The 72,053-nt window shown below is 33.1% G+C and overlaps 2 protein-coding genes and 1 pseudogene across 3 annotated transcripts; 1 reads left to right on the forward strand and 2 right to left on the reverse strand.

The window, feature by feature from the left end:
• The first annotated feature begins 21,609 nt into the window (after nucleotides 1–21,609).
• On the forward strand, nucleotides 21,610–27,444 carry LOC114193164 (uncharacterized). The gene is made up of 5 exons (XM_028082875.2): nucleotides 21,610–21,762; nucleotides 23,012–25,013; nucleotides 25,125–25,365; nucleotides 26,359–26,438; nucleotides 27,057–27,444. Exons 2-5 carry the CDS (start codon nucleotides 23,052–23,054, stop codon nucleotides 27,126–27,128), a joined length of 2,355 nt encoding a protein of 784 aa, XP_027938676.2. The 5' UTR covers nucleotides 21,610–21,762; nucleotides 23,012–23,051; the 3' UTR covers nucleotides 27,129–27,444.
• Nucleotides 27,445–29,589: 2,145 nt separating this feature from the next.
• Nucleotides 29,590–38,713, reverse strand: LOC114193719 (Zinc finger C-x8-C-x5-C-x3-H type family protein). 2 transcript variants are annotated; one of them, XM_028083622.2, is made up of 10 exons: nucleotides 33,977–38,713; nucleotides 33,077–33,254; nucleotides 32,814–32,964; nucleotides 32,610–32,691; nucleotides 32,398–32,487; nucleotides 31,363–31,453; nucleotides 30,923–31,193; nucleotides 30,793–30,835; nucleotides 30,616–30,719; nucleotides 29,590–30,233 (listed from the first exon to the last, which is right to left on the reverse strand). In XM_028083622.2, exons 1-10 carry the CDS (start codon nucleotides 38,520–38,522, stop codon nucleotides 29,766–29,768), a joined length of 6,024 nt encoding a protein of 2,007 aa, XP_027939423.2. In that variant the 5' UTR covers nucleotides 38,523–38,713; the 3' UTR covers nucleotides 29,590–29,765. The 2 variants fall into 2 exon arrangements, with proteins under 2 accessions (XP_027939423.2, XP_027939424.2); XM_028083623.2 differs by having other exon boundaries at nucleotides 32,398–32,472; nucleotides 33,977–38,712.
• A 27,698-nt stretch (nucleotides 38,714–66,411) lies between these two features.
• LOC146884141 (uncharacterized) lies at nucleotides 66,412–69,602 on the reverse strand (annotated as a pseudogene).
• Nucleotides 69,603–72,053: the final 2,451 nt, after the last annotated feature.

Genomic DNA, 72,053 nt, shown 5'->3' on the forward strand with positions numbered 1-72,053 from the left:
GAGAACTCCCCGTGGTCATCAGGGTGATGGAGATTCCGCTGCTTAGTCCTTCTTAGGTCAGATCCCACTATCTTCAAGTTTTCTTTTAGGGTGGTAGCCCTTGTATTATCTTGCTCTTTGAGCATTCATTTTGAATATTGCTAATCTATTACTTTGTCTTGTTATTGACACCGTGGTGTGCCTTAGTATTTCATTTTAAGTATTCTTGGATAATTGTAAGAGGTGACATTAATACTCCGTAACTTTGCTATTTATATTATATTGTGTGATGTCTCATTTAATTATGTTCTTATTTAAATGGGATGTTACAGATGTCGTTATTTTTATCCTGGTAACTAGAATTATCTTTCATAGGCTTTTAATTCTCATATTTAAAAAAAATTATTTATTTTATATAATTATTGAATATCATGTCAAGTCTTGGATTTGCTTGATAACTAAAACACACTTGTGTAGGCTTTTGATTCTCTTATTTTAAGAAATAAAAATAAATTATATTTCTTTATTGAATATCATGTGAAGTCTTGGATTTGCTTGATAATTAAAATACTCATTCGTAGGCTTTTAATTCTCTTATTTTAAAAAAATAAAAAAAATTATAAATTATTTCTTTTATATAATTATTAAATATCATGTTAAGTTTCGAATTTGCTTGATAACTAAGTCTTTTGTCGTGTTGAATATCAAATTCTCTTGATAATAAAAAAATATATTAAAATCTAAAATAAAAATAATTATAAATTATAAATTATACTCTCTTTTTTATTATTTTTTGATATAATGTCAATTCTTGGATTTACTTGATAATTTAATCATGTTGAACCTCAAATTCTCTTCATAATAAGAATATTAAAATCTAAAACTAAATAATAATAATAATATCAAACAACAAATATATTTTACAAATAACTACGATATCCTTGATTTTCCAAATGGAAATACGTAGGAGCGAGGTACAATTCTCGTTGAGCCAACAAAAAAATAAAAAATAATTTTTTTATCTTTATTGTTTTGTATATGTATTTATTTTGTTTAATTTTTGGGGAACAACAAATATTTTAAAAATCTACCTTTATCTTGCATACTTAATTAAAGGGGACTGTCTTAGGATGGACGTCGTGAGGATGCTAATACCTTCCCCACACGTAACTGACTCCCGAACCCAAATTTGATTTTAAAGACTATTCTTTCTTTTAAGGTTTTTCTATAGTTTTTCATAATAAACTATGGTGGTGACTCCTTTGTACCTTTTAAATTATTTTCGCCGTCCTGCCACGATCTCGGTTGCGACAAATAGAATTCAATCTCTAAGGTATAGTACAATTATGTTAATAATTGATATTATATTGTGTTTCATGATTGTATTGATCTGAAATTCAATGTAGGAACAACAATGATATTGATGCTGAAATTGTTAAAAGACTAACAAAGATGCTAGACAAATATAATGTGCATGCAAAATCTTTCAGAATGGCAAGGGATAAATATATGGAACATCCATATCATGATCTTAAATTAAAACTTATAGCAGATACTAAAAAAGATGGATGTATATACAACATCTCCATAATTTCAAAAGTATTTGCATTAATAGTAGTTGATGTTGATATTGCTTCTCCTAGGTATATTATTATGGAAAGCAAAACAAGAAAGTCACAAAGAATAAATGAGTTTCACATAAGTTATTTGGGTTATCAATATCCTCTGTTGTTTCCATATGATGAAGATGGATATAAGCATGATATTAATCATCGTGATTCTTTGGCATTAAAACGTAATCGGTTAACAATTAGGGAATGGTTTTGTTTTAGAATTCAAACTTGACAATGTGAGCCAATGACTATTCTAAGATCTAGAAAATTGTTTCAACAATTTTTTGTAGATGGATATACAATGATTGAGTCCGAAAGATTATCATTCATCAGAAACAATCAGTCGAAGCTCAAGGTTGATAAATACTGTAACCTTTGTCAACCAAGTAATGAAAGCCACACTAAAGCTTCAGAGAAAGGGAAATGATTTGTGCTTCCATCAAAGTTTTTGGGTGGCAGGAGATTTATGAATCAATTATATTTTGATGGGATGGCAATATGTGGTCATGTAGGATTCCTAGATCCTTTTGTAATTGTTACTTGCAATCCAAAATTGCCAGAGATTTGCAGAATATTGAACCCTTTAAAATTAACTTCTTCGGATCGGCCATATATTATTGCAAGAGTATTCAAAATCAAATTTGAGCAACTACTATCAAATTTAACAAAAAAAGAATATATTAGGAAGAGTCATAACATGTATGTATTGATACTATAGTTCTTAAATGTACTTACTTCATTTAATCTGTTATTCTAATTATGTAAGTAATTTGTGATTGCATACATGTATAATATTGAATTCCAAAAATGTGGTTTACCACATGCTCATTTTTTGATATTTTTGCATCCTTGTAGCAAATATCCGACACCACTGGATATTGACAAGGTAATCTGAACTGAAATACCATGTGCAAAAGAAAAGTCATAATTGTATGCTTGTGTAAAAGAACTTATGATTCACAGACCATGTGGAATATCAAAGATATCATCTTCGTGCATGAAAAATGGATCATGTTCTTGATTTTATCCAAACAAATTTCAAAATACTATTACAATTGCAAAAGATGGTTTTCCTCATTATCATCGAAGAAATAATAGTGTTAGCATTGTGAAGAATGACATTACATTTAATTGTAGATATATTTCTCCATGTGAAGCGTGTTAGAGAATATTTTTGTTTCCAATTCATAGAAGAAATTCGACTGTTGAACGATTATTTTTTCATCTTCCTGGTGAGTAATCAGTGTACTTCAAGAATGATGATGATATTGATGAAATCATGGCAAAACCATCAGTTAGAGAGTCCATGTTCACAAGTGGATGGAGTGAAACACGAAATATTATGATGCAAGGGATTTAACATATCTACAATTTGTATCTAGGTATGTTTATAATAAGAATCAAAGGTGTTGGAAACCAAGAAAAAAAAGGTAACACCATTGGAAGACTTATATGGGTTCCCCCAGCAAATGGTGAAATTTTCTACCTAAGGAGAATGCTAATAATTTAAAGGTCCAATATCCTACATAGATCTACGAACTATTGAAAACATAACATATCCTACCTTTAGAGAAGTATGTGAAACTTCTGGATTTTTGGCAGACAATACCAAATATGTGGAAGTTATCAAGGAAGCAAAAAATTGGGGATCGGGAAACTTCTTGAGGAAATTATTTGTAATCATCCTTATGTCAAATAGCATCAACAAACTTAACGATCTATGGAACAAAACATGAGAATGACTATCTAATAGAATTTTATATAATGAAAGAATTATTGCTAGAAATTCAGGTAAAATTGACTTTAACAATATCGAATTTATGTTTTAACTCTAAAATTTATTAAATTAATTCATTTGTTACGAACCTCAATCTGAATATGGAAACACTTGAAAATTTGACCTTGATTGAGATTAAGAAGCTATTACAGAATAATAGGAGAACATTAAAGGAATTTCCCTCCATGTCTTATCCTAACGATTTTGCAATAAAGTATTGTGGAAATAAATTAGTATATATAGAACTTGATTACAACAAGGATGATGAGCTACACATGTTTCAATCAAATTTTAAAACTAAGACAGGTTAGTGTTCTTTTCTACATATGTTTCTCATACAACTTATTGGAATATAACATAATTAGTATTGAATTGCAGATAAACAAAGGCATAATTTCCAAAAGATTATAAATGTTGTCTATCATGAAAAGGGGGAATGTTCTTTTTAGATGGATACGGAGGAACACGAAAAATATTTACGTGGAACACGTTATCTTTGGCTCTTCAATCTAAAGGAAAAATAATGCTAAATGTTGCATCAAGTGGCATAACTTCTTTGTTATTGCTAGGAGGTAGAACAACTCATTCAAAATTTAAGATTCCAGTTCTTACACTTGAACTTTTTGTTTGCAACATTACAAAGGGTAGTGAACTATCAAAGTTGATGAAATTGGCGAACCTAATAATTTGGGATGAAGCACCAATGGCATACAAAATTTGTTTCGAGGCCTGTATCAAACTTTAAAAGATATCATGAGAGACAACAATAGATCTGATTTAGTTTTTGGTGGCAAAGTAATAGTATTTGGAGGGTATTTTAGACAAATTCTTCTTGTTATTCCTCTTGGTATCATGCAACTATCAACTTATCCTATCTATGGGACCATTCTAGATCATGAACTTGACAAAAAACATGTGACTCTTACAACATGGATTACACGACTCTACTATTGTTGAAATTGAAGAGTTTTCTGCCTGAATAATCAAAATTGGTGATAATTCATTGAATTAACCAAATGACGGATTAGTATATATAGAAATCCTATCAGAATTTCTAATAAAGAACTATATCGATCATATCCAACCCATAATTAGTACCACATATCACAATTAATGGAAAACTTTGAAGACGAAATGTTCCTAATATAAAGAGCTATTCTAGCCAGTCAGATTGAAACAGTAGATGAAATCAATCAATATGTTTTGGAATCAATTCTAGGTGATGCTTCATTCCTAATTGTCATTTACATATACATTTGTTCCATATTTCATATTTAAGAACTATTATTCATGTATTTCAAGTGAAGTCAAAGAATACCTCAACGTAGACTACATTGATACATCTAACACCATGGAAGTTTATGTATACGACGGTTTACACCAGAATTTTTAAATTTATTGAGAACATTTGGATTACCAAACTACAGTATCAAACTGAAGGTTGGTGCCCCAATTATGCTTCTGAGAAATTTGGATCAATCTCAAGGTTTGTGTAATGGAAGCAGATTAATAGTCACTAAACTTGCAAAGCATGTAATCAGTGGAAAGATTATAACTGCAAAGAAAAGGAACAAAAATTTACATGCCACGTTTATCCATGTCACCATCATAGTCCCATTGGCCATTCAAGTTGATTAAAGGACAATTGCTTATCATGTTATGTTATGTTATGACCATAAAAAAATCTCAAGGACAATCTTTATATTGCATTAGTTTGTATTTGCTTAAACCAATTTTTAGTCATGATCAATTATATGTTGCAACTTCTAGAGTTAAAAGCAAGTCAGGATTAAAGATTTTAATCCATGAAACTGAAAACAATCCTTTGACTACTACAACAAATGTAGTTTCAAAGAAGTTTTTAACAATGTATAAGTGCAATGCATGTCAACATATTTGTATATGCATTTTGGGAAAAAATCTATGTCAAAGAGTACTTACAAAAATATGAATGTTTAGTTGTTGTGCATTGATATGTTGTTCAGGTGTCATCTATTCAGTTTCTGTAAGAAACACAGAGCGGTGAAAGATGGAGATCCAAGTAAATGGTTTGTTGGTGTCATCATATGTGTTGCTTTATCATGTTTCAAAATCACCATTACATTGCTGTAAGAAATCCTTATTTTCGATAATGCATTAAAAATCCAAACCATCCAACAACTAACAACACAACAACATTTAATTATATACAGAGTTTCACCCAACCGATGCTGAATAGTTAACTTTTGACACCAACATAATTCTTTAGTACACTTGTCACATGTGTGGTCTTATTAATTTAATAAGGTCATATAAGTTCTGATGTAGGTTCATATGATAACTACATAATGACACCACCATAATTTTGTGGTGCACCTACCGCATGTCTGGCGTTATTAATGTTATAAGCTCATAAAAATCCTAATGCATGTTCATATAATAAGTACATATCGTAACTACGACTATACAAACCTATATTAAGTCCATAAAACTACAAATTTCCTTTAAAATATTTTTTTGATTGTGTTTTCTATAATAAGTGTAAGTAATATAATTATTTGGAACTTGCTATGGTGTATATATTAGTATAATACTATAGTAAATGAAACCGTACACAATAAATAGTTATTTTTATAACTACCATTATTATATGAATTGATTTTTTTTATAATAAATAATATTACCCAAGTGGAATAGTTATACTATTTGTAATGTGAATCCATTTACACGTAATGATAGTCATATATATATTGCATCATATTATTTATGCATTGGAATTAAGAATAAGTTTATTAACATTCAATTATCATGCACTTGGGATTATATAATGCGAAATTTGGTAATATAGATTTATAATTAATTCAAAGTACTTGGTTATTGAAATAATCTACTTAATCAATATATAAAACTACTACAAGAGAATAATTTAACTATGACTAAAGACAATTAATAGATGTACTGAATATAACACAGAATAACTCTAAATTCATAAACATACATGCTAATATACACAAATATATTAATGTTGACATACAAAACTACTGGAGATCTAGAAAGACATCAAAAGGAAAGAAAAATTGGTAGAAGATGACTTAAAAAAATAAACTTTGGTCCATAAACTACGTCTACACATAAAAAGAGCATGCCAGATGCAAAGAGACCAACCTCTAAGGGTTCCATTACCATCACAGAGTTTTGGTAAAAAATGGTAAAGCTAAAATTTGTTACAGTAGGCATTTGCTAATTATGATCCTGTAACCAATGAAAATGGCTACTTCCCTCCTTCCTTTCTTAACAACCAGGGCCACAATGATTAAATTTGAAACGACTAAAGAATATGAAACACCCAAACCAAATATATAAACTTGTTTCCCAATATCAACCTATAGACATCTTGAAAAGACATATATTAATTATTCCTTTGCCGCGAACTCTTCATATTCTCATGAAATTTTTATTTAAAATTTAATTATATTTATTATATTCAATCAATATTGTTTATCATAATTTTAAACTATATACCTTCACCTTTAACCCAGAATTAAAAGCTTAATGACAAGAAAATAAAATTTCAGCCTAATTACGTAAATTGAATTTAATGCCAATTAAGAAACTTAAATAGCAATAATAATACTAATATAACCCAAATTCAAACAAATCATAATATATAAGAATAAATAATACTACTTAATTAAATCAGTTATATACTTATTTAATCAATATAATAATTATATATAAGGAAATCAACAATAATAATCTTTCAAATCATTGATTTATAAATAATTGATTTATACATAATAATATTAAAATATGTTTTCAAAATAACAAAATGTAAAAACCAACTACATGACCTGTGCGTACGCATAAGTCTCTTACTAGTATATATCCTTAACATATCAATTACATAAGTGTTCGTCATAAGCCAAACATAAACAAAAACACTGAATTGTTATGGTTTATGGACATGAATTGGATTAAATTGGTAAGAGTAAATATGGTGTTGTTGTAAAATTGATAGTCTATGACATAATGAGGTGATTCTGCTTATAACTTTATTTATACATGAAGGTTAAGGCTTAAATAGATGTGATGCATAGAAAAATCTAATTAAATTGTGGCTAATATTTAGATTTCTTTTGATTGATGAGAAATATGGATTACGACTTGAGTTAATGGTGGTTGATTGTTAGATAAGAATAAAGCTTAGCTAAATTAGATGAAAATACCTTCAATTGTAAAACTCAGTTTTTGCTGCATTGTTGTTGGACAACAAGTGATCATTATTGGGTGGCACCTACCTACCGCTGAATGCTGGCGAGACAATGAGCCTCTTACTTTGTGGCGTTGGGTGGTGATTACCAACCATTGGGTGGTACTCTAAGAAATTTCTTTTCTTTTATATGTATTTTATATTGTACTAAATAGTTATCTTTGCAAGCCACAAATTATAATTATGATTGTTTGGGTATTTTTGATAATGTAGAAAAAATTGTGGAAACTTCCATGTGATATAGTTGTCAAATTATTTATTTCCAAAGTATTGAAGGAGATTTGTTATGTGGGACTATCCCGAATCTACTAGTGTCTAACTCACATAGATGAAGATAATTAGGTGGTGAGGGTCGAAGGGGGTTTCAAATGCCAAACGATATGGTATGAAAGATAATCATACTTAGGGAGCTAATGAAGTTAACCCTGTCATGACTTGATAAATCATATTGGTTTGTTCATGATACAAGTTTTGAAAGAAGAAAGAGGTGGTAAGTATGACAAGTGCAGAGTCTCATAAGCCTATTTAATACACTAATCTTCTGGAAGCAATGTCTATATGTATGTTGTTGTTTGAGCCATGTGTTCTGAGATTTGAATGAGCTGGTTAGATAGAGTTGTGGGAATTGATGTTCATAGTTGACTTTGATGAAAGTTAACTATTTTATGCTTTTTAGGTTGGTTTTTATTGAAAATGTTCATTAAATAACTTAAGAGTTTGTTTAAGCCTTTAAGGCTATTGTGTGATGGTTGAATTGGAATAAGATCATAGTAAGACTAGTTTTGATTGAGATTGTATGCTCCACACGTATTATAGAGGTAATAAAGGAAAACTAAGAAAGACTAAGCTAAGAATTGATTTTTATTTTAGAAATATGTTTTGATAATCTTTATAATAAGTTATTATTTCTTTTATATTGAGTTTCTTCTTTAAATGCATTAACTTACCCTTGTATTTCTTCTTTGTGTTTGTTTCTTTTATTTTCTCTAATGATCATATAATTATACGTGAGCAAAGATAGGTGCAAATGGTTGTAGTTGCACCAGTGTCGAGGAAGGTCTCTGGAGGAATATAATGATAGTCAGTTTAGATATTGATTTATATATAGTCGTTATATTTTTTTGTACCTTTAGAGTTCCTTTAAATACCTTTTTGTAATATAATTTTTTTATGTCTTGTAATTATACTTAGAATTTATTAATGGTATGATATGAATTTTGATTACTAATAAGTAATGCCTTAATAACCTACTTTATTTAAAATTTTTGGAATGTTACACCTTAAAGGCATACTTAGTGATAGATTTTCAATCAAAAAATTTAAACATAAGATATATTATTTATATAATCTTATATTAAAGAAAGAAATGAGATTTTCACTATAAGAATGAGTTCTTGAAAAAAAAAACTCTCTAAAATCTTAAAAATGATGAAAAATATTATTTTAAAATCTCTTTTATTACTAAGAAAAACTTTATTGTGACCTACAAAAACTTATTGGCTTAAATATACATTTGGTCCCTATTTTTGTCAAAATTATTCAATTTGGTCCCTATTTTCGTTGTTTAGTCAATTTGGTCCTTATTGTTGTAATATTGCATTCAATCGAGTCCTTTTGGCAAACAGTGTTAAAATTGTCAACGACATAGTGACAACGTGGAACTGTTTGGGTTAAGTGTCAAATTTTTGCAGTGATGTTGGCACAGTGAAATTTTATGGCGGTTGTAGGTTTAAAAGTAAGTGAAATTGAATTGGGGAAGAAATTAGGGTTTCAAGGAAAATTGTGGCCAACAAGAAACTTGTGCACAATCCAGTTGGTGATTTTGAATTGTGAGGTATGTCTTGTCACTATTCGTCTTCCTCCTCTTGCTGTAATAGTTGAGGACAGTCAAGTTGCGGTGGGTCTCATATTTGTGGTTCTAAGGGTATGGGTTTAATCCCCATTTACTAACCTGAACCTAGTTGACGCTCCAATCTCGAATGACAACCTCCAAGCGTAATCTTGAAGCGCAATCTCCAATCTCCAATCGCAAATCACTCTCGAAGCACAATTTCCCCTCTTCACGAACTCTAATTGATGAACAAGAACCCTAATTTCCCCTTTCTCACCAACCCTAATTTTTCCCTATCTCTCGATCACTCGAATGCCCAATTCACTTTTTCACTTCGACTATATCTCGCTGCAGTAAACCTTCAATTCCACCTTTTAATTTTTTTTTCACTTAACCATTGTTTTATGTTTTACACAATTCATTTTATTTTATTTTCCTAAAATATAACTAATGAAACACTGTACCAACGTGTGCCAACATCACTATAAAAATTTGACACGTAACCCAAACAGTTCCACGTTGTCACTGTGTCGTTAACAATTTTAACATCATTTTTCAAAAGGACTCGATTGAATGCAATTTTACAAAAATAAGGACCAAATTGACCAAATAACGAAAATATGGTCAATTTGGTCAATTTGGTCCTTATTTTCGTTATTTGGTCAATTTGGTCCTTATTTTTGTAAAATTGCATTCAATCGAGTCCTTTTGGAAAATGATGTTAAAATTGTTAACGACACAGTGACAACGTGGAACTGTTTGGGTTACGTGTCAAATTTTTATAGTGATGTTGGCACACGTTGGTACAGTGTTTCATTAGTTATATTTTAGGAAAATAAAATAAAATGAATTGTGTAAAACATAAAACAATGGTTAAGTGAAAAAAAAATTAAAAGGTGGAATTGAAGGTTTACTACAGCGAGATATAGTCGAAGTGAAAAAGTGAATTGGGCATTCGAGTGATCGAGAGATAGGGAAAAATTAGGGTTGGTGAGAAAGGGGAAATTAGGGTTCTTGTTCATCAATTAGAGTTCGTGAAGAGGGGAAATTGTGCTTCGAGAGTGATTTGCGATTGGAGATTGGAGATTGCGCTTCAAGATTACGCTTGGAGGTTGTCATTCGAGATTGGAGCGTCAACTAGGTTCAGGTTAGTAAATGGGGATTAAACCCATACCCTTAGAACCACAAATATGAGACCCACCGCAACTTGACTGTCCTCAACTATTACAGCAAGAGGAGGAAGACGAATAGTGACAAGACATACCTCACAAACACGAATTCAAAATCACCAACTGGATTGTGCACAAGTTTCTTGTTGGCCACAATTTTCCTTGAAACCCTAATTTCTTCCCCAATTCAATTTCACTTACTTTTAAACCTACAACCGCCATAAAATTTCACTGTGCCAACATCACTGCAAAAATTTGACACTTAACCCAAACAGTTCCACGTTGTCACTATGTCGTTGACAATTTTAACACTGTTTGCCAAAAGGACTCGATTGAATGCAATATTACAACAATAAGGACCAAATTGACTAAACAACGAAAATAGGGACCAAATTGAATAATTTTGACAAAAATAGGGACCAAATGTATATTTAAGCCAATAAGTTTTTGTAGGTCACAATAAAGTTTTTCTTAGTAATAAAAGAGATTTTAAAATAATATTTTTCATCATTTTTAAGATTTTAGAGAGTTTTTTTTTTCAAGAACTCATTCTTATAGTGAAAATCTCATTTCTTTCTTTAATATAAGATTATATAAATAATATATCTTATGTTTAAATTTTTTGATTGAAAATCTATCACTAAGTATGCCTTTAAGGTGTAACATTCCAAAAATTTTAAATAAAGTAGGTTATTAAGGCATTACTTATTAGTAATCAAAATTCATATCATACCATTAATAAATTCTAAGTATAATTACAAGACATAAAAAAATTATATTACAAAAAGGTATTTAAAGGAACTCTAAAGGTACAAAAAAATATAACGACTATATATAAATCAATATCTAAACTGACTATCATTATATTCCTCCAGAGACCTTCCTCGACACTGGTGCAACTACAACCATTTGCACCTATCTTTGCTCACGTATAATTATATGATCATTAGAGAAAATAAAAGAAACAAACACAAAGAAGAAATACAAGGGTAAGTTAATGCATTTAAAGAAGAAACTCAATATAAAAGAAATAATAACTTATTATAAAGATTATCAAAACATATTTCTAAAATAAAAATCAATTCTTAGCTTAGTCTTTCTTAGTTTTCCTTTATTACCTCTATAATACGTGTGGAGCATACAATCTCAATCAAAACTAGTCTTACTATGATCTTATTCCAATTCAACCATCACACAATAGCCTTAAAGGCTTAAACAAACTCTTAAGTTATTTAATGAACATTTTCAATAAAAACCAACCTAAAAAGCATAAAATAGTTAACTTTCATCAAAGTCAACTATGAACATCAATTCCCACAACTCTATCTAACCAGCTCATTCAAATCTCAGCACACATGGCTCAAACAACAACATACATATAGACATTGCTTCCAGAAGATTAGTGTATTAAATAGGCTTATGAGACTCTGCACTTGTCATACTTACCACCTCTTTCTTCTTTCAAAACTTGTATCATGAACAAACCAATATGATTTATCAAGTCATGACAGGGTTAACTTCATTAGTGTATTATTTTTTTTTGTCTACATTTGTTTTTCAATTTTACTCTTTCAATATTGTTTTTTTTAAATTAAAGATTATTTTATCAATATTATTTTTAAGTTATTGTTATTATGTTTAATCGTTTTTAAGTGATATTTTTTAAATTTAACCTTTCTTAAAAAAATTAATTACAATAAATTTGAGAAACAATCATTGTAAAAGAGACATGATAACCATTCAAATGAATTCACTTGGTTCTCTCCTCTCATGACAAAGCTATAATTTCTAGTGGCAAAAAAATAGAGGCGGTTATAACTCCAAGACCAACTATAAGAACCTTCTTCCTTCTTCACCAACTAAACTCCTTTCTTTATGTGAGTCTATGAGTTTAGTAAAGTATAAGGATAACTTCCGATGGGTATTTCTAGAAAATGCATAATATTAGACTCACACATCATACCATTCCTCCTTAGGAATGATAACTACACAGTTCACACAAAAACATAAATATCATACTCTTCTCATCTTAAAACACCTTATTGAATCATTCTGATATCTCACATAGATGATCTAAAGTCATTCTAATATGAAATTCAAAGACTCGCCCAACAAGCACATACACTCGCTTAGTGAATAATCCCCTGAAATTTCTTTCGCCCCACGACTGAACTGTTAGAATTAATTGACGAATTAATTCTATTAGTGACTAATTTGAAATATTATGATGGACTCAATTGTGATTTAATAAAATCTAAAGACATATTGGTTATTATTATGGGAAGTGATAATGAAATAAAATAAAATAAAGATAAGATAAAATAAAAACCAACTTGATGGACGTTGGTTTATAAAGGGATTGGGATTCTGTCTCTAACCATAAGGTTCTTTTCACAGTAACCCATCAAGAACGTGTGAGAAGAGAAAGAAAGGCAAAGAGATAGATTGAGAAACGGTGATTGAAGAGCACACAAGATTACAAATTTGAAGAACGCATATTCACAAGATCTCTCATGGATCAAGGTTAGTGCTCTATTATGTTTTATCTTGTGAGAATTATAAATCTTAAAGATCCTTAATTAGTTTTACATGTGGTATCAGAGCTTATGTTGTAGGATTTATGATTCTCCTTTTATGATGTTTGTTTCCAATTTTTATGAACCCTAATTAAAGTTTTAAGGGTTATTTAAGTTTTTCGTTGCTTTAAAAGTTGAATGCGAATGCCATGGTTGAAAATGAGAATTGTTTTTCACTGCTGAAATTGAATCCCATTGTGCTAGCATTAATCGGAATTGTATGTGTGCCTTTACTGTAACGTGTTTTTATTTTGTTGGCATTGAATGAAAATATAAAAAAAAATAAAAAATAAAAAACTGTTAAAGTTACGTGTGAACGTGCCTAATCGAATTCATTGGATTCTTTTTCCGCTACTGTTACTTCTTTATTTTCATTCAAGATTTTGGATGACGTGAAGTGAATAATGGTGCATCATGTTTAATTGATTAATAAATGTAATTAGAAAGTTTTCGCATTGTCTGCACCATATTTGCACCGTGCGATTATTTCGTTTGGATTCTAATTGAAATCGAATTAATGGGTTTTGTTAAATTATGTTAATTTATTTATTAAGATTAAAGTGTAATGTTTTTATTAGTTTATGTCACTAATAAAATTAATATTAATTATTTTATTTATATAAATAATTAATAATTTTATTTTCATTTGCAATAATATTTATGTTTGTTATTGTTAAATTAAAATTAATGAGGATGCTATATAAAGTTTATAGCAATTAAATGTGTATTTATTTATTTGAAATTAAGTATGATAAATTTTGTTAGTCACCAAAGTGACCAAAATTTTAAAGTTTTTGTGATTTCAAATTAAATTTATGGGTTAATTGAAATTCATTAATTATAAGGCATTTCAGGATCGCCCAAAGGTTGATTAATTGTTCTTATAATTAATGAGCATGATTGTAGATAATTTTGTATGCGTCACTAGTTTTATTTATATACCCAAAGATAGTAGGTGATTCTAGTTTATGCATATTTTAATTATCAATAATGTTATAATATGATTAACATCATTATGCTTATGTTTGTGTATTATTGGATCTCCCAAAGGAGAACATTAGTATGCATGAAATGATTGTTTATATCTGAATTTGTGTTTACGTTTAGTTTTATGACTCAAAGCATTAATGTTAGGCATGTCTTAATTGCAGTCTCTGTTCCGGTATCTTTACACTTGCATTCTTCGTCTGTTCCAGTCTTTAATAGGTTAAATTTCCCTGACTGGAGTGAGCAAGTCCAATTTCACTTAGGTTTGTTGGATCTTGATCTAGCTTTTCAAGTTGAAAGGTCGGCTGCTATCACGGATGCTAGTAGCAATGAAGAGAAAGCCCATTACAAAGCTTGGGCAAGATCAAACAGACTTAGCTTAATGTTTATGAGAGTGAGCATAGCAAGCAATATAAAGTCAACTCTTCCCAAAACCGATGATGAAAAAGAATTTATGAAATTTGTGGAAGAGCGCTCCCAAACTGTTGATAAATCTCTCGCTGGGACACTAATGAATATGTTAGCCACCATGAAGTTTGACGGTTCATGTACCATGCATGAGCATGTGATCGAGATGACAAATATCGCAACAAGACTTAAGTCTCTAGGAATGGCAGTGGATGAAGGTTTTCTCGTGCAGTTCATTCTGAACTCATTACCGTCTGAGTATGGTCTGTTCCAGATGAACTATAACACCATGAAAGACAAGTGGAATGTGCATGAATTGCACAGTATGCTAGTTCAGGAGGAGACCCGACTGAAGAACATAGGAAGCCACTCTATTCAATATGTGAAGAATCAAGGAGCTATTAGAAGGAAAGTTGCTAAGAAACATGGAAAGGGTAAAGGATCACTAAAGATTGACGAGTCCTCAACCAAAATCTAGAAGAAAAATGACAAATGTCATTTCTGTGGGAAGTCTGGACATTTCCTAAAGGACTGCATAAAGCATAGAGCTTAGTTCGAAAAGAAAGGTGAGCATAATGCTTACGTATGTTTTGAACCAAACTTAATTGAAGTTCCCCATAATACGTGGTGGATTGATTCTGGATGTACGACTCATGTTTCTAATGTGATGTAGTGATTTCTTACAACCCGAACCATAAACCCAAATGAGAAGTTTGTCTTCATGGGCAATAAAGAGAAAGTTCTAGTGGAAGCGATCGGGACTTATCGTCTAATCCTCGACACTGGATATCAATTATACCTTATGGATACTTTTTATGTACCTAGTATCACTAGGAATTTAATTTCTTTGTCTAAGCTTGATATTGTTGGATATTCTTTTAAGTTTGGGAATGATTGTTTCAGTTTGTTTAAGCGTACTTTTATGATTGGATCTAGTACACTTTATGATGGTTTATATAAATTGAATTTGGATAATTTATATGTTGAAACTCTTATGACTTTGCATCATAATGTTGGCACGAAACATAGTTTAGTGGATGAACGATCTGCTTACTTGTGGCATAAACGTTTGGGACATATTTCCAAAGAAAGAATGCAAAGATTAGTAAAGAATGAAATCCTTCCAAATTTAGATTTTACTTATCCGAATGTGTGTATGGATTGTATTAAAGGCAAACAAACTAAACACACAAAGAAAGGAGCCACGAGAAGCACTCAGCTTCTTGAAATCATACACATCGATATATGTGGTCCGTTTGATGTAAATTCTCTCAATAAAGAGAAGTACTTCATCACTTTTATTGATGATTTTTCACGTTATGGACATGTCTATCTACTGCATGAGAAATCTCAGTCAGTGAATGCCTTGGAAGTTTATATAAATGAAGTGGAAAGGCAATTAGACAGAAAGGTGAAAATCGTAAGGTCTAATAGAGTTAGTGAGTATTATGGAAGATATGATGAAAGTGGACAACACCCTGGTCCGTTCGCTAAGTTCCTTGAGAAACGTGGTATATGTGCTCAATACACAATGTCAGGCACACCACAACAAAATGGTGTATCAGAAAAGCGTAATCAAACCTTAATAGATATGGTTAGGAGTATGTTAAGTAATTCATGTTTACTTGTATCATTGTGGATGTATGCTTTAAAGACTGTCATGTATTTGTTGAACAGGGTTCCTAGTAAAGCTGTCCAAAAGACTCCTTTTGCGTTATGGACAAGTAGGAAACCCAGTTTGAGACACCTGCATGTTTGGGGTTGTTAGGCAGAAGTAAGAATATATAATCCGCAAGAAAAGAAACTGGATGGAAGAACAATCAATGGATTTTTCATTGGTTATCCAAAAAAATCAAAAGGGTATATGTTTTACTATCCTACCCAAAATACAAGAATCGTTGAAACTGGAAATGCTTGGTTCATTGAGAATGGTGAAACCAGTGGGAGTGAAGCTTCACGAAATGTGGAGATTAAGGAAGTTAGATTACAAGTTCCTATAGTTAGTACTTCTTTATCAAGAGTTGTTGTTCCACATGTTGTAGAAACTCACAACAATCAAGAAGAACAACAAATTAATGATCCCAAGGTTAACAATGAACCAATAGTAGAACAACCACAAGAAATAGTACTAAGAAGATCTCACAAAGATAAAAAGTCTGCTATTTCAAATGACTATAAGAGTCAGAAAATGACTTAAGTATTGATAATAATCCAATTTCTTTTTCAGAAGCCATTAATGGTGATAATTCTCATAAGTGGTTAGATGCCATGAAAGATGAGCTTAAATCAATGGAACGTAATTATGTATGGGATCTTGTGGAATTGCCAGAAGGATGCAAGAGAGTTGGGTGTAAATGGGTCTTTAAGACTAAGAGTGACTCTCAAGGCAATATTGAACGTTACAAGGCCCATCTTGTTGCCAAAGGTTTTAGTCAGAAAGATGACATTGACTATAAGGAAACATTTTCGCCTATTTCTAAGAAAGATTCTTTTAGAATTATCATGACATTAGTAGCTCATTATGATCTTGAGTTGCATCAAATGGATGTTAAAACTACTTTTATGAATGGGGATTTAGAAGAGGATGTCTATATGGATCATATAAGTCAAGTGGGAGAATGTTAGAATTAATTGACGAATTAATTCTATTAGTGACTCATTTGAAATATTATGATGGGCCCAATTGTGATTTAATAAAATCTAAAGACTTATTGGTTATTATTATGGGAAGTGATAATAAAATAAAATAAAGATAAAATAAAAACCAACTTGATGGATGTTGGTTTATAAAGGGATTGGGATTCTGTCTCTGGCCATAAGGTTCTTTTCACAGTAACCCATCAAGAACGTGTGAGAAGAGAAAGAAAGACAAAGAGATAGATTGAGAAACGGTGATTGAAGAGCACACAAGATTACAAATTTGAAGAACGCATATTCACAAGATCTCCCATGGATCAAGGTTAGTGCTCTATTATGTTTTATCGTGTGAGAATTATAAATCTTAAAGATCCTTAATTAGTTTTACATGAACATCTCACTTAGTGATTCCAACACTTAAACCAAATTCAAGATAATTCATCTTACGAGACAAAATTGCTCAACAAATCCCAATTCTCTTGACTTTCAGCCAAAATTAAATTCGACATTCACTCAGGGAGAGTCCTCTCGCTTAGTGAGAGTCTTCTCGCCCCACTAGAAGATCTTCCCTAACTCTCTACCAAACTCATTTTCGGTTGTCGCCCATCGAGAATATGGCTTGCATAGTAAGTCTGCAAAATTGCAGACAACATTAACCTTCAATTGACAATGACCGACAACACCTAAATATTTCTCACATGTTTCAATCCAATTACCAACATGCCAAAGGCAATTAAAATCATTAATTCCAGTCATAACAAGACACAACCACAAATTATCCCACATAGAATTTCAATTCTCACATGAACTTGATATTTAGCATTTCTTCATCTCATAAATTAAGTTTACCTCAAATTAACATACCAATTCAATCATACAATGTCAGTCTAAAATCAACTAGTACACAAAGAATTGGATTACATAAATCATAAAGTAGTTACATCAGCTTGCCTCACCTCAAATTGAAACCTTAAGTTCCTAACTACACTCACATGAAGATCAAATCAATGATGTGAGGATCATTGAAATCATCAATATGCAAGGATCGGATTGGGCTAAAAGGGTAGAAGGGGAACTTACTCTATTAACAATTTTGATCGGTGAGATGAGATTTGTAGAGTTCTTTATGATGATTCTAATGGTATACTCTAATCATAAAATAGATGGAGTTTAAGTGAAATCTCAAGGAAAGAAGACAAAGATTTTAAAAAGAAAGTTGTAGAAGGGAGATGAACATTTCTTATTGAGTATTCTTGAGAGAGACCTATTTGTAGTTTTCTTGAGAGAGATCTATTTTAAGAAAAAGGGTTCCAAAATCTCTTCAACCCCCCCTTTCCCATTTTACCAATAAGTTAATCTAGTATTTTCATTGTTTGCAATTGCATATTTTATTATTTATATTCAGGGATTGATTAATATGATTTTTGAGGATTAATTTAAAAAAATTTAATCTCTTCCTCTTATAAATAAAATAATAAAAGATCCATAGATAGAGTATTGAAAATTCATTGCTTTGTTAATACCAGCCAAAAGTTAAAATTTAAAGTAATTAATGATTAATTTTTTTTAAAGAGGATATATTCGAAACATCTCTTCATATTTTTTAAGCATTTGGAATTGTTATCATTGCAAGTGTGCGCTTCTAATAGTAATTTGTACTTGTTACTGAAGAAAAAAAGTACAAAATTACTGTAACAAATATGCATAGGGTATAAGAATATTTCTGTAAAAAAATAGTGCAAGAATATGAAAACAAAGATGGATAAAGTAATATTCTAATAAAATAGAAGAACTATTTATTTTCAAATCAGCTACAATTTGACATAATAAAAAAATATTATACAAGATGGTAATATTGATTTTCTTTAAGTCATTTTCTCATGATTTTAGTTCTCAAATTTTAAAAGTTTTCTACTTATGCACTAATTTTTAATTTTACATATATTTATTTCGTATATTTGAATAAAACTGAATCTTAAGTTCAATGTATCTCTGAATACGTGTATTTACAGTTTTTATTATATTATAATAATATTGTTTGTTTTAAAAAAGAACATATAATTCTTAATTGCCTTTGAATATATAAGTTATGTAGTTATATTTATATATTGTACTAAATAAGAAATTTTATTTCTTTAAGAAAGGATAAAATTATTTAAATTGAAAACAGTAGCACAGGTAAAATATCTTTTTATATAATGCATAAATACTGAGATGTTTAAAGTGAGTAAAATTAAAAATAAAACTAACATTTATAACTTTTTACATTACAAATATTCTTCTGATATCTAAACATTGTTTACCCCAGTAAAAATTAAAAGAAGAAGAAGAACCTATTCAACTTAACTTTGATAAATTTCTATTAATTTCATCAACAAACTTTGATTTCAATGTAATTGTTTTGGAATTTGAATTGGATTAGTCAATCACCTGAGAACAAGATGAATTGATTATGAGGCATATTAATTCAAATTGGTCTCCCCACTTTTATTTAAAAGGGATGACTTGGACCAATTTGGTTGAACCATTTTCTTGTTTCTTTATTGAAAAAGTATTACTTATTATTTTGTGAACTTTAATTGTTTACTTGATATTTTAAATATTAGAAAATTTATCACGCTAGAACAAGTTAAATGGTATAATTTTATTCGTTACTTGAAACATAAGTAATTTATAATAATAATAATATAATTTAAATTTAAAATATGAAAATCAATTAAAATATGTTATATGAGTTTTAGATATTCTTTTAATATATACCATATTAAGTGATTTAAGTAAAGACTCATCAATCTGATTACCCTCGTTAATTCAATAATTTGATCAATAATTTAAAATTGTTTACCACATTTTTTATTAGACTTTTAGTGTTAATTATTTTCTTATATTTTCAAAATGTACTAATTTTAATATATTAAATTATATTAAAAAGTTGTTTTACTATATTATTTTGAATGCACATAAAAAAGAAACAGAAACAGAAATTCAGAAAAAAAAAATTTCATTCGCCACCTACTATATTCTTGACTCTCTTTCATCAATTTTCTTCTTTTACAAAAGACCAAATTATTCTCTAATCTTTTCAAAATTAATTGGTATCATCACTAGTGTGAACTTATAATATATAGTAATCTTGAATTGTTACAGGTAAAAAAAACGTGTAAAATCGCTGTAACAAAATATACATAGGCTTCAAGAATATTTCTGTAAAAAAAAATGTTCAACAATATGAAAACAAATATGAACAAAATTAATTTAATCAAATAAAAGAAGTATTTATTTTTAAATGAACTGCAGTATTTGACATGATAAAAATATATTATACCAAATTGTAATATTGATTCTCCTTAAGAACCTTCATTTGGTTCTCAAATTTTAAAAAGTGTATACTTCTGATCGTATATTTATTTAGTTTATTTGAATAAAATTTAATCTTTATTTCAATGTATCTAATTAAGATAACTGTGACCACGTGCATTTGCTTTTTTTTTTCTTTATTATTAAAATAATATTTTCTTTGGAAAAAATATATAATTTTTAATTAACTTTGAATATATAAGTTACACATTTTATTAGACAAAAAATATTTTTTTTTATGAAAGGATCAAAATGTTTAAATTAAATACAATAGAAAAAGCAGTTAAAATATATTACGTAATGTATAAATATTAAAATGATTAGTTTAAAATATTATATATAGTTTTTTTTTATCATACATAAACCGTATAAAACTAAGAATTAAATCCAAATTCTTCATTTTAAAAAAAATAAATTTATTAAAATTTATGGATCAGAAATTAAAAATTTAAATTTAAATTGATAAAAGATTATTCCTTTTTTATCTTATAAGAAATCCATTAAACCTGTCTTGAAAATAACAAGAATAAAAAAGAATAGTATTATTTCACAATAACGATAAAATAAATCTGTCTCAGCAAAATATTATATTATATGTAATACACATTTTTTTAAATGGTATTATATCAAATCAAATATCTAATATATTTGGTTATAACTAATGAAAAGCGTATGTATTGTAGTGTATGTGTGTATATTTTCATGATAATAAAAAGTAAAAATGTTTTTTTATTATTAGATTTATAAATAGGTATAAAAGTAACAAAATAAATATAAAATGAATCATTTTTATAATTTTATTAAGTAGGTAATTCTTCTAAATAATTAGTAAATTTGAAAACATAGTTCTAAATTGAAAATAATAAAATTATTTACATTAAAAAAATTATCAGCAAAATATATACACAAACAGTTATAAATATAAATAGTTATAAAAATAAATATTTCTCTTTATAATAGAAATAACTATAACTATTAATCATCAAAACTACATTTGATAAAAATATTTAGTGGAATTATCAGGTACAATACAAGTGTTAATGTTCTCAGAATACTTTATTCTAAGGTTTGGAAACATAACTCTATTGGGAAAGAGAAAGAGAGGTATTGGATCTGTGTGTGGGAACTTGTATGTTACAGCATCTCACCCTCACTCTCCCTCTCTCACTCCCTTCTAAGGTCTAAGGTTTTCCTTTTGTTTTATTTTTATCATTTTATTTCACCATCAATTTGCGTTTCACATTTGTTCACACTCTTCTAGTAAGCTTGAAAATGATGTTTAGGAATGTGGGTGTTTTTTTTTTTTTTTTTTCTTTTTGACGAAGTGTAATCTTGTTTTGAAGGATTTGCTGAATGCCTTCATCTTATTTTCTTTTTATGCTCTTAATTTGCTTTGTAATGCATCAGCGTTCATTGTGGAGTGTTTGTTAATGCTGTTTGTAAGGTCGATTTTTTGTTTTTAATTTTTGTAGAAGATAGGGTTATGAGAAAATGCCATGAATGTGACATTGAAGGATTGCATGCAGTGGGCTTAATAATGATGAAACTATAGCTATAGGAACCAAAACATTGTTTTGAACAATGAGGAAATGAGTTTACTTAGGATAGTGAATCGTTTATTTAGGCTATAAGTAATAGATGTAAGAATTATCGTGATTGGCTTTTGTGAATGTTTGATCTTTCGATTGAAAGTTTCTAATGTGTTTTGCAAATGAAAACTATTATTCATCTGGGTATTCATTATTCAATGAATATTAAATCAGTTCTTTGTAAGCTTTTACTATCATGCCATCATTTGCTGGTTGGTGTTGCTATGTTGTCAAATCTTGCCTTTGTTTTGTGTTGATATACTGGTTTGAAGTGTTATACTATTTCACCTTTTGTCATTTATTGTAAAATCTTCTTTATGTTGAAGATAACATGACCAGAACTGGTATGAATGTTATTGTTTCTTTCTTATATTTAGCTGTGAAGCTTTGGAATGTCATTAGATAACTACTTGAACTTAGTCTGGTTTTGATTTAAGAAACTCTCTTGCCCCTTTCCAAAATAGAATAGTAGGTGAAAGATATATTTGGCCGTTGTTCACTTTGTTATTGTTACATTCAATTCAGCTTAAATGCCTATTGGTGGATTTGATTAAGCTCCTATTACTGTGTAGTGTGTATTATAATCAGTATTGTTATTTGTATCTGTATTATCTATTGATATTTGTATTATAACAAATGGATCTATTGTTATCTATTGATATAGTTAATGAGTTACTGTATCTTTTGTTTGGATTGCATTTTGTTTCCAATAAGCATTGTTAAACATGTTCTCCATTAGAAAATTATGTACTTTTATATAAGTATTTCGCCATAATCTTTTCCTCAAGGTAGCTATTTCGACCATAACTAATGAACTGTTTTCTTTTTTCTGTTTTCAGTAAGTATTTCAGTCTCAAAGGAGGACACTGTTCTTGTTAAATGAAAATGAACCCTGCTACGATTGATCTGGATGATTATGAGAGTAGTGAGAACCAGATAGTTCCTGATTCTGGAGATTTTAGGTTAGAAAGACGATGGAAGAGACGGGAACTTTCAAATATACGTGAAAAGCACAATCACCATGATAGTGGTACAAGATCAACCATAAATAATTGTGGAAATGTGTCGTTTTTGTCAATACAAGAGGGTCCTATGTCAGAGGATGAAATGGATGAAGATTACAAATTGTTTTTGGTTACATATAATTATGAAGATATTGATGTTGTCAGTGGCGATAACGCTGATGATCCTGATAATGACATTAATATTGGCTACGACAGCGTCCATTATGATCCTCAGTATATGATGTTTTTGGGGGAAGAAAGGTTTCATAACGATCCCAAGTTAGACACTGGGATGATGAATGGTTCAAAACAAAGGTATGAAACAAGAAAAAATGGAAATAAAGGAAGTGGTTCAGTGAGAAAACCGTCAAGTGGCCCAATAAAATCTCAGCTGAATTTGGGGGGTAAAAGAAGACTTAGTAAGAAAAGGCCAAGTGAAGATGTTTCTGATGTGCCCGGGAACAATTTCTACACTGAGATGAAGGGTTCAAAACAAAGCTATGAGACTGGAAATGCAGCATATAAAGGGAGTGATTCACTGCAAAAACAAACAAGTTGCTCATTGAAATCTTGTCAGAATTTGGAGGCTAAAAGAGGACATAGCAAGAAACGACCACATGAATATGTTTGGGGTCTGCCCCAAAACATTTGTCACAATGAGATGATGAATGGTCCAAAACAAACTTGTGAGTCTGGAAATAGAGGGAGTGATTTAGTGAGAAAACAGACAAGGGTCATAATGAAATCTCAGCAGAATTTGGAGGCTGGAAGAGGACTTAGTAAGAAAAGGCCATATGAAGATGTTTCAGTCGTGCCCGAGAACAATTGCCACAGTAATACGGAACTAGATGTTGTGGATGAAGATTACCAGATATTCCTGAATTCTTGTATTGATGACTATGTACCTAGTGAATTAATAAGAAAGACTTCAAGTGTCATGGGAAATTCACAAGTGTCTGATCATGAGATGAATGAAGGCGATGAAGATTACCTACAATATCTGAATTCTCTAAGTATTTTTGATGATGAGGTTGAGTGTATGGCTGAAAGGAATAACTCAAAGACAGACATGCCTGAGAGGAATACCACAAAGCCAGACATGCCTGAGAAGAACACCTCAAAGATAGACATGCCTAAGAGGAATACCACACAGACAGACATGCCCAAGAGGAATACCACAAAGACAGACATGCCTGAGAAGAACACCTTAAAGACAGACATGCCTCAGTGGAATACCACAGAGACAGACATGCCTAAGTGGAATACCACAGAGACAGACATGCGTAAAAGGAATACCTCATATACAGACATGTCTAAGAGGAATACCACAAAGGCAGACATGCCTAAGAGGAATACTTCAAAGACAAACATGCCTGAGAAGAACAGCTTAAAGACAAACATGCCTCGAAGAAATACCTTAGAGACAGACATGCCTAAGTGGAATACCATAGAGACAGACATGCCTAAGAGGAATACCTCAGAGACAGACATGCCTAAGAGGAATATCACAAAGACAAACATGCCTAAGAAGAAAACCTCAAAGACAGACATGCCTAAGAGGAATACATCACAGACTGATATGCCTAAGTGGAATGCCATAGAGACAGACATGCATGTGAGGAAAACCTTAGAGTCAGGCATGCTGGACTGGAATACCTTCAAAACAGACATGCCTGAGAGAAATACCTTACATACACATATGCCTGAGAGGAATATCTCAAATTCAGTTAATGTGGATGATGACAGTAATTCTTCTGAACCTGATGTTATCCTTCTAGAACCTGATCAAATTCATGAGAACTCTCCATTTGTTTCTTCGAAAACATATGATTTGTCTGTGAGTGTCTTTAACTTTGCAAAATGTTACTGTATATTTCATAATCATGGTTCACAAACTTGCATATTGAAGTAAATAAATATTTTTTTACTTTGAAATGTCTGTGTGCAGTGGTTTGGAACTGAAGTGAACCTCAAAGACAACTGGCAATTATCTGCTTACGATCATTCTCAGTTTAGGAAAAGACTTATGAATGACCTTCAAAGGCCTTATGACAAAGAAGAACATGATAGACTTCTGCTTGAAGTAAATCAGAAGAGGAAAACAGAGCGTCATATTGAAACACGTCAAGGGGTGGTCAAATCTTATTGCACTAAGGGTGTTAACAAATCGTATCTTGAGTTGTATCCTGGTAGGTCCAGTATTTTCTCAACTTTTTTGACATTTTCGAAGATCTTTTTAACTTATAAATTGTTAATGTGAAGTTAAATCCTAACTGAGCCGGTCAAGAGTCAGGTTCAGTGGTTTCTATTTGTTGTTATCTTCCAACATTAAGCATCTCTTGTTACATGGTTGGATTATTTGAATGAGGTCACAAAGAACACCTACAAATAAGCAACATTTTGTGCATTTTTTACACACTAAGATGGTAGTTTTCATCTGCTTAAAATGTAAACCTACAACTGAGATGGTTTTTGCATCTGCTTAAAATGTAAACAGGGGTGTCTATGTAAAACCAAAAATCTAATAAAGGTGTTTGAGGGTGTGCTTGGATTTATAGGAGGCTCTTTAACTGCTTGTTCAAAATCTCTTTCCAAATGAAAACTGAGATGGTTTTTGCATCTGCTTAAAATGTAAACAGGGGTGTCTATGTAAAACCAAAAATTTAATAAAGGTGTTTGAGGGTGTGCTTGGATTTAAAGGAGGCTCTTTAACTGCTTGTTCAAAATCTCTTTTCAAATGAAAACTTATTCTTAAGCTTACTGGAATAGGCTAAATTGAGCTTATAAAAAGTTTTGCTCAAATTGAACTTATTCCAAATCAACATTGGCGATGAAAATAATATAGAACCACAGAAATGAATAATATAATGTTGTAATTTGCTCATGAGCGAATGAACTAAATCTCAACATATAATGGTAGGGGACCTTTGATTTAATCTACTGAGGGTAGACCAATGTGCCAATAATTCATTCTTGTGACTGATTATTGTTGTTTAATCATCTGAGTTTTTGGGTTAGGTTATTCAATACCGGTCTGAATTTATGAAAATCTATCGTTTGTGCCAGTTGTTAGGTTGCTTCTGCTTCTTTTGGACAGTTAGGTGCTTCTATTTTCATTTTACAACATTCTTTGCCTAATCTAATGCCATTGTGTGTCAAATATTTGTTTCATTATTGTGCAGAAATAGCTAAAGCAATGACTAAGTTCAGAAAACCAGAAATGGTTTTATTTATCCTGCGCGGATTTATTTTCTGGTTGCAAGTAAGTTAATAGATTCACGTTTACACAATTTCCTGTTGAAGCGATTTTTAACTTGAGTTATTGAGATGAGAATGAAATGAACCCTGTTCTTAACCTTGATTCAAATTGGTTTAATGTTTGATTAGTAAAATATAGTTGAACCGTGGTTGAACTGGTACTAGTTATTAACAAGTTTAGTAAGATATATGATAACATTAATATTATTACACTAAAAACTAGAAATAACCCATTTTATAGATTTTTAACATTCAAAGTACACAAAATCAAAGAGAAAAGTGTCCTAATACTTGGGTCTATGTTTCAAATATACACAATAATATTTATTAACAATGACAAGTTTAAATTTAGAATGATAAAGAAGATGACAAATACTGTAGATTGTTTTATTTGAAGGGGAAAAAATAGAAATAACATTGTGGTAACTATTTTCATTGAAATTTTTTCTCAAAAAGAAAATTCATAGGATCATTTCTTTTATTATTTCTTAATTTCTTACATATTTACAACTTTTAACACATTGGTGACTGTGAGTTCTTGTGCATATATATCTTTTTCCAACTTGTGTGAATTGAATATAATTGTTATCTTGTCGTTCATTGTTTATCATTTCTTTTGCAGAATTTGACCCACCAAGGGATATTTAAGCCCTGGGATGACAACTTATGCTTGGAAATTTTAAGCAAAATGTGAGAAGGGAATCTTTGTTTTTTCCAAGATTTGAAAGGAAGAGTTACCCAACAAAGTCTCTATATATGTTTATAGTTAACTTTATCTTGGAACTTTCACCTACTTGGTGAAAGAAAGATTGATAAGTTGTAGTTCTCATTTGTGTTCTATAAGGAAAAATGAACTTCTTAGAAGCTTTGTCTATTATTTGGTATACCATGGTGGTTCTCTTTTTGTCTATATTGTAATTGCATCATTCAGAACATGATATTATATGTTCCTCAGCTACTTCATCTTGAGCTCATATGCAAAGATATTATGCATGTCTCTGTTTCTGAAATATCTTGTCAACATGAAGTTAATGGAACCCCTTAGGATCAACCTTTGTAGCCAGAGAATGAAAATTCAGTCAGTTTCATATTTTAGAGTGTTGTGTAAATTATATTACCATTTGAAGTTTTATCCAGCACATACACAAACTTTCCTTTTTTTTACACATATTAAATTGACATATTCTTTTTGTTGTTACAAGTGCATTCAAGTTCTAAAATTATTATATTTCAACTTCGTGATGAGGGAGATTATTGTAATAGTAAAAGAAACAAGTAGATGTAGGTATTTTTTTTTTTTTTGAGAAAATCTTAATGGAATTATTGTAATGTTATTGTAGTGTTTTATTAGCTTGCCACTATAGTAGATTGTGACTCTTATTGTGAATAACTGGAGCCAAATGTTAACAAAGCTTTCACTGTATTTATATTTTCTTTATTCTCTATAGGCATGGGATAAGTTCACATTGCTTATAGAGTTGGAACATTTTGAATTGTAGAATCTAGAAATATATTTATATGAAATATATTTTTGGATTATACAGCTCAAAAAATTGACTTCGCGGCTAATTTTCTTTATGACATTCATGAGAAATCTGTAGAGGTGGAAGAAGAAAGCAGATTTTCTTTATGACATTCATGAGAAAACTGTAGAGGTGGTAGAAGAAAGCGTTCAAAATTCATGCTTAATGCTTCTTTTGTATTTTAGTTCATAATTTATATTTTCAAAAAGAAAATTGTTTGGATATTTATGAATTAGTTTAATAGTGATTTTAAAATGGTTTTTTAATAAAAAATAATTTAAATCATTATTTGTATATTTGATAATGTGTGTGTTTAAAAGAATTGGACTGAATGGTAAGAGTTTAGTATTGAAACATACGTAACGCATGAATATGAATTGGGATTTTAAAAATCTAATTTAAATCTTTAAATAATTGGAATAAAATTAAATTTAAATTCATATTTTTCTTAAGAAAATTAGTTTAACATTTTATAGAATGAAAATTCAAATTAGATTCAATTTTAAACCTAAAATCACATTTTCTTAAGTAAAACAAATTGAAAATTTATGAATCGGTTTGTACTATTTTTAAAATAGGATTAAGTACAAAATAATTTAAAATTAATAATGTTTTCTAAGATTATTCTTAGATTGAAAATTTATTGAAATCTTTATATTTTATAAAGTGTATAATCAATTATAATATAGAAAAACAATGTTTCTCATACACAACTATAAAATAACATGTTTATTACCAGAAATAAAAAATAATTTAATTAGGTTTGTTCAATAGCTTTTGTGTCTTTGTTTTCTTGGGAAAAAACACTACATAGACACAGCCTCTATATATGTATTTATTGTGCACTTCTGATGTTATATTTTGTTTTATCTTCATGTTACAATTGAATTAGGTGAAATAATGTTTATTTTAATCATAATGATTTGTGTACTGTCAAATCATAATTTTATATTTTTAATTAATAATTATTTAAATAAATCATGTTTCTATACAGAATAAATCTTATATAAGAACGTTTGAAAAAATTATTTCTTTCATGATGTATTACTTATTTTTATTTTGAATATAGTTTGAAGTTTAAATTAAAGGTATTTTTGAAACAAAAAGAAAGATGACCATTTTCTTTCCAATAAACATGTCTGGATCATTTACTATGAAACTTATTCCACTACCTTCTCTCCCTTATGTTCATTTCTTTTCCAAGCTTTGAAAACTAAATTTCACTTAATGCCATGAAATTTTGGAATATTACGGTTAGAAATTGTATGAACTTGAAGTAATAGAAAATTTGAATTCATTAGTTGTCACTAATCTGATACGAATTAGAATTTAAAATTGATTAGTCAAAACTGTATTAATTATTTAGAAAGTAGGTTTTATGAATTATGCTTTGTATAATTGTAGAGCAACATTCTCACTTTATTCACTCTCTTTGATATCTACCACTTTGAAGCTGCATGCATCTTAGACAGAAAATAACCTAAACACCTTTCCAATAGAAAAGACAAAAGTTGATTTCCTAATTACATATTTCTATATCTGAACCAACGATAAACCTCAATGATTATGACATAATCGAGTTAAACGCAACTCCAAGTTAATTGTTAATGTAAATTGACAGTTCTACTGAGGTAGTGGGAGAAGAAAATTTGTATCTATATTACTCCAGATGTTATTGTACAATGGTAAATCCGCAAAAAGAAACTAAGGGGAGGGGGGTAATAAATTTTTTAGTTACACTTAAGCTATGCATTCAAAACAAATGGGAAAAAAATTTAAGGGGAAAAGGGAGCTCTATACTACCTAAATTACCTCATTAACAAAGGACCTAAGTCTCCACCACCACTTGCGTGGAGGATATGTGAGTCAGGTGATTGTGATGTGAACTTTGTTTTCAATAGAAGAACTGGTTTAATGAGTTCATCAAGATCATCCAAGGAGTCATTCTCACACAACTCTGCTGGATCAAATGATAGATCATCAGTGTCTGCCACTTCTTCACTCACAACATCAAGGCTGATGTAGTCAGACAGTTCCTCTTCAATTTCACTACTTTGTTTATGCCGGTTTGCAGCAACCATCATCCCAGATTCAGAAACATCAGCTGCAGGAATAGAACCAAAATAGCGTCCTCTGGTCTTGTTCTGATCTCCAGATCTCTTCCTTTTCTTTCCCTTGCTTTGTTTTTTGGGGTGATGAAGTTTGCATTTGGATCCTTCAGTACAGCTTCCTGTTGCTTCAAAAGTAGGACAGACATAGCTGTGCTTCTTCCGACACTGGAACAACATAATTTGGGAAGTATTGAGTTAGATCACAAGGTGACATGAAGTGGAAGCAAGTAGAGAAGGAGTTACTAAACAAAGTAAAACTTCTCCAGAGAGGAAAGAATTTTTAGCTGAAATAATAGACATCGGACATTTGGCAGATCATCAGAATAATTAGAAACCAACAACCAGGGAAAAAGGACACGGGATGAAACTAATAACCACCACAAGTACAATGAAAATTCCAATGCTACATATTTTTCTCGAAATAAATAAATATCGTGAACATTATTCATATGCACAAAAATTGATTTAATAGTGGTACAACAGGAAAATGTTAGGCCTTCAAATTATGCAGTAGCCCAATGGAAAACTTATCTTTATTGGTTAATACCTCATTTCCATCAGCACAATATCCCCTGAGAAATCCTTCACAAATAGATGCATTGGGGTTCACATTGACATGTCTATAAGGACAATTACTGTTTGAGCATAAACCTGGCATGAGACATGTTAGAATCACATTGTCAAATTATTCAGTAGATGAAAGACAACAGCCTCTGCAACAAACCTTGCAAAAAATAAGAACAATCTGGCATTCTCTCTGGAATAACCTGCATAACAAATCAGTTAAACTCAGACTTTAGACACAGATCAGTAGATACCATATTCAATTTGTTGGACCCCAAATGTTAAAAAACCTGGTGCGTTAATTTGCAGTTGGGAGTAGAACATAAACCATTCAGGAACTTAGTACAGACAGCAATTTTTGAAGGATCATGAATATAAGGACACTTCCCTCCATCCTTTTTACATTTCCCAAATCTGGTAAAAAACTGACAATACTTCTGCTTTCGAGCCAACCGCTGTCTGGCTGTGTGCAAGCTCCATCTAACTTTTTCATTTGCCAATTTTCGAGTTCGTTTCTTTGGGTCTCTGATAAGCTGGTTACCATTTCCAATTCGTACATATCTGCAAATACTCACGGCAGTCATTTGAATAAAACAGAAAGACTTAATATTATACAAGCTTTTCCTTATTCACCTAGTCTCATCTTAAACGGCTAGCTAAACAAGACAACCAACAATGATGAAATTTATTGCACAAGATATGAAAGGCTGAAAAATAAGAATGTGCATACTCATCGTTTCCAATCACTAATCTCCTTGGAATGTAAGCACTTTTGGAAGCCAAACCTGAACTGGTAGATCCTGAGGACTGGGATTCATCGACTACAGAGATAAGTAAGAGAAACTTTGTAAAATGAACAAAGGTAATAGAAACTTTTAACTTGTAGCAAGAAAGACATAAAAATATGCCAAAAATATGTCGATAGAAGAAGAATAAGCAAACGAAAAGGACAAGAAGACCACAATTCTGTATGCATTTCCAACATGGCAGGCAACAAAAGATTTCAGAATCTGATGCCCCACCTCCTCCTTGCCTAAACAGATAATCTACACTGTAAAGCAGCCTAACTACCGTGGAGTATCAGACACAAAATCATCCATATGCAATTGTGAAGAATCCAAGAATGATATTAATCACTTCCTTCCTGCATCCCATCACAATTCATACACCTAATTTATGCATACAAAAATTATATTTGGTCGTCCTTTACATAATCTGTGGAAGCATATCTTTACCAAAAGCTCAATTTCTGAAGAGTAAACTGCAGTAATATTTTCAGAACTGAACCAGCAAATGAATCACTAAAACAAGTTGTTTAACTTTACAGACATAAGAAAAAATCATTTAGACGTGACAAAAAGATAAAAACAAGGAATATAGAAAATATATTTCTACTCTCATTCAATGGATTTATCACATTAACAAGTACACTAAAAGCATTATACTGTTCAATGTTCCAAATTCCCGTCACACCACAAACTTGTCCTCCGGTGATTGGAATCCAATTCCAAAAGACAATGTTAATCATTTGAAGGCTTAACATTCATAAAGCTGATAGATGTTATCAATACATATAAAATACAATTTTTTTATCTAATCTGATTAATGCTCTAATATACACTATCCACGCTAAATGTCTTAAGTCAGAAGTACAATGTCCCAAAAGCATGTATTCATTTAAATAATTGCAACATGCTAAAAAATGTAGAAAAAGTAAGGTAATGAAAAATCCAGGTAAAATGGTTAATATAAAAATGTTACCCACCTGAAATCCTCTGGAGTGTCCTCCTGGAGGGATCCATTCTGTAACGAACTGAGCCAATACGAAATATACGCTCTCCTGCACATTCAACCACTACTTTCAAAGTCAGAGTAACTGACAAAGATAATTAATACATGAGCATAATTTTAAGAGCACAAAAACAGAGTTGTCGGCACTATGATATGACGAACTCTCATGGAAAGAATGCTTCCTACTCTTTGACTGAGAACTGATGCAAACCGCATTTTTCTGCTCTCTCTTCTTCCTCTCTACAGCAGCAACAGCAAGTGTGGCTTCCTATAATAATCATGAGAAATTGTATGAATCATAGCTTAGATCTATTTTGTCCTTTAATACAAATTATGGTTAAATTGAAAGGAAACTTCATTAAAAAACACAGTATAAAACACCAATCTAACCTCATTAGCTTGCTTTGAGTTCTTCTCAATGGATTTGGACCATTTCAAACTGCAACCACCAACACCTAAAACCCTGGATTTCCAAAGTGAAAACCCATGTTTTGACCTAGTGTAAACAGTATCCCTCTTTCTCAATTGAAGCAATTTTTTGCTGAAAGACAAACATTAATTGACAACTGCAATTGAATACTGTTGATGCACATGACCAAAACAAGGCAAAAAGGTAAACATACATAGCGGAAGCAATGCAAATACTCAAGTACCTGATTGCAGATACGGAACTGCTATTGAAGCTTGAAGCAAATGTTGCTCTTTTCCATCGAAACAATTGAGGCAAAACCTTTTGATTATGACGTGAATTCCTGTCATGTTCAGAAGAACTTTTGCTACAGAGTGTCCACACTAGTGAGGCTCTTGAACGTTTGCATGAACTCCTGACAGCTGCAAATAAATCACTAATTCAATGAAACATAACATAAAATTGGAACAGCACTGCTGGTTCTGGATCCATCTGCTAATGGAGTTAAAACACAATGACTCAGAATGATATGCAACATGAATAAAATCATATCACTACCAGGTCAAAACCCACATCCATAATCTATTATTAAAAATTAAAGAAAAAAAAAAGAGGAGCCATATAAGAAAAGCTCAAGTCATTTAATAGCAATTTGCTTGGAAGAACTTGCAATTTCTAAACAAGCATATAGACTAACATACACCAATTCGAGAAGGCTCCTCACAGTGTAAAGGTATGAGGAAGGGTCAACGTAAGCAAACATAGCCTTGCATATGCAAAGAGGCTGTTTCCAAATTTAAACCCATGGCCAGCTGGTCACCAAAGCACAACTTTACCGTTGTGCCAAGGCTCATGCTCAAGAAACAAGCATTTAATATTAACAAAATATAACAACATAATACGCAGCAACTACAGGATAAGTAAATATAGCAAGTAGCAACTGATAAGCAGTCAAGAACAGCAAGCAATTTACTATGATTCTTATTACACTATAATATTCAACTGAAAAAATCCATTTGAATCTCAAACAAAAAGACCCTCACATCCTGTCTAAATCATAATTAAACTTAGCATAAGACTCATAAGCACGGGTGACTTAGAAAGATAGATAAATTACACAACAAAATAAGTAATTCATGCATACCCTTATGTAACCGCTTCTTACTAAACCTCGTATTGCAAAGAGCATTACTAGTTCCTTGTCCATCAGAATTTGCCATGCCATTAGGCACTACAGCAGTTTGGTTGGTGTGGCTTTCAAATGTAGTCCTGACCAATTGATTTTTTCTTCTCTTGTAGTAGCCATCAGAGAAGGCAGTTTGGCCATTGTCATCAGTGGAGACAGACACATCACACGAATTTGATGTTGCAACCAATTGATTTGTTTTGGGCTTTATATATACTATTCTCTTCGTATTCAAAGAAAGAGGATTGCCTTCGTTTACTTCAACTTGACTCTCCCCATTATCGGATGGAACAGGTTGGTTTTCTAGAATTTCACAATGCTTCAGTGCATCTTCAGAAGAGTTCTGTGCATTATTATTAATTTCTATAAATGTTTTAGGATCAGATACATTTTCACAGGAACCACCAGAAGGTTCTACCAATGAGGAAGATGTATTTTCCTCTGATTTGGTGTCAATTGGTAGTGGAGGTGTTCTCTGCCTCTGCCTCTGCTGAGAATATGTTGCTCCTGCTCTCAGGTACATTGGTTGATCTGTCACGTCCGCCCTGCTTTCAGATTTAGTGCTTTTTGATATTTCACCAAAGCCCGAAGAAGATGACTTATTAACAGAGGAGATTTGAGGTAGAGCAGGAACTGGAGTAGGTTTCCTTACAAGACTGTTTCCTTTACGAACATACGAGGTATTTTGAAAGTTCCCTTTCCTTTCCAGAATTGGCCTTTTGGGAGGAACTGTTCTTACTGAATTGATTCTAGGTACAGAAATAGGGGGATTATTACCTGTCCGATGCCAAGTTCGAGGCTTTGACACACGAGTTGAAGAGGCAGATGTCTTCGTCTCCGACTTCAAAAAGGTAAAAGAATGACCTGGAAAAGTTTTGGGAATGACACTACCTGACTGATTTTTGGTCCCACTCAACCCAAAACGATATGAATTTAGAGCCTGAGTTGTAACTTTGGAAGAAACTTGGGATGGTTCTGAAATTGTTTTCTTTGTTATCATATTACTGTGTCCAAATGCCCTATCTGACCTACTATTCTGTATCGTCTGATGTACCGACGAAGTATTTTCTTCAACCCCACAAATATTTTCATCATTGATAGCTGTGAATTCTAAAGACCTTCTATCCGGTACTTCAGATGCCATCCCTTGAGAAAAGATATCTGATAATGCGCCAGGTGCATCCACAATGAATTCGTCATTCGAATTACTTGTAGTGACTTCATCACCACTAGTTGGACAGGACATAAGGTTCTGCTGAGCAAGCAAATCATTCTTAACATTGAGATCATTAGGTTCCATGTCAGGTCTTGGTGACCTTTGCACAAAGTCTCTATATTGATAATTTTCCTTAACGGCCTGTAAATCAGTCTTTTCTCCCAATGTATTTCCAACACCTAAAACACCAATTTGAGTATTGCTCACAAGCACAACCGGAGTAATGTTTTCTTTGCACTCACCTTCCAATGGTGAGAAGTGATCGTTTTGAAATGCCAAGTCCTCACATGGTGAAAAAGAGACTATATCTGAGTGTTGTAATTCCGAATACTCGGAACTCACGGTTTCCCTATTTGCATCAGTAGAGTCAAAAGATCCTCCACTAAAAATATTGTCAGACATTTTGGTAATACTCTCTGAATAAGGCATTGACTGAACAGAAGGCATTGACTGAACAGAAGACGGTATGCACATACCCATGCTTGACAAAGCAAATTCTTTCTGATGTTCTTGGTTATCATTGAGATTGACTGGAGTTTCAACATCAGATGTGGTGGTAACCACAATAACAGCACTGATTTCTGATTGACATCGAGTGAAATTTGGGTTAGCTGTGACTTTTTTCCTTTTAGAAGATGGTGAAACCTCATTTGCATCATCATTGTTGTTATTTGCAGCATAAAACTGAGTCTCTAAAAACTCCCCTTCCTCATGTAAAGCAGTAACCCCATCCAAACCAGTTATTGAGTCAACATCGTTTGGAACAGACTGATCTAAAACTATAGAAGCAGATGGATCTTTCGACATTAGACCCGTGCCTCCATCCACATTATTAGCAAGGCTAACAGGATTTACATGATCTGGGGATAAGGACTCCATCTCTGAACTCAAAATATTTAATTGTGTTCTAGCTTTTCTCTTTTTTATCTTCTTTGTGTTCCCTTCACCAGATCCAGCTAAAATATTAGAATTTGGGAATGTTTTTTCTGTCTCACAATTCTCAGGGTGCATGGTGACATCACCATGGGCCAATTGGTTTCCAGCATCATGCATGATACCAGAGCCGTGAACAATACAATCTTCTAAATTAGATGATCCATTATCAGAGCCTTGCTTCAGTGCACTGGAATGTTGTAGGCAATCTAGACCATCTTGAATCCTAATTTTTCTTGAACTCGAAAAAGTATCGCTGGTTTTTAATATTTCATCCCCTGCATCTACAAGATTGTTATTCAGTGGGGATTGTACACTTGAATAATTCCCAACTGATAGAGACCCTTCATTCTGACTTAATTGCTTATTACCATAATCCATGTGATTGACTTCAGAAATAGTACTCCCACTTAAGAATTCAGTAACCGTTTCAGTACCTGGAACAGAATTATTTGCACCTAAACAATCGGAAGTATTTGCATTATCATGCATAAAAATAATATTTCCATTATCAACATCATTATTAACATCTAAACAACCTGAATCACTCTTCTTATCTTCACTACTAGAAGCACGAGATGGAAATTTTGAAATGTTTCCATCTCTTTCAATTTCAAACCTGGATACTTCCCTATTATCAGAATCTTTGTCACTCTCACAATCTTGCGATGTGGAATCTGGCCCCAAACTCAGCTGCGGTAAACCTCCCTCTTTATCTTCTTTCAATACATTACCTTCCTTTAGCAAAGAATGTAAACAGTCTGGCACTTCCTCAACGATGTTGCTTTTCTCATCTGAATTAGCTTCAATTTTCTCAGGATTAGAGGCCGTTGACGAAACCAGTGCAGCACTCTCGACTTCCACGGTTCCAGGAAGCCTTTCTGCCGGCAGTGAATTCGGCACAGATGTCGTAAAGTTTAAACAAGCTTTCCTCTTCACCATTCTCTTAACAATTCTCTTCTTCTTGACAACCGTTATGGTCGATTTACCAGAACAGACATTGCCAGCTTTAACTGAATTTGGCACCGCATTTTTCCCACGAGAATCATCAGCCTCCCTGGTGCGAGACCGAGAAGAACTATTCTTAACACTCTTCCGCACATTAACCTCCTTCCTCAAACCAGACCTATCATTCCCTTTGCAAGGCGACCTATTTAAATCCACAACCACAACGGAAGACATTCTATACGGCTGCTGCAAACCAGAGTAATAGCCATCAGAGCCCGAAACCCTTTTATTCTTCTCCCCAGAACCCAAATCCGAATCTAAAACCGGCGTCACATTCAAATCAGGAACAGACACTGAACTCGAAGGCGGCGCAACAATAGCCTTGGCCACCAGAGAATTGGACTCAAACGAGATATCAATCTCAACAGGGCTCCCTTCTCTCTCTTCCCCCTTCACCCCATGAGCCAAATATTGCTCCTTTCCCCTGAAAAAGCCATTGCTACCTTCAGGTCCATAACCGGGGTACCGTAACTGCTCAACCTCACGGTTCCTATGATTAGGTTTAACAGTCTGAATCCTAAGAAGCGCGCTCTTCTTCTGCACCTGTTTCTTAGGAGGAGTACGTGCGAATTCATGACCACGCTCTCTACTATTCCCTCTAATATATCTATCCACATTATCAGAACCATGATAATATTTGTCACTGTTACTACCCTTGCTAACTAAATTAGAAGAAGACTCGTGCAACTCTCTTCCCCTCTCCCTCTCCCTCTCTCTATCACTCATCACCCACCTCTTGCTCTCCACCCGGGACCCTCTACCAGCCACGTCAGTGTCACATTCCACGCTGTACACGCGCACGTAGGGTGCTGGCTCTACGTCGCCCTGACTAGGCGCGTGGTAGTCACCGCCGCCCCACGCGAGCGCCTCCCTGGGGTTTTGCTCGTAGGCATCCACCACGAGGCGGTCACGGCGCCCAGGGTCATAGCGGAGGGTTTCGATCGGGGGAGGCGGCGGCGGGGGAGGGCGGTGGTGGTGGTGGTGGAATTCGCGATCGAAATCATCAGTTCTAGGGTTAGGGTTCCAGGGGATGGCGGTGGTGCGGCGAGGAAGGAGGTCGTAGGTGAGAGAACGTGAATCGTCTTCGAGGGTGCGGTGGGGGAGAGATGTGTGGTGGTTGAAAGAGAATTGCTGCTGCTGCTGTTGGGGTTGGGGAGTGGAAGGGGTGTAGGGTTGCGGCAGGGGAGCCGCGTGGAGGGTGCGGTGGTAGGAGAGAGGCGGCGGCGGTGGGAGGTTGCTATGGTGGTGGTGGTGGTGATGCGATTGAGGGTTAAGGGAAGTGTAGCGGGTGGTGCGGTGGTCCTGAGGGTGGTGGTAGTGGTGGTGGAGGAAGTGGTGTTGATCCATTCGATCGGAGCGTGGATTCGAACGAATCGGAGATTTGATTGATTGATTGAATGGATGTGAATCGAGAATTTGGGATATGAGATGAAAGGTTGTGTGTGAAAGGAGACGTATTCAGAATTTATGCGGTTTCTTTATTATTCAATTGGATTCAATTATTGGTTATGCCTCGTAGGACTGGGTTACGTAAAGCTTCTGTCTTTCTGTTTCGGATCATCGTTACCAGCTCTTGTTTTTCTTTTCTTTTTTGTTTTTTTTCTTTAAATTTATCATTTTGATAGATTTTTCCTGTGTGATTGTGTTTTTGGTGAAGATTTGGTTTTTAGGATTTAGGTCAGAACTGATGCGAAGTGTTGATTTTTTTCAAGGTAGACTAAAATCTTAAAGACTTTTCATTTAAGTGAAATAAAAACGGTAAAAACCAGTCAATCTCAATGAAATAATGATATTCTAAGAAAAAGAAAATTTACGGCTATATTTAAATTAGTTTGATTTTTTAATAAATATATATAAAATAAAAAATTAATAGATATTTTAGGATTTTTGTTATATTAGATATATTAGGAATATCTTGACTATATTCAAATGCGATATATTAGGATATAATAATTGATTATTTAAAAAAAATAGAATATATTTAACCTAATCAATAAATTTCAATGAAATAGTTATATTATAAGAAGAAAAAAATATGCCGAGTTGTGTTTAAACTAGTTTGATTTATTTTTAATAAATATGTAAAAAATGTATAGATATTTTAGGATTTTCTTTTTCTTTTTATCACCTTTCAACATATTAAGAAGTATTTAGAAAATATTTAGAAAATATATCTTAAGATCTAATAATTGATTATTAGGTTAAATATGTTTTTTGTCCCTTAATTTTTAGTAAAAATTAAAATTAGTCAATCTTTAAACCTTGACTTAATTTAGTCTTCCAATTTTAGAAACGTGTGTGTTCTCGAAAAACTGGTTAACCTCAAATTTCATAAAACGTCACATGCATAAATAATCAGAGAGTATGGAGTTTGGAGTATGCAGGCATACAGTACACCAAGCGTTTCCCAGGTTACATAAAAGAGGCTCCACGTGGCCTACACAAAATACACTAGAAAAGCAAATAACTATACTAAGTCTTGTACAGACAAGATAAACACAACTAGTAAAATCCTTCAGTGATGGGCCCCACAGTGGGTCCAATACCCGTCCAATCCATCAAGCTGCATCATCCCTATTATCCATACTCAGGGTTCCTCACATCTGCTCACATCAATCAAATTGATGATCATCGCAAGGGAAGAAACCACACAAAATCATACAAACAAGCAACAGGGTAAGCTAGCATAAAGAGATCTCATATTATAACATTCCACAGGTAATCTCAAAGCCAAGCAACATTAACAAGCATCACACCAGAGCTATCAAAATATATGAAACCCCAAGACTCGACTATCCGGATACGTAACTAAGGCACCACCACATGGTAGTGGAATTATGTCCTAGCGATGAGGCGTCACCGCGAGGCCTTCGCAGAATTATACCCTTACTGAAGGCACCACCACGTGGCCTCCGTGGAATTACGCTCTGGCCCTTAGGCACCACCACGACCCCCCGTGGAATTACGTCCTTTTTGTCGAGGCACCACCAGGAACTCTCTTTAAGAGGGCCAATGGAATTACGTCCAACAGATGAGGCGCCACCAAGATCTCTTACTACAAGAGTCATGGAATTATGCCTTACCCGTACCTTATACACGTTCCACCCACCAATCAAGAATTTCCCATAATATTAACATCATGCATAACAATCCCATCATGCAACTCATACTTTCCAACTCATACACAATAAAGCAATATATAATTTCCCTTCAACCTCATAAAATAAACAAGACATCATCCCTCATACCATTCAATTAACGTATTCAAGCCAGGAAAACAAGCAACCACATCATTTACCATTCACATTATAGCACACAACTCGCCCCTGTCTCGCTCAGGCTAGAAGACCTCGCTCAGGCGAGGGAGATCCCCTCGCTCAGGCGACTCCCTTCTCGCTTAGGCGAGAGCTGGGCAGAAGAACAGTGGCTCTTGCGAATCCTCGCTCAGGCGAGTCCCTTCTCGCCTAAGCGAGATACACCTCGCTCAAAAATGGAGGTGAGCCGCCTAGGCGACAGCTCGCATAGGAAGTCTTGGGCGAGTCTCTATTAGTCTCGCCTAGGCGAGACAAGCTCGCTTGGGCGAGAAAACCAGAGTTCGCCGCTGTTCATACGTGCAAAACACATAAACAACACCCAAAGACACATTTTGTCCAAAAGCCAGCAATCAAATCATGAACCCACTTCAAGAATACGACTTAAGCTCAAAAAAACATGCAGAGACCACAAACACCCGAAATCACTAGCTTCCCTTACTTGGAAAGGGCTTATACGGGACCTCGACACCAACTGCGGAGCGCAACAGTTCGAGGAGCAGTCTCAGAAACTGGAAGAACAACGGGACAGCGAAAGAACAAGGTTACTATGGAACCCTAAAAGGAAGTACACGAAAAAGAGCTTCAGGGAGTACAGATACAAGCTTAAGAACACTTACATGGAGCTAAATACAAACTGAGCTCGCGAAATCTTTGGCCAAGATCAGAGTCAAGCCCTTGTAGAGCGTTCTGGAAGGAAGGGGTAGTGTTTAGGGTTCTGTTTTTGCAAGAATGAGTCAGAAATGGGAACCCTAACAGCTTTAGGGCCTTAGCACCCTATGGGTCAGCCTTTAGGCCCAACAGATTAAGGCCAACCCTTAAACATTAGGGCAGAAATTAAATTTGGGCCTTACAGTGTGGATTTAGTCATTTTTATTAAAATTTGTTGAGTTTATTTGACGTTTCAAACGCGTTTCATGATAACATTTGTATTGTTTACATGGTTCAATTTTTTTTTTGCTTCAATGTTAGTTAAAAAACTTTCATAAAACATGTTTCAAATGTCAAATAAATTTAACTAAATTTGGTTAAAAAGACTAAATTCATGCATTTATAGAGTTGAGGGACTAAATTGGGTCAAAGTTTCGAAAAAAGACTAATTCCAATTTTCGTTGAAAGTTAAACCAAAAACATATTTAACCCTTGATTATTTTCAAAAAGATTTCAATCAAATATGTTTAACATACATATGTATGTTTATCCATGGTTTTAAGAAACTATAAATAGAACATACAATTATAGGGAGTACTCATTGAATTCTCTCATTCACTATTATACTCATATATTCTACAATTCCTTAAAACTCTTATTGACTTGAGCGTTGGAGAGTCTTTTACAAGTATATTAGCAAATATGCTGGCTCTAATCCCTTGGTGGATACCAGATGTTCTTACTGAATTTGGACAAAATGTTTGTAAGGTGAAAGGAGTGAGATTCTCAAGAGTCGAGTTGATAGCTCAAGAGTGAGCAATTGATTAGTGTTGTTCGAAGATTAAAATACATGATGTGTAGTATTACTTGTATGTGCTAAATTGCTTTGTATTCATACATTATGTGTGTCAACAAAAGCAATAAGTCTGGTAAATGCAAAGGCTAAATCTTAGCATCAAACAAGTTTAAGGATTAGACGAGTCAAAGTGTTAGACGAGTTTAACAATAGAAATCATTAGGTGAATGCATTAGATGACCTAAGTATCTATGTTAGACAAATAAAGTGTTAGATGACTAAGGCATTAGACAACAAATGGTTAGACAACCTAAGACAACTTAACTCACTAGACGACCTAAGTGTCAGACGACCAATGTCTTAGATAAGCCAAAGCTACTTAAGTCATTAGACGACCTAAGTGTCAAACGACCTTTGATGTTGAAATATTTATGACGTGCTTTGAAACAAGTTTTTGATCTCTAATTAATCATGCAAATTAATATATTGATACATTTGTTTAAAATAGAGATTTAATGAAATGAATTACAATGAATAGTATCCTTCTGAAAGAAGTAAGTTTTTAAATCAAATGTTCGAATGAAATTAATATTGAGAAATATCTGATGAATGAACTGTTTGATTGAATGGAAGATATATAACGATCAAATGCATAATTAAGTTGTACAAATTTTCCTTAACATGACAATTTGTGAATGTTGAAGAAAGCAGAATTCAAAATCAGGTATGAGCTCAATCACAAAAGCAAAGAAGATATCTTGAAGAGCATAAACTAATTCATAATTAAAGTCTTTAAAGATGACATTGAATATTCAAATTGAAGAATCAAATTAAAAGAAATGATCAAGTTATTTCATATCAAGAAGGTTGCAATGGAAAACTACAATTCAAAGTCTCAACGACACTGAAAAGTACAAGAAAAGGAGAAAAGAGAAAGAACAAAGTTTTGTGAAATTGTCATATCAATTGTATCTTAGACTAATTGCATTGAGAGCTTGAATGTTGTAATATCATTCAATGAATGAAGTTGTAACCTGTGAGCTTGGTTCTCCTTTGAGAGAATGTCATTTGCTTATTGTTGTAATTAAGAGTTCTTGATCTCAAGGGGAGATTGAGAAGGATACCTAGAGAGGTTGATACTCGGTGTAACTTGGAGAAGTTTGTACTTGTGTACCTAGAGAGATTGAAACTCGTGTAACCTAGAAAGGGTGATACTCGTTCAAGATTAAAGTTATTGATTAGTGGAACATTTTAAGAAGGTTGCTTAAGGGACTAAACGCCGCCTTAAGTAGATGCGAACCAGTATAATTTGTTGTGTGCATTCTCTTTATCCTTACACCTCTATTTTCAAGTAGTAAATTCGTTTGTAATATATACTTATGCGCATGTTTTGAATTTGTTTTGCAGGCTTTATTCATCCCCTTTCTAGAGCCACATTACACCAACATCTACATATGCATGTTCCCAATATAATTAAGCTTGGATGTCTCGACATCCATAAGCTACCAATACAATTAAGCTTGAATGCAATTGACATCTGCACGCTACTAATATAATTAAGCTTAGATGCAATCAACAACTATAGGCTACCTAACTAAGCTTGAATGCATCAATATTTGCAAACTACTAATACAATTAAGCTTGTATTCCAGATATCTACAAGTTACTCGTTAAAGCTTGGATCTCGGATATCCACAAGCTACTCATTAAAGCTTAGATTTCCAAACATCCAAGAGTTACTCATTAAAGCTCAGATTCCATATATCTACAAGCTACTCGTTGAAGCTCAGATCCTTAGATATCTACAAGCTACATACAAAATAAAATCAATTAAAGCTTGGATCCAAGTCATCTTATGTCTACTTAAAACACCTTAAATTAAAGTCATTTAATGTATTCCATTAATCATATCAACGTAATCCAAATTGAATATGTGGAAGTCATTTTGAAATAAATGATCACATAATTGGGTGAAAGTAATAATCCAAAACCATTTTGAAAATACAATTAATTATCCATGCTGATATTCAATTAATGATAAAACATGTTCATCCATTATTGGATCTATTGCATCTTGTCAACACCCAATTTCATTTAGGAAAATAAGTTTGTTCTTAAAAAATAAAAATAAAATGTTTTTAATTAATGATAGAAAAAACAAAAAAAGGAAAAAAGTGTAATAATTTTTCTTTAGACTTTCTAGCATTAAAAGAAAAAAGGAAGGGAGAACCCAATTTGTTTTTAATTGTCACACCCTTTACATGAGCCTAAATGTTTTATACATATCTTCACCCCCACTATTTGTTGTTTACACTCCTCACACGGCATGTCAGAGAAGGATATTTTAAAATTTATGTTTTTTAAAGAAGGGTACGATTTTAATAATTAGAAGCAAATATTCTCGATAATAACGTTTTTCATAAAAATATTCCCGGTAATTATTAGAATCAATTATATGAATATTATGTTATGATTTGAGTTACGTAATATGTTGCATCAGGATCTTCATGTACCGAAAAATATATGATTCTAATAATTACAAGCAATATTTCTTAATAATTTATAATCAATACCTTAGATATTATGCGACGATTTAATTTCTATAATATGTTTCACCGGGACCAATTCCTTCCTCATATATTTCATTATAATTAAAGACTAGGATTATAGTGGTTTTCCAAGGTGTCTATATAAGCACAAAATCTCTCCAATGCAAGACACACAAAAAAATTCCACACTTCTCTTCCTTTTTTCATTACTAGAGCACACACACAAATGGGATCACCTTTATATCCTCTCAGTTGGATTTGCTCTATTTGTCGCCTTGAAAGGTAAGTTCTTTTCTGCTTCTAATGTTATTCATGTATTTGTGAGAATAATAAAATTAATGGGTTGTGAATCCTGACATCATTACTCTGTTACAATATCAAGTGTATGATTGTTGACTCAATATACTACTGAACGTGTTTGGGGTTTGATGTTATGTAATTCTAGGACTGAATTCATGATTGATATTTATCGTATGACAACATTATAAACTCCTTTGTAAGCTTTTAATTCTCCTCTTTTTAAAAAATAAAAACAAAAATTATAAATTGTACTCTTTTTATATATAATTTTTGGATATCATGTCAAGTCTTGGATTTGTTTGATAATTTAAATTTTTTTTATCTTGTTGAATCTCAGATTCTCTTTATAATAAAAAAAAATTAAAATTAAAATTAAAAATATCAACCAACAAATATTCTTTTACAAAGAACTTCGTTATCCCTGATTTTCTAGATGGAAATACGTAGGAGCTGTTGGTATCGCGCAACGGAATGACTAAACAATGGTCAAAAATCAAGAGGGGGGGGGTGAATTGGATTTTTAAAAATCTTGACAGGTTTTAAAATTTTTCTCAAAATTTAATTAATTAACTTAAAGTAATAGTTACTTTAAATGCAAGTGCAGATAAATAAGAAGTTTAAGGGAAGAAGATGCACACTGATATTTATACTGGTTCGGATCAAAAGACCCTACGTCTAGTTGTTAATCTCTTAAACAAGGAGATTAACTCAATCACTATAATAATCAAAAATTACAACAGATTATATGAGAGTAAAGATTAGAAAACACCTCTCTTGAACAACCACAAGAGATGAACAAAACTCTCCCTGAATCTCACAGAGGATGACCAGCTTTCCTAGCAACAACACAACACTCAATCTTCTAAGAACTCACTTAGAAAAAGTTATCGCTCACTCACACTAGGTTTTTCAAGCTTTCTTTAAGAATCTCACAGAGCAACACTTTGTAGTCACAGCCAAAGAACTCTGAATCTTAAAAAGGTGTGTTTGAAGTTGAACTGCAGTTCCTTAAATAGAGTTTTCGAAAAAAAGAGCCGTTATGTTCCAACTGCCAAGGATAATCGATTATCACTAAGGATAATCGATTATTCTAGTAGGTTTTTCGAAATTTAAGTTAAAAACTGAATCGTTATGTTCCAACTGCCAAGGATAATCGATTATCACTAAGAATAATCGATTATTCCAGTAGGTTTCCTAAAAAACAAATTTTGAATAGGATAATTGATTATTTCAGGAGATAATCGATTATTCTAGTAGGTTTTCGAAAAATACAAATTCTGCACAAATAATCGATTATCAATAGTGATAATCGATTATCACTGTAGTTTTTCTAAAAATAGGAAACCTTCTAGAAAGACAAATGCCATGCTGCTGATTCTAAGTTTAATTAAACTATTCTACAATACACTTATTTTATTTTACAAGATAACATTTGCATAATTGAACACTTTGTCTTCATTAGTGCTTGATCATCATTCAAAATCACTCGACTTCCTTCTTTTTGCCAACAATCTCCCCCTTTTTGATGATGATCAAAAATATGTTTAAGGACTTGTTGCTTCTTGCAATTTAGAGACTTGCAAAGAGAATGGTTAAAATAAAATAATGTGTCTTTTATCATTTAAACTTATTCTCCCCCTTTTTTGATCATATGAGAAAAGGGTAGAGTTCCCCCTAAATGAAATAATGCTTGAGGGCACACAGTAGGAGATAAAATACTTAATCATTTATTGATTCAGAAATTGAAAGTGACTACAAGCAGTGGTAAAACATATGTTAGAAAACCTCTCCCTAAAATTCGGCACTCATGTCATCATCATGAGTGAATTCCTCATCAAACCTATGTTCTAAATGGGAAATTCTAGTATCAATCCCCCTAATGAGCCCGACAACTTCTTCATGACGAGAGTTAGACAAAAGAAATAATTCTTCTAGTCGTTTGTTCATGCGTAGCAGAATGACTAAACAATGGTCAAAAATCAAGAGGGGGTGAATTGTTGAAATTGGGACTCTTAATTTATAAAGAGTACACTCCCAACGGCTAAAATGCGAAAATCAAGGCAAATCTAGCCGTTACAACGGCTATTTTTTCGAAAATTTTTACATAACGTCGTGCAATAATCGATTATCCTGAGTGATAATCGATTATTGTTTCATAATATGAATTCCAGAAATGATTGGTATGAGCAAATAATCGATTATTGTGAGTAATAATCGATTATTCCATAACGATTTTGAGTATGTTGATCAGGGTCAAGATAATCGATTATTCTGCTTGATAATCGATTATTCCAGGAATTTAGAACTTATTTTGGGAGAAGATAATCGATTATCATGAGTGATAATCGATTATTGATCGCTGTTTTACGAAAATATGAAAAATGAAGGTTATTGCTCTTTCAAGAGACTTCTAATATTCCTAAATCTCTCCTAAGCTTATAAAATCTGTCTTTGGCTAAAGGCTTTATAAAGATGTCTGCCAATTGATGCTTGATGTCTACATAGTCTATCACACAATTGCCTTTACTTATGTGATCCCTTAAGAAGTGGTGTCTAATTTCTATGTGTTTTGTCCTAGAATGCATTATGGGATTTTTAGTTAAGTTTATGGCACTAGTATTGTCACATTTTAGAGGTATATGATTTAGATAGATACTGTAATCCTCTAATTGTTGCTTCATCCATAGGATTTTGGCACAACAATTGCCAGCAACAATGTATTCGGCCTCTGTAGTTGACAAAGCCACACAGGCTTGTTTTTTGGAGTTCCAAGAAACTAATGAACTTCCTAAGAGGTGACAAGTACCACTAGTACTTTTTCTATCTAATTTATAGCCACCATAATCAGCATCAGAGTACCCTATTAAACTAAGTGATGCCCCAAAAGGATACCAAAGTCCAAAAGATATAGTTCCTTTAAGATATTTTAAGATTCTTTTTATTGCTATAAGATGTGATTCCTTAGGATTAGCTTGATATCTAGCACAAACGCATACAGATTGCATAATATCAGGTCTACTTGCAGTAAGATATAAAAGAGATCCTATCATACCTCTAAACATGGTTTGATTTACCTCAATACCTGATTCATCTTTTTCCAAATAGCAAGAAGTTGTCATAGGAGTACTTGCTACTTTAGCATTATCCATTTCAAATTTTTTAAGTATTTCCTTACAATATTTAGATTGAGATATGAATGTCCCTTCATCCATTTGTTTAATTTGCAAACCAAGGAAGAAGTTTAATTCTCCCATCATTGACATTTCAAACTCACCCTGCATTATGCTTGCAAAACCTTCACATAGAGATTTATCAGTTGATCCAAAAATTATATCGTCAACATACACTTGAACCAATAAAATGTGTTTATCTACTCTTTCAAAGTTGAGTCCAATTTACCTCTTTCAAAGTTGAGTCCAATTTACCTCTTTCAAAATCATTTTCGAGCAAAAATGTGCTTAAGCGTTCATACCAAGATCTAGGTGCTTGTTTCAAACCGTAAAGTGCCTTTTTCAATTTATAAATATGATTTGGAAATTTGTAATCCTCAAAACCAGGAGGTTGTTCAACGTACACATCTTCTTTGATAAAATCATTTAGGAAAGCACTTTTGACATCCATTTGATATAATTTAAATTTCATAATAGAGGCATAAGCAAGAAGTAAGCGTATAGCTTCTAACCTTGCAACAGGGGCGTATGTTTCATCATAGTCTATACCTTCTTCTTGTCGATATCCCTTTGCCACAAGCCTAGCTTTTTTCTTAGTAATATTTCCATCTTCATCCATCTTATTTCTGAAAACCCATCTTGTTCCAATCACTTGAAGTAATTCATCTCTTGGAATCAACTCCCATACTTTATTTCTTTCAAATTGATTGAGCTCCTCTTGCATTGCAATACACCATTGATCATCTTGAAGAGCTTTTTGAACATTTTTTGGTTCAATCTGCGAAACAAAAGCAACATTCATACAGAAATTGTTCATATTTCTAGTGATTACCCCTTTTGAAATATCACCAATGATGTTGTCTAGAGATAGTCCTCTTGGTGACTTCCAGCATTTTTCAAGATCTTCAGATTGATAAGGTGGATTCTCATTTAAATACATCTCATCAAGGGCCTCCTGAATATATTCTTCATCACCTGTAGGCCTCCTTAATTTGCTTATTTGACTCAAGAGGGTTCACCTCAAGGTCTACAACTTCATCAAAGACAACATGCATGAATTCTTCAACATTCAAAGTTCTTCAATTAAAGACTCTATATGCTTTACTAGTAAGAGAATATCCTAGAAATATTGCCTCATCAACTTTAGAATCAAATTTTCCTAAATTTTCTTTTCCATTATTTAAAACAAAACATGTGCATCCAAAAATTTTAAGATGAGCAATATTTGGCTTTCTACCTTTAAATAATTCATAAGGAGTAATTTTTAAAATAGGCCTAATAAGCATTCTATTTAAAACATAACATGCAGTACTCACAGCATCAACCCAAAAATATTTAGGAACATTATATTCATTTAGCATTGTTCTAGCTAGTTCCTCTAAGGATCTATTTTTCCTCTCTACAACTCCATTATGTTGAGGTGTCCTAGGTGCAGAGAAATTATGCAAAATTCCATTTTTATCACAAAAATTTTCAAATGACTCATTTTGAAATTCCCCACCATGATCACTTCTTATAATCTTAATTTTCAAATCTTTTTCATTTTGAACTAATTTTGCAAATTTTTTAAATGCTTTAAAGGCTTCACTTTTTAAGGTAAGAAAGAAGGTCCAAGTAAACCTAGAGTAGTCATCCACAATAACAAGAGCATAATAATTTCCTCCATCTTAATCCTAGAGGGACCAAATAAATCCATATGCAAAAGCTCTAAAGGCTTTAAAGTAGATAAAATATTTTTTGAATGAAAGGATGATCTTACTTGTTTTCCTTTTTGACAAGCAGCACATATTTTATCTTTTTCAAATTTTATTTTTGGTAAACCAATCACTAATTCCTTAGAAATCAACTTATTCAACTGTTTCATGTGAATATGAGCAGCCCTTTTATGCCACAACCAAGGATTTTCTTCTTTTGCAACGAGACATGTTATATCACTAGATGATGCACAATCAAGATCAATTAAATAGATATTGTTATGTCTCATACCTTTCAAAGCAATTTCATTAGAATCCTTTTGGTGGATAGTGCAGTAATCACTTTCAAAGATAACTTTGAGACCTTTGTCGCATAGTTGACTAATACTGAGAAGATTGTGCTTCAGTCCTTCTACAAGTAGCACATCCTTGATCTCCAAGGTATCCCCTCCACCAACATCTCCAATTCCAATTATTTTCCCTTTGTTGTTATCTCCATATGTAACAAATCCTTGATCCTTTCTTTTGAGATTCTTGATCTTCCTTTTATCACCCGTCATGTGTCTTGAGCATCCACTATCAAGGTACCACAATGATTTTCTGGCTTTGGAAGTTAACTACAAAATAAAAAATAATTTCTTTAGGTCCCCATTAACTTTATTGGGTCCTTGGGGTTAGAGAGATATAAGAATTATCTACCAATAGGCATCCAAGTATACTTCCCATTTGGAACATCATAGTGTTTAATATTACATTTATTTGATGTATGCCCCTTTTTCATGCAATAAAAACAAGTAGCTAAACAAGTATTTCTATATTGAGCAGTTCCTTTTTCTACCCACACTCTGCAAGTCCTTTTAATTTTATTTTTAGGAACATATTTATTTCTACTTAGATTCTTCTTCTCAAAAGCATGTTTTTCAAAAGATTTATTTTCTAAAGCATCTTTAAGTTGTTTTTCTAAAATCATTAACTCAAACATATAGCTTTTGCAAGATTCACATTCAACTGCCTCAATTTCTCTATTTTCTAAACTTAAGATTTTATTTTTCAAAACATTTTCTTCTTCAAGAGATTTTTCAAGATTGTCTTGTAATTCTTTAAAATCCTTTTTTAATTTTTTGTGAGCAAAATCTAGTTTACTGGATTTAGCAAGCAATTCTTGAAAAACATCATAAAGAGAATCATAATCATTTTCATTGTCAGAGGAGCTTACCTCACTGTCAGAGTGATCACTATTGGCCATTAAGCAAAAGTTTGCTTCTTCCTCATCGGATCCTTCAGAGTTGGATGAACTTGAGGCATTATCTTCCCACGCTGTGTATGCCTTTTTCTTATAATATTTCTTGCTTTTCTTTCATCACTCCTTTTTGAATTTGGGCAGTCTGCTTTTACATGACCAGTTTCTCCACATCCATAGCATTTAAAGTTTGAGGAGCTTCCTTGATTCTCATTCTTATTACTCTTGAATTGATTTCTTCCTTTGGACTTCATGAACTTTGTGAACTTCTTTATCATGAGACTGAGATTGTCATCATCATCAGAATCTTCTTCCTCTTTTTGCTTTTTGCCTTTGACAACCTCGGTTTTGAATGCAATATTCTTCTTTCTTCCTTGATCTTCTTCATCATTCAGTCTTCCCAGTTCAAGCTCGTGCTCTCTCAGTTTTCCAAACAGAGCCGCCATGGTCATTGTTGCAAGATTCTGTGACTCCGTGATAGCCGTCACCTTTGGCTGCCAAGTCCTATTCAAAGATTTAAAAATTTTTATGTTAAGTTCATCAGTATCAAATGTTTTACCTAGCCCATTGAGATGGTTGACAATGTGTGTGAACTGCTTCTGCACATCGTAGATGGTTTCTCCCTGCTGCATTCGAAACATCTCATATTCTTGTATCAAGGAGTTCTTTCTAGGCCGTTTAACATCGTCAGTTCCTTCATGAGTCACTCGAAGGATTTCCCACATCTCGCGTGCACTGGTGCATACAGAAATTCTGTAGAACTCATCAAGAGTTAGAGCATATGATATAATGTTTCTGGCTTTAACATCATATTGAGCTCGCCTGTTTTCATCAGCAGTCCTTTGAGCAAAAGGCTTTGGTTCCTGCACTTCGTTAACAATGTTAACAGGCACAAATGGTCCATTCAAAACAGCATCCTAAATACCCCTATCAACTGATTCTAAAAATATTTGCATTCTGACTTTCCAAAAAGGATAGTTTTCACCCGTGAAAAGTGGAGGTCTATTGATAGACGCACCTTCAGCAAAAGTTTGATTTGACCCTACCATTTTCGAAAAATTTGAATGACTATAAAAGCAAGCTCTGATACCAATTGTTGTTATCGCGCAGCGGAATGACTAAACAATGGTCAAAAATCAAGACGGGGGGGTGAATTGGATTTTTAAAAATCTTGACGGTTTTAAAATTTTTCTCAAAATTTAATTAATTAACTTAAAGTAATAGTTACTTTAAATGCAAGTGCAGATAAATAAGAAGTTTAAGGGAAGAAGATGCACACTGATATTTATACTGGTTCAGATCAAAAGACCCTACGTCTAGTTGTTAATCTCTTAAACAAGGAGATTAACTCAATCACTATAATAATCAAAAATTACAACAGATTATATGAGAGTAAAGATTAGAAAACACCTCTCTTGAACAACCACAAGAGATGAACAAAACTCCCCCTGAATCTCACAGAGGATGACCAGCTTTCCTAGCAACAACACAACACTCAATCTTCTAAGAACTCACTTAGAAAAAGTTATCGCTCACTCACACTAGGTTTTTCAAGCTTTCTTTAAGAATCTCACAGAGCAACACTTTGCAGTCACAGCCAAAGAACTCTGAATCTTAAAAAGGTGTGTTTGAATTTGAACTGCAGTTCCTTAAATAAAGTTTTCGGAAAAAAAAGTCGTTATGTTCCAAGTGCCAAGGATAATCGATTATCACTAAGGATAATCGATTATTCCAGTAGGTTTTTCGAAATTTAAGTTAAAAACTGAATCGTTATGTTCCAACTGCCAAGGATAATCGATTATCACTAAGAATAATTGATTATTCCAGTAGGTTTCCTGAAAAACAAATTTTGAATAGGATAATTGATTATTTCAGGAGATAATCGATTATTCTAGTAGGTTTTCGAAAAATACAAGTTCTGCACAGATAATCGATTATCAATAGTGATAATCATTATCACTGTTGTTTTTCTTAAAATAAGAAACCTTCTAGAAAGACAAATGCCATGCTGCTGATTCTAAGTTTAATTAAACTATTCTACAATATTTTATTTTACAAGATAACATTTGCATAATTGAACACTTTGTCTTCATTAGTGCTTGATCATCATTCAAAATCACTCGACTTCCTTCTTTTTGCCAACAGGAGCGAGGTAAAATCATTGTCGGGCCTAAAATAATAAAAAAATAATTTTGTTTTTTTCTTTATTATTTTGCATATGTATTTATTTTGTTTGATTTTTGGGGAACAACAAATATTTTAAAACATCTACTTTTATATTGCATACTTAATTAAAGGGAATTGTCTTAGGACAGACGTTATGAGGTCTTAATTCCTTCCCCACACATAACTGACTCCCAAACCCAAATTTGGTTTCGAAGACTATTCTTTTTTTTAAAATTTTTTTCTATAGTTTTTCATAATAAACTATGGTGGCGACTCCTCTGTACCTTTTAAATTATTTTCATCGTCCCGCCGCAATTTCAGTTGCGACACATCTCATTTACATTTAGCTTGGAAGGCTTGTGTACTACCCTAAAAAATATTAGGAAAATATTTGTGAGATACTTAATATTGTTGGTGTTAGGGATGACAATGGGGCGGGGACGAGTTTCGCAATCTCATACCCATCCCCATAAAAAAAATCATTCCCATCCCTATACCCAAACCCAACGGATATTAAACTTTTGTCTCATCCCTATCCCCACCGGGTAACGGGATATACTCGTACACATACCCATATCCACTTTCTTACTGTTTCAATATCAATTAATTAATTTTCATAAAATAATATAAAATTACGGTAAAAGAAATATAAAATTATCAAATATTTAGTATTAAGTATAGGTTTGTTTCTTCGATATCAAATATTTAGAAAGAAATTGTAATTGTATACATTTCAAATTAGAATACCAAATAAATTTCATGAAAACCAAAATATTTATTAAATTTGCAATGGAATACCAACTAAAATTTCATGAGAACCAAAGCATTTATTAAATTTGCAAACATTAATGAAACCGAGTTGATAAAATTTAAAAATATTTTGAAAAAAATATAAAAGGAAAACAAATATTCAAATTAAAATATGTTTTAAATGTATATTTACATTAATTTTTTAAACTCTAATGAATATCTTTTTTGTACACTAATAAAAGTTATAATACATCACTTAATCAAAATCATGTAAAGAATAAAGATTGAAGTAATAATAATAAATTTTCAGCATAGGTCTTGTATCTTTTGAACTTCAATATATGTTGGATGGTGATAAAAAAAAGATTCATAGCAATTATATTAAATCTTTATATTATAGTAAATAAAATTTATTTATACAATTATTGTAACATCCCATTTAATAGTTTTCACGCTACTAAATAAAATATTAAATCTTGATCAAACAAAGTAGATAGTATGAATAAACTGTTATAGAACATTGATACAGTCATCCAAAATAACCATATAAATCCCTGATGGCAAGTATAGTTATACAAGAAAAGGTTAATCTAGACATCTCAAAACTCCATAGCATCTAACCCAAAAACTACCACGGGACATCCAAGCAAAGGATCAACTCCTGTCCAGGAGAGAGGTGTCATCATCTGGATTCTTCTCTGCTCACACCAAAAGGAGGCAATCATTGTAAAGGAAAGACACACAAGGGAAATAACATATACAAGAAAGGGTAAGCTAACTGAAATAAGAGAAAATCATGCAGTTCACAGTATAAATGTCATTCATAAAACATAACTCAATTATATAATTCTAGACTCGATATCCGGATTGTGTAAGACAGTTAGCTTCCCTTACCTTTGCAATTACCACTAGCAGGGACTCTTTCAACAAGGGCACCTCAATTACACAACCTAAGGAACTAAAATACATAAACTCAGAGTGAGGATAGGACCCTAATTCGATTTGGTAAGAATGGAGCTCCAGAAATTCTGAAATTTGAAGAAAATTGAGGAAACCGAATTGACTTACTTGGAGGAGAAGAAGACTCAGCTGGGGGAGAGATTTCTATTCTGGTTCTAGGTTCAATTGTTGTAACATAAATGGAGGATGGGTCAGAAAGGAAGTTCAAGCTTTCTATTTTAGAGAGAAGGCAGTGAAAACAAAGAGGGAAAATTGTAGAGTGAGGGTGGAGTGTGTTGTTTTGTGGTGGCAGAGAGAAGGAGAGTATAGGGGAAGGGATAATGGGGTTCTCACAATCTCCCTAACAACAAAAATTTTCGACCCGAATATTGAGACTTACCCAATAATAGGTGTGGATATGACTTCCTCACATCCTCTTCCAATTCCCACGTGGAATCACCCGTCCTCTTGTCCCAGATGACCTGGACTAGACTGATGGACTTCCCTCTGAGCTGCTTTGTCTGGCTATCACCAAGACCAACAGGCTGAACCTCCACTGAAAAATCTCCTCTAATATGCAATTCTTCCACCTCAAGCACATGAGAGGGGTCAAGCACATACTTTATGAGCTGGGAGACATGAAACACTGAGTGAAGGTTGGCCAACTGAGGAGGTAGAGGTGCAAACTCCAAAGGTTTTCTCCTCTGATCAGCATAGGATTTCTGCCTGCTCTGAGATGCCTTCATCCTTTCTTGTATTAACTTGACCTTTTCAGTAGTCTACCTCAGCAACTCTGGTTCCACTACCACTGATTCTCCATCTTGGTACCAGCACAAGGGAGTTATGCACCTCATGCCATAGAGAGCCTCGTATGGCGCCATGCCAATGCTTGTATGGAAGATGTTATTATAGGTAAACTCCATCAAAGGCAGGACCTCGTCCCATGCACCCAGATGATCAAGCACACATGTCCGCAAGAGATCCTTGAGAGACTGGATTGTCCTCTCAGACTGGCCATCCGTTTGGGGGTGATAAGTTGAGCTCATAGTCAACCTGGTGCCTAAGGCACTCTGCAACGTCTACCAGAATCGGGATGTGAATCATGGATCCCTATCAAAGACTATACTCGACGACACTCCATGCAACCTCACGATCTCACTAATATACAACTGTGCCAGTTTTGCCATGGACATCCTCAGATTCACTACTAGGAAGTGAATATTCTTGGTTAGGCGATCTACTACAACCTAGATGGCATCATGGCTCCTCACCGTCCATGGCAAATGGGTAACAAAATCCATAGCAATGCTATCCCATTTCCATTCTGGTATCTCCAACTGCAGTAGCATCCCTCCAGGTCTCTAATGCTTTGCCTTGGCCTTCTGGCAGGTCAAGCAAGATGACACATACCGAGCAACTCCACTGTTCTCTACAGCTTGGGATCAGATAATTGCCTCTCCTTTATCAGGATGAGGAAATCACTAAACACTGTTAGATGGTTGCATCTAATGACATCCTCTCCTAAAACTACCTGCAACCACATGTCTCTAAACTGCTCCACCAAATCCAACTCCTTGACCATCATATAAGATGCATGGACTGTTTTTCGGCTTAGGGCATCAGCCACCACATTTGCTTTCCTTGGGTGGTACAATAACTCGAAGTCAAAGTCCGTTAAGAACTCCATCCATCGTCTCTGTCTCATGTTCAACTCTTTTTGGTCAAACTGGTACTTCAGGCTCTTGTGGTCACTGAAAACCTAGAACTGTGCGCCATACAGATAATGCCTCCAAATCTTTAGAGCAAATACCATAGTTGCTAGCTCTAAGTCATGTGTGGGATAGTTCTTCTCATGTGGAGATGCAAAAGAATTTCATAAAAAACAAACAATTAGAAGAATTAAACAATAAAAGGTGTGTAGTAATATATACATACATACATACATATATATATATATATATATATAATATTAATAAATTGACTATGAAAATTTTTTATAATGTAAATAGAGACGTGGATATGGTGGAAATAGGTATTATGGTGGGTATGGGGACGAGGACGGGGCAAATATGTACATCCAATGGCAGATCTTCATAAAAAAATTTGAAAGGGACCCAAATAATATATTTAAAATTTATATATTTAATTATTGTTATTAATTTAACAAAAATGTATATAATTGAGTATTGAATTGCTATTTAGAAAAATTACAGTTTTTAAGTTGTATTTGATATATAATCCATTTTAAATAAATTTTTCTAATTTCATCTATTTCACTTTTTTATTTATTGGATACTCTCATATTTGAGAATGTCTCCTCGTTAAGTTTCAAAGAATTAATATGAAACTCTAACCTATAATTCTTCGAATATTAAGAAATGATTCATCTAATTCGATCATTAGATCTTATTATCTTGTTTGAAAATATGTAAAGAAGTAAATCTATCTTGTTTCCATTTTCACAGATATCTTCCCTTTACTCACTTTAAAAAAAATGAACATATTATTTTATTTTTCATCAATATACTTATTTAAAAAAAATATTTAAGACTAAACATAATTTATCAAAATTTAATCAAAAATTGAGACACGTAACTACTAAAAAAATTGTATGATAATCAAGCAAAAACTAAAAAATGGTTATGAAAAAACATATATTATATAACTTTTCCTTCTATATTCATAAAAATATAAATATACAAAAAATTTATGAGATTAAAAAAATATTGACTTTTAAACTAATATTTCAGTATCAAGAGATAAGGGAGAATTACATTTCTATCTTAAAACGAGGATGGGTACGAGGCGAATATATACATCCTCACACCCAATTGAAAAAGTTGGGAATTCCCATACCCATACCCATACCCAGTCAGTGCGGAAATTCCTCGTCAAAATAGGACGAGTTCGAGTAATACTCATGGGGACGAGTTTATTTGCCATCTCTAGTTGGTGCAAGATGACTCTAAAACGAGGTTGAATAGAGTCTATAAACATTTTAAACGTTATGTGCATATATAAAGGGATTAAGACAAAATATAAGAAATAGACTGTACACACAAAATTTATACTAGTTTAGTCTTAACACAAGGGATACATTTTTCAAGCACCTAGCTTAAGAAATTCCACTAATGAAATATCATAATTTGATTACACTGAATATTAATCTCTCCAAGTATCATGAGTATTAACCTTTCTAGGTATTGCAATTATCAACCTCTTCAGCTATCATGAGTACATATACCTCTTTAAGTGAGTACAATCTCTCCATATAACAAGTATAAACCTTTTTTGGTATAACCTTCTTAATCTTCTTCTAAGAATAAGAACTCTCAAGTATTAATAAAAAAGACACTTTCAAGTTAAAGAGCACAATCAAAGTTCGGAGGGTATACTTTACTATATGAAGAATATTACAATAATTAAGCTCTTAGCCTAAGTATGTTTACATAGGACTTTTTTAGATTTGACTTTATACACTCAACGTCTGCTCTTCTTGTATTTGTTCTTTTTTCTCTTGATTTCTTTGTATATTCACTTCGTGTTTTTTATTTTTGTGCATGTAGATATCTTTCTTTTCATCTTTGTATTGTTCCTTAATTTATAAGTATTATGTTGGTTTAATCGTTGAGGCTAAATCTTGTACAATATCTCTCCATATCAATTTCTTCTTGATCTTGATGTAATCATTGAAATTTGATCTTCAATATTTGTTTGTCCATTCTTCTTCTTTCCTTTCTGGTATATCAAGTATTTGAAAAATTTTCTTTGGTCTTCTATATTTGACAATTCTTGAACGAGATATATTTCTTGATCATATTCAGATTATGATCGTTGATGAAAAAGATCTCCTTTGAGTTTTGCTCTTGAATGCAACATTCTCAAATTTCAATTTAGTTCATGAGTTTTCTTAATCTTGTAAAGCTTCATGTATCTTGATATTCGTTCTTTACATATCTTTAATATTTCTTGACTATTATTGTTTGAGTATCTTTATACATCCAAAAGATGCTCAATGTGAAAAGCATAAATATAATCTTTCTTCCAACGTTCATATTTGCCAAACAAAGAAAATACATATTGTAGGATATGAGTGGGGCTATTACATAATGTAATGGATGATGACCATTATGCAAGCTAGTTTTGAAAGGGGTTGAGATCAGATAATACGCTATAACACACTATTACACATATAAACTAATTGATTACTTATACTCAGACTAATTTGAATGTAAATTCACTTTTACAAATTCTTTTATGACATACAACCTTTGGAATCAAATGTTTAATAATTTAGATTAATTGATGTTGAATTAAAATGTTTAAGGCTAAGAAGAAGGGGTTGAATTGGACGTAATAAACTTGTTTATTGAAAAACTTTCACAAACTTTCAATAAATCTAATTAACTAATGGAATTTCAATTTTAGATTTTTAACTAAATTTTTGCACCTAAACGATTAATTTAATTAGGAATTGTGATAATTACACCTATAGAGCCTATGAGATAAAAATATTTTTAAAAGTGATTTTTGGTTGCATAAATGTTTTTAAATATTCTCATGTTTTGTTGATGAAACTAAAGTTAAGTTTAAGCTCACTCAAGGTGTGAAAATAAATTATTCAAAGTTACAAAATACTTAAATAAAGTCAAAATCAACAAATTTCGGAAGAAATATGTTTTGCACCCATAAAATCACTTACACAGGCCCACATTTTAAGCAATGGTCCACTAAAAAGTAGCTCCAACTAGCACATGGCACATGGCACTATCCTAACACACATATGAACTAATGAAACATTGCCAAATGTCCATGATCCTAACATTAACATTCTCCCCAATTAAAAAGAGCCACGCGGTAGCATCTTAACTCACAAAATCAAACCAATAAGATGTTGCCATGCCATCATCTTCAACCTCCAACCTCTCCCATCTGAACCAGATTCCTCCAACGCACAACCATCAAAGCAGAAGCGAGCAATAACATAATCACCACATCACACTGCGCAAGATGCCAACAACCCTTACGGTAACCACCGCACCCAAATCTAAAATGATGCAACCACTATAGACCAATACCACACAAAGATGAGAACACATTGTCGTTTCTCCTTGCACCTTGCTAGAGATAACATGTCAAAGCTCCACCACTCACCATAAAGAAAAACGTCATTTGAGAGAAAGAGAGAGCTACCATGTGGTAGTCTCTCATTGGACAATCAATAGGTCAAACAATTAATGTCTGGTTAAATATTCTAAGTTTGTCAAAGTCTGGTCAAACAAAAGGGGTTAAAATGCAAATATTAATATCTTTGGATTTCTTTGCAAATTAGGACTGCATGATTACAAGGACTAAATTGGAAATTTGGGCAAAAATTCAGTTGTTGGTTGTTTTTCAAATATTTTAAATAATTAATTTAATTATATAACAAAATATCAACAAAGAATATTTGTCAAATATTTTCAAGATTGATTAAACCTTTTAGATTATTTGGTAGATAATACATTACCTGACAAAAGATTTCAACAACAAAAAAACCCATTCTAAGTTCTATATATAAAGATACCTAGGGGAAACAGAAAAGAGGAGCTTAGGAACTTTTTGGGGACCTAATTCCATCATCTCTACCATTCTTTTCTATTTTTATGTTATTTATATATTCCATGTTAAGCCTCTAGGTTGGTTCTGCAATAATTTGTTAATTGGATTTTGATGTTAGAATGAAATAATTTCTTTGTTCTCTTTATTATTGTTGTGATTTTCGTTTATCTGTCTTTTGTTTTTGAATCAAGTAAAAAATAATGAGTTTTACATTGTAGCTAATTAACAAGGTGTTTTAATTTGTATGCATATTGATCATATGTGTTTAAGGATTTTTAAATTTAATTGAAATTGTACTTTGATTTAATTTAGAACCTTTCATGTGATTATATGAGTTTTTATCAATAATTGAGACTTTACTTTGATTAAGATAATCACTTTAAATAAAATTAATCAGAAATTGTACTTTGGTTAATTAGCTTTTTACTTGATAAAAAGCGAAAAGAATATACATAGTAAAATTTAATTGAGATTGTAATTAACTATGAATAATCTAAAAAGTTCTCAGTTTTAGTTGAAATTGTACTTTGATTAATAGTGAGGATGCCAACAAAATTAAGACTTTACATTGATTAATTTGAAAATCTAAGACAATAATTAATTAAACAATAATCTTTAGATAACCAATGATGAATTCTAATTTGAAAAAGCAATATAATTAACCTATTTTCTTTCTTATTATTTTTATCTCTTTTCATCTTTTTATAATTTTATTTCTTTTTTTCATTCACTATTTTGTTAATTAATCTTTTATTTATTTTGTTTATCTTTATCTTCTTGCATGATTTTTATTGTATTTGACTATCTCTTTTGGTGTATAGAGTTTATAAGAGCTAATTTTTTAGGAATCAATTTTTGTGTTCATTAGGAGACGATTTAGGGTTGACTTATCCTTTCTATTTTGTTGGCTACTATCTTAGCGATACTGATGTTGTTGTAGTTTAGTAGTATTAATTTGATCACGTCATTGAAAAATGTATCAATCTTTAAATGTTGTAAAATGAAATATTGATTCAAATCAAAAGAGATACAAGAATGAACAAAAGAAGATATCAAGACATGTGAATTTTATACTGGTTCACTCTTGCAAGCTACATCTAGTTGGTTGTGTAACATCCTTGCTGAATATTACTTATTTATAATAAAATAAGAAAAAAATAATACGAAATCACATTTATTAAATATACTTTCCCAAAAAGCATGAAAATTTTTAAACTTTATAATAAATATAAAAATTCCAACACTCCATAAGTCATTATAATGTTTACAAAATTCCACAGACTAGTAACTAGTCTCTTATTACAAAAAACCAAAAAGATAAATCCATGAAAATCCCCCATGCAGCCCCTCTCCGACTCTAAATATCCCCTTGCTCACTTACAATAATATATGCTCCCATGTAACAAGTTACATGATCATTGCCATACACACATAAATAGGGTGAACTTAAAATAAAATGAAAACACATTATAATATGCAATACAATAACATTTTACAACCCCTAACACTGTTGATACACCTAAACCTCATATTCAAACATTCACATCTTCCCTTGGACACCTCTTGACTCTACACCCTTTGATGATTACATTTGTCGATACTTGCTGCCACGAGTATCTACTCGCCCCTTCGACTATAGGCCACCACCTATAGTCCACAAGAATGATCTTATTATAGACTACAATCCGCAACACCAAGTGGAGTTTCCCAACATGGACCGTAATCTGTATTTGTTCCAAGACTACCAAACTCGTCGACTAATACCGAGGAGGGCATTCCGGAACCCATTCGTACGAGCCACGATCTCGCACACTCTAGTGGACTTCCAAACCCACAGGCTGCAACCTCGAGTGGTCAGCTGTTATGCCAATACAAGCTACACTCGTAATTGGGCCCCTAGCAAATCATCGCCTCAAGACCTCCATCCAAAGTTATGTAGAATCCCTTGCACAATTCACCTCTGCACTCAGCACTGCCTGACGCCTCACTCCACGTTGCTAGGCGCACTCACGCTCCAAACTGTCTGGCGGTCACCTTACGCCTCTAGGCGCTACGCACCTTCAAAGTTCTTTTGCCTGACCATTTCCGCGTGGCGAAACCATCCCTACTACTAGGCGTCGTGCGATTCCAGTGGCCACTACCACTATTTTGGGTCCCTATCGCCTGGCAGCTCGCCCCGCGACACTAGGCGCCATACAAGTAGCACCAATGCTACTAGTTTTGGCATTTTGGGCAGGTTCTACAGAACCCCAAACACCTAACACATAATTCATAATGACAAATATACCTATCCAGTCATAGTCATATGACTGAATCATAATTCATACATTTAGATAAACAATGGTTTCACAGTTGAGATCATGTCATTCGCTATCAACTTATTATTTTACCCATTAAAACATGCTTCAAATTCTGCACCAAATAATATAGACAACAACATTGCAATTATAAACAACAACCACAATAGCAAAAGAAAAATAGCAGTGAAAGCAAATAATCAACAACAACAACATAAAGAAAAAAAAAAGCAGCATAATAAAATACAACCACTAGTGCAGGGAAGGGAAATGACAACGGTTATTTCCAGCTTTTGGCTTCGGGTTCGCAACCGCAGCATATACGACCGAGGTAAAAAGCTAGTAGTTTATGCCTCGGTTACAACCCGAGGCATATAAAATATTTACTGCCTCGGTTTCCGCACAACCGAGGCCTAATGCGTACTAGAAATTCAAAAAATAAAAAAAATTTAATATACTTTCTGCCTCGGGTCTGTTTTAACCGCGACAGAAAGTGAACTTTACTGCCTCGGTTCTAGTCTAACCGAGGCATATGGCCATTTAAAAAAAATAAATTAAAAATTCGAATGATCTTCTGCCTCGATTTTGGTTACAACCGAGGCATAAAGCTATTTTTTTTTAAATTCTGGTCCTATTTCATTCAAATCTAGCACATTTAACCTACAAATTTTGAACCAGAAATACAGAACCAGCCAGAAACAATATCATATTATAATTGATGGACTCATTACAATACTTAAATACTATTCATATTGTAGCACTCATTACAATATCATATGCTTTCATAAACAAATATACTAAGTACTATTGTACATTTGAATAATATACTTTGCCAAAGCTATCCTTAAATATTTGATGGACTTGACGGGGATTGATGTACTGGTACCAAATCTCTGCACACAAGAGAATAATTTAAATTAGTATATAAACTAAGCCAAAATTGGATATAAGTATTTCATATAGTGAAATTATTACCGTTTCCCAACCACTTGTGATACGAGCACGTACAATGGTTGATATCCATTGCATTACATAGTAACCGCACTCATATGAGCCGGTTTGTAAATTACACTACAATGAATGCACATTTATAAGTAATTGATGAAGAAAAGAAATTGAATAATTATAATACTGTAGACCAAAATAGCAAACCTTGAGGCTCAACCATGCTAGCCTTTTTGTCATAGCAGTTGATTTCCCTAACAACATGCTATGTCCAGCGATTGAACTATGAAAAAGGTAAGGTGTTAAGATATAATTATATAAGAAAGAAAGTTCATAAAATTAAGGTTCTTACCAATCTATAACTTGTTTAAGATGGTTAGGAGGAGGCCTGTGCAAGGAACAAAGCCATACAACAATGTTGTCCTTCATGGAAATTACAACTAGTTGCCAATGATGCCTGCAATAAAAACAAAATTCGTTGTTGTACCTTAAAATAATATATTATAATTAGAAGTCAACAAACTACACTTACCCAAAAATATAAGGGACAAAATACATTTTCTTCCCTTGTCCAAAGCATTCAGTGACGTATGCTTGAATGTCATCAAATTTATTGCCTACATGAGTGAGTTAGGGGTCTATGAACCCATATACATCACTCAACCCCATATTGTTACTGACACTAAACATATACCTGGACAAAAACATTTATTTAATATAAGTTACTATATAAATTAATTAAACATAATGAATAGTTTAAATGCTTACATCATCCATAACTGAATAAGGGTAATATTCAGTTCTTCTGTACCCGACGCAAGCTCTAAGACATCTTGCTTATGCAGGTACATTGGGATGTCACTATCTCTCCCAAATACATCAGAATCCCATGGAACTACCATCGGCTTATCACTAATGATGTCAACAAGCTGGAGTAATGCACCAAGAGGATCGTCCAAAGATATTGGAATCTTCATAGGTTCAGGACTTTCCACTTCATGCGACTATTAGTACATGGAAAAAATAATTTGATTGTGAACATAAATAACATGTAAACTTAAAATGCAAAGTACTATAAGGTGAGTTTGGGGATCCATACCGAAGGGTCAGAAATAGAACCAACTAAATCTTTAGGCCAGGCGAGGAAAGACTGAAATGCCTGTGCCACAATATATACCTCATCTGTTGGCACAGGAACTAAAGCATCTGGTATAATAACTTCCTCTATAGTGACCTTAACCTCATCATCCGCCAGCTCCATACCATGAAGAACAGTGGCTACCTCAAATTTTGTTCCACGAGCAACTAGTGTCTTCCCTGTACCATGCAGAACATATAGTTCACATCGATGAGTGTTGTCTGCATCATCCCTTGGTACAGCTGGACCCGAGCAACTCCCCTTTTTGCTTCTACCTGTTGGGGGCACAAAAGGTTCTGGTTGGGGAATTAGTTGTGGAGGGTTGCCATGACCACCAAAATGTTGCTCGAACTGACGCATAACCCTTTCAGTGATTTGTTCTGTCAACCGTTGAGTCAGTTTTTCTTCATACTCAGCACTATGTGTCCATGAAGATTGACTAGAGGAGCCACCAAAAAATTGACGAATGCCGACTTCTGATCCAGCAGCACGCACACGTCCGGGGTGCTCAGGTCGTCCAATTGCAGTAGCGAGAATATCATGACGACCTTCTGGAATGAAAGTACCTTGGGAGCTCTGCTCAACCAAGGAGTCCTACAATGTAACACAAGAAAATTAAGAGAAAATCGATATAAAATGATATTAATGTTTAAGTAAAGTTAACTCTTACAATTTTTTCAGAGATTTCTCGTGCAGTTTCAGAAGTGTAGGTGCCCGATGATCGTAGGCGGGCTAACTTCCACTTTTGATGACAAGATGGTGGTGAAGGAGGCAGAGGCACAAGACAATCATCTTCAGAAGGTGGGGGCCTAGATTTTTCTTTTTCCTTCAATATCTTTTCTTCAAGCTTTCTATACCCACCACGAGACAATATGTGTGGGTTTTTATTTTTTTTACTTATTGCTTGGGCTTTTGTCCTTATTTCCTGTAACATATAATTGATTTTATGAATTAGTTCAACTTGTAGACAATTTCAACAAATTTTTGAATTCAAGTAAACTAACCTTCCATCGCTCAGATGTACGAGACTCAACAAACGGACACCAAGTGTCTTCATCAATTGAAGTGTATAGCTCACGTGGATCTTCATTCTTTTTAGATCCATAGACATACCTAGACGTTAGTTTTGTCTTAAAACCACGAAAATCTTCGGCGACTGCTGCCAGACATCTATGTTTAAGTGTCGGCACATTTGGAATATCAAATGTCGTCTGCAATAAAGAAAATGAACATCAATAAGTGTTTTACCAATATAATAAAAATATAAATTAAAAAAATTACGTGACATAATTTACCGTTAGATCCTGCCATATCATGTTCTGTTGAACTTCAGACACATGATCGAAACTAGGAGTAAGGATGGATATTCTGTCACGTGCCAGTACTCCTAAATAGCTTCTAAAGAGGTCTCCATTACGACCTGAAGCTTGACCAGTGATGACGTCAATAATGACATGAGTCTTCTTACCTTTAGCTTTTCTCAACATGAGCTTCCTCAATCTAGTGGCTCCTCTGGTGGTTCTCTTTTTAGGCAATTCATCCTCCGATGATGATGAAGTCTGATGGTCAGCCATATATCTGTTATTAAAAGAAAAAAATACAAAAGATTAATAACAAATAACATATTATTTCACAAAACACGTAAATTTATATAAACAATTCAGATTCATACATAAAGTTATGGATTGGTCATATGTATATTCCCTCATCGTGATCTTCCCGAATTGCTTGTACATCGTCAAGTACTGGGGCCTCATCAAAATTTATCGCTGTTTTAAATGGATGAGTGCCAGCAATATGAAGGTTACTCAAATTCTCTTCATTAACATCAATTTGTTTCTTGCCATGAAGAGCAACAAACCAATGTTCAGTTGCAGGATCTTTTACATAAAAAACTTGAGATGGTTGATGTGCCATGATAAAAGGTCGTCTCGATAACCCACCTTTCGAAAATCAACTAGAGTCATACCCGATTCATCAATTTTGACACCACTCTTATTATCAATCCACTTACATTTGAAGAGTGGAATAGTGAACACAGTATAATCAACCTCCCATATATCTTCTATTACACCATAATACGTCATTGACCCAATTACCGGATTTTGATCTTTGGATGTGGAAAATTGCAGCAACTCAGCTTCAAGACTCACTCCACTATTTTGTACTGTGCTTTTATCATCCAAAGACTTTGTGTAGAATGTGCAATTATTAATTTCATAATCTGTACAAGTTACGACATCAAATTTCAATCCATTTGCTAGCCACATCAAAGTCTCAGAAGATTGTGAATCTTTCAAAACCTTAGATTTAAACCAAGACATGAATGTTTTGTTATGCTCCATCAACTACCATTTCTCTGATTGTCTTGGATGTTGTTTCTTTACAATGGCTTTGTGTGCAGATAAGTAAGGGATCACCTCGTCAGTGTTGTTCAATATGTATAGATGTGCTTGCAATAGTTCTGCGCAAGATTTGGTTACCACATTCACACTCTGGATGTTGTTACTTATAGAACACCTGTTCAACCATGATCTAGGAGGAACTCCTATCGAATTTGCTTTTGTCATGTAATCTGAACAAAACTCAATACTTTCTTCTGCTATACACCTTTCAATCATTGAAGCTTCTGGACGATATTGATTTTTCACGTGCCCTTTCAAAATCTTCATATAGCGTTCAATAGGATACATCCATCTTAAGTATACTGGCCCACAGAACTTGATTTCCCTTACCAAATGAACAAACAAATGTACCATAACATCAAAAAAGGATGGAGGGAAAAACATCTCCAGCTGACACAAGATGATAACAATCTCACTTTGAAGGTCATCTAACTTTAAAGGATCGATGACTTTACTACAAATTGAAGAGAAAAATGAACACAAACGAGTTATAGTTTGTCGAACATTTTTTGGTAAAATTCCACGAATAGCCACCGGTAACAATTGTTGCATTAAGACGTGACAATCATGAGACTTCAGGCCAACAAGCTTCAAATCCTGCATTGACACTAAACTCTTAATATTTGAAGAGTATCCTTGTGGTACCTTGACACTTTTAAGACAAAGGCAAAAACTTATCTTTTCTTGTCTAGACATGGTGTAACATGCGGGAGGCAAATAAGTACGCTTACCAGCCTCCCTTGGTGCCAAGTCTTTGCGAATATTCATTTCAAGCATATCCAACCGAGCATTTACTCCATCTTTTGTCTTTCCTTGAATGTTAAGTAGTGTATCAATCAAGCTATCACACACATTCTTCTCCACATGCATTACATCTATGCAGTGTCTAACCTCTAACTTTGACCAATATGGAAGATAAAAAAATATTGATTTTTTCTTCCAAGGGCTTATTGTAGATGATTTCTTAGAGGTTTTCCCAAATACATGATGTATTTTATTAACTTTTTCATGAATTTGAAAGCCATTCAATGGAATTGGTGCATCATCATTCTCTTGATGTCCATTAAATGATTTTTTTAACCTTCGATAAGGATGATTCGATTGCAAAAATCTTCGATGGCGCATATATACTGTTTTCCTTCCGTATTTCAATTGATGAACTGTAGTGTTTTCTTCACATATAGGACATGCTTTATGACCCTTGACACTATACCCTGACAAATTACCGTAAGCTGGAAAATCATTAATTGTGCAAAATAACATTGCACGCATTATGAAAGTCTTAGAAGTAAAAGCATCAAATGTTTCAACCCCATCCTCCCACAACATCTTCAAGTCTTCAACTAGTGGACTGAGATAAACATCTATGTCATTTCCAGGCTGTCTTGGACCGGATATCATCATAGACAACATCATGTACTTTTTCTTCATGCAAAGTCCAGGAGACAAGTTGTAAATAAATAATATAACGGGCCAGCAGCTGTGGTTGGTACTTAAATTACCAAATGGATTCATTCCATCAGTAGCTAAACCAAAGCGAATATTTCTACATTCTTCACCGAATTGGGGGAACTCGTGATCAATATTTTTCCATTGCATTGAATCAGCTGGATGACGAAGCAGGCTGTCACATCTTCTCTCATCTGCATGCCATCGAAGGTTTTTAGCGTCTTTTGGATTCGCAAACAAACGCTTAAGTCTAAGTACGATTGGAAGGTACCAGACTACTTTCAAAGCGGGTCCATCCTTTTCTAACTCACCTTTATCTTCATTGTTGATTTTCTCCTTGTACCGTGATAAGCCACACTTCGGACACTTTTTCAATCCTTCAAATTCTTTCCTATAGAGTATGCAATCATTTAGACATGCATGTATCCGTTTATACTCCATACCCATCGGACAAAGAATTTTTTTGGCATCGTAGTTGCGAGTGGGTAGTGTATTTCCATCTGGAAGCATTTCATTCAACAACACTAATAATTCTGTGAAACTCTTATCGGTCCACCCATTAGTCGCCTTCAAATTCATCAATCTTAACACCGCTGACAACCTTGTAAACTTAGTTGAACCAACATACAACGGAGTCTCTTAATCAGTAGAGATTGTCTCATACACGTGCGCTTGGGCAAAAGCTTCAGCGCCAACATCACGAATCATGTCCTCTAATTTGTCTTCTTCACGTTGATCTTCCATGATGGAATCCACAAAATTTTCAGTTCGGGAGACAGTTGGGAAGTTTATTAATTCGCCATGCCATGTCCATATTGTATAACTTGGAAGGAAACCATCGCAGATAAGATGTTCCCTAATTGCAGTTGCATTCAACTTTCTCGCATTCAAACAATTCACACAAGGACATCTAAACTTCACTTCATCACTTCTACCTTCATAACGTTGCGCAAATTGTATAAATTCTTCTACTCCTTTCTCATACTCAACACTGATGCGTGGCAAGTAAATCCAGTCTCGATCCATACGTTTATATACTGAAATTGTGTGAACAATTTCAGTAATCTTTAAATGAATGATCACCTCGCTTTTGTATTTAAGGTGTGACCCTATCCCATTCAAGAAGATTCACTTCTTCTAGTTTATTGGTACATATTAATTTTAAAACACATATCTTAAATTTCACGAAATTTCACCAGCATTTCGCATTGGTCTTCAGGTTACACAAAATGAAATTGATTATTAACCACAGTCAAATATGCACCCAAAGATCAATACTAAACACAATTGACAAATATTCATGAATATTGAGGTATGTATATTAAAATAGACATACACTAATAAACTATTAAAAAGTGATTAATCTTCTTAAACTGTCCAACCGAACAATTCAAGATTGAATACATTTAAATTATTAGTATTGTCTCCTTTTAAAAAAAAATACATATTCTTTAAAAAAAATACTTGGAGACAAGTAAATAATTTTCGTATTCAATCTCAAACGGGAAACTATGGCTAACTCCATGCAACGACAATTTGAGATCAAACAAAATAAATTGATTTACTTTAAAATATAAATAAAAAACATACTAAATAAACAATATAATAAACAATTATAAGCTCATAATAAAATTAAGAACCTAGAGTGTGAGACATGAGTAGCAACGGAGGAGAATCAATTGTACCCACAGTCGGACAACAGGGATACTACATCAACACTGTCAAAAGTTTAAAATAAATTCTCATGAAATTGATACATACTAACTCCTAGGATCCAAATTATCTCCTAGTACAAACAATCCAAAATTTCTTCCATATTTTTAATAATCTCAAATTCAAGATTGAAAATATAAGAACATACAAGCAATCCAAAAAAATTAAATCCAGGCGAATCCAAAAATAATCCAAATCGTAAAAATAAACATACCAAGGAGCGGGGGATTGAATGGAGGCAATGGCAACGGCACCGGAAGAACCTCCTCGAGCTGCGTGCAGTGGCGGTGGAGGCAGACTGAACAAAATCGCAGTGGCCGTTGGTGATGGTTGCTCGAAGAACAAACACGCAGCGGCTCCGGTGGTTGGTCGAAGAAGAAGAAGCCGCGGCGGTGCGGTGCTGCGACGAAACGATGCCCTAGAACGTCGGAGGTGTGCGGGATGGTGGGAGCTCTACGTCGGAGGTGTGCGGGATGGTGGGAGCTCTGCGTCGGAGGTGTGCGAGACAATGGGAGCTGTGCGGAACGGTGATGCAGAGTTGCGCTGGTTGTCGGAGAAGGGCAGAGTAGTGCGGTGGTGGTTAGTCGAAGAAGAAGAAGCCGCGGCGGTGCGGTGCAGGCAACGAAACGCTGGCCTGAAGTGTCGGAGGTGTGCGTGACGGTGGTGCTGGTCGTCGAAGAAGTGAAGGTTGGCCGGAGAAGATGAACTCGCAGAAGAACGGAGATCACTACACAATGAAGGAATTGGGGTTTTTTAACCCTACGAAGGGATACTACCTCGGTTATTCGAAACCGAGGCATATTGTACCCTTACTGCCTTGGGTAGGCGCTGGACCGAGGCATATATTACCACTACTGCCTCGGTTATTACAGAACCGAGGCATATTCCTTCAGTAAAAAAAAATTCAAATTAGGGGTCAACGCAATGGTCAAAATATTTACATGTCTCTACTGCCTCGGTTAAGAGAGAACCGAGGCATATTGCATCAGTGAAAAAAATAAATAAATTAAATTAGTGGTCAACGCGTTGAGTCAATTTTTTTTAGCCATATGTCTCGGTTATTATGACAACCGAGACATAAAAGTTGAATTTAATTACAAAACTGCCACCGCGTGCTTTTATGCAACGAATCCGCAGGAACCGAGGCATATACAGCACTGTAAAAGCTCTAAAATGCACTAGTGAGCAGCAACATAAAAAAAGCAGCAGTAGAAAAATAAAACAAAAGCAGCATCATATAAAAAAAATACAACAGTAGCACTAGAAAAAATAACAGCAGCATCATATAAAAAAATAGCGGCAACAACGAAACTAAATTGAAATAGCAACAACGTTCTAGTCTTGAAACAGTAACAACAAGTTAAATTTAAAGAGCGTCAACATTCTAGTTTTGAAACCACCAGCAAAAATAAACTTAAATAGTAAAACAAAATAATTAAATTCAACAACAATTTGTTTTTTCTACAATAAAAGAACCTATACACCAGTATATATCTTATTATTATATCCAAAATCATCGTTCAAATAATTTTCTATTTATCAAGCTTAACACATTTATAGAATACGTATATATAAAACATATATACTATTTAATACAAATCTTTCAATTTCATGAAACAGAAAATATGACCATTTTCATGCTTTATTATGCATCCCACGTTGTAACAACCATTTTATCTATGCACCAGTTAAAATTCCTAGTACCCAAAAACCATTCTCGCAAAGGTTTAACCATCAAAATTATCATAAAAAAATAGCAATTGA

Source organism: Vigna unguiculata, chromosome 8 (assembly GCF_037176805.1).
Source record: "Vigna unguiculata cultivar grain cowpea cultivar isolate G323 ecotype 2 chromosome 8, ASM3717680v1, whole genome shotgun sequence".
NCBI classification, from domain to species: Eukaryota; Viridiplantae; Streptophyta; class Magnoliopsida; order Fabales; family Fabaceae; genus Vigna; species Vigna unguiculata.

Excerpts from the sequence above, each read along its gene's own strand:
- LOC114193164 (XM_028082875.2), top strand. The coding sequence starts at position 23,052 with ATGAAAATGAACCCTGCTACGATTGATCTGGATGATTATGAGAGTAGT. Across the intron at positions 25,014-25,124 it reads CGAAAACATATGATTTGTCT|TGGTTTGGAACTGAAGTGAA; the intron begins GTGAGTGTCTTT and ends GTCTGTGTGCAG. Across the intron at positions 26,439-27,056 it reads GATTTATTTTCTGGTTGCAA|AATTTGACCCACCAAGGGAT; the intron begins GTAAGTTAATAG and ends TTTCTTTTGCAG.
- LOC114193719 (XM_028083622.2), bottom strand. The coding sequence starts at position 38,522 with ATGGATCAACACCACTTCCTCCACCACCACTACCACCACCCTCAGGAC. Across the intron at positions 32,488-32,609 it reads CATCAGTTCTCAGTCAAAGA|TGGTTGAATGTGCAGGAGAG; the intron begins GTAGGAAGCATT and ends CTTTGAAAGTAG. Across the intron at positions 30,234-30,615 it reads ATTGTGCTGATGGAAATGAG|TGTCGGAAGAAGCACAGCTA; the intron begins GTATTAACCAAT and ends ATGTTGTTCCAG.